This window comes from Leptonychotes weddellii, chromosome 3 (assembly GCF_054177405.1).
Source record: "Leptonychotes weddellii isolate Sample4059 chromosome 3, ASM5417740v2, whole genome shotgun sequence".
NCBI classification, from domain to species: Eukaryota; Metazoa; Chordata; class Mammalia; order Carnivora; family Phocidae; genus Leptonychotes; species Leptonychotes weddellii.
In genome coordinates this window covers 144,079,794-144,144,615 of record NC_138371.1, presented here as the reverse complement: position 1 = coordinate 144,144,615, position 64,822 = coordinate 144,079,794, and the positions used below count along the sequence as shown (strand labels likewise).

The 64,822-nt window shown below is 37.1% G+C and overlaps 1 long non-coding RNA gene across 2 annotated transcripts; it reads right to left on the bottom strand.

Annotated features, from left to right (window-relative positions):
• Window positions 1-16,657: 16,657 nt before the first annotated feature.
• On the bottom strand, window positions 16,658-41,891 carry LOC145720819 (uncharacterized). Of its 2 annotated transcripts, none has more exons than XR_014144026.1 (3): window positions 41,818-41,891; window positions 22,617-22,672; window positions 16,658-17,084 (listed from the first exon to the last, which is right to left on the bottom strand). It is a non-coding gene; the product is annotated as an uncharacterized LOC145720819 (long non-coding RNA). The 2 variants fall into 2 exon arrangements; XR_014144027.1 differs by lacking the exon at window positions 41,818-41,891 and adding an exon at window positions 24,121-24,244.
• Window positions 41,892-64,822: the final 22,931 nt, after the last annotated feature.

Sequence of the window (64,822 nt, the reverse complement as noted above, 5' to 3'; positions counted from 1 at the left end):
TGTGATAGACATTGGGGAGGGTATGTGCTATGGTGAGCACTGTGAATTGTGTAAGACTGATGAATCACAGACCTGTACCTCTGAAACAAATAATACATTATATGTTAAAAAAAAAAAAAAGAAGAAGAAGATAACCGGAAGGGAAAAATGAAGGGGGGCAATCGGGGGGGAGACGAACCATGAGAGACTGTGGACTCTGAGAAACAAACTGAGGGTTTTAGAGGGGAAGGGGGTGAGGGGATGGGTTAACCTAGTGATGGGTATTAAAGAGGGCATGTATTGAATGGAGCACTAGGTGTTATACTCAAACAATGAATCATGGAACACTATACCAATAAATAAATAAATAAATAAATAAATAAATAAATAAATAAATAAATAGAAAAAAAAGGTTGAATAAAAGACTTTAAGCTGAAATAAAATTCAATTATTTAATTATATTCATTGCAGTTATATTTAAGTTAATATAGTTCAAGAATTTCATTTAAATGAGATGCTCAGTAAATAAAATTTAAAAACATAGATTATTAATATATTTTCAACATTTTCTATGTGCCAGGCACAGATTACACAGGTTATCTCAGTTAATCGTCACAACAAGCTATGAGATAGGTACTCATTTTATAGATAAGTAAACCAAGTGACAAGAAAGTTATATAACTTGCCTAAGGTTTCACAGCTAATAGGGGATGGGGCAGTTTTAAAGCCCAGAAATCTGGCTCTAGAGTTGGTCCTTAACCACTGTGCAGTGGCACTTCCCTAATACCTATAAATTAATAATCAGAAATGATTATTGAACAATCAATCAATATTACAAATGACTAACCCCCAAATATATATATCATGACATTCAGTTAATTAAAGTTGATGTATTTACTATAGTTAAATAAAATAAGTTTCTTCCTAATTAAGGCAGATAAAATTTGATTCCTCTTTCCTCTTTATTGGGAGTTTCTGCTTTTAGTTTCCATTATAGTTTGCTTTCTCCAACTATCCCACTTTTGACATCATCCTGCTGTTCTGATAGCATTTCTTAGTTTCCAGACTCAGTGTTAATTTGTGATAGTCTCTTATCCAGGAACTACTATGTGGGCTGAGACCTGTTTGCTTCTCAATGTCCTATCCTGACTCCCCAGCCTGGCCTCTCAGGCTGCCCTCCTAGGATACCATTGAGTTCAATTGTGCCCCTCAAAAGATATGTTGAAGTCTTACCCCTAGTACCTCAAAATGTGGCCTTATTTGGAAATAAGGTCCTTGCAGACATAATTACTTAAGATGAGGTCTAGGAATTTAGCACCAAATTTGGGAAGATGGGCAGAGGGGTTTCCCTACACCTCCAACAACTCCAAAAACCAGCTGGATGTCCTATGATTCAACTTAAATCTGACACTATCCACCCAGAGATAGTGTCAGTTCCCACAGGTTGAGAGCTCAGTCCAACAAGACTGTCCCCCACCCCCACTCAGATGCTAGTCCCAAGCCCAGGTGCTTTGGACCGACCCACTATAAACCAGAGGTTTCCAAAACCCTCTCCTTAGGTCCAATTAATTTGCTACAGCAGCTCACAAAACTCAGGGAAACATTTTACTTACTACATCACCAGTTTATTATAAAAGGACATAATTCAGGGATAGCATAGGTGGAAGAGATGCAGAGGGCAAGGTAAGGGGAAAGGGAGCAGGGACTGGAACTTCCATGACCTCTCCTGTAGTGCCACTCTCCCCAAACCTCCATGTGTTCACCAACCCGGAAGCTCTCCAAACCCCATCCTTTTGGGGTTTTGTGGAGACTTCATGACACAGTCCTGATTGATTAAATCATTGGCCATTGACAATTGATTCAACCTCCAGCCCCTCTCCCTTCCCCAGAGGTAGGGGGGATGGTGCTGAAAATTCCAACAATCTAATCACAAGGTTGGGTCCTTTGACAATGAGCTTCCATCCTTAGGTGCATCCAAGAGTCACCTTATTAACATAACAAGAGACAACTTAGTGTCATCACAGGGAATTCCAAGGGCTTTAGGAGCTCGGCCAGAAATTGGTCAAAGACCAAATATATATTTCTCATTATAAATCATAATATCACAGGTCTTACTGGAGTAGAATGGGCCTTTAATCCAATAGGACTGGTGTCCTTATAAGAAAAGAAAATTTTGGGTTCACACAGAGAGATACACAGGGGGAATGCCATGTGATGCTGGAGGTGGAGATTGGAGAGACTACATCTGCCAGCCATGGAACACCAAGGATTCACAGGCATCACCAGAGCCAAAAGAGGCAAAGAAGGATCCTACTCAGAGTCTCAGAGGGACCATACCCTGCTGACACCTTGATTTTGGACTTTGGGTTTCCAGAACTGTGAGAGAATACGTTTCCACCATTTTGTGCCAGCCACTTTGTGGTACTTTGTTACTGCAGCCTGAGGAAGCTAATACAGATGCTCCCAAGATTTTTTTTGCTCTCATTTTATTTATTCCTTCCACCAAAAACCCTGATATCTCATCCCTTTGGATCTAGTACCTTTGAATTTCCAAAATTGAAAATTAGCTAATCTGAGAGTTAGCATGAGAAGGATAGAAGCCAATCTAAATGTGATACTCTATCTTGTCAGATAATGTAGTTCATTTTCAACAATTCCTTTTCATGAGAACATTTTCTCATGCGCCCTCTAATTTAAAGGAGCAACTCTGATGTCAGGAGTCTCAGGCTGATAGGAGAGAGAGCAGTACTAGAGGAAGCAGGAGGGAAATGTCTTGGAGCCAGTCCCTGATTACTGTTCATCTACCATTGTTCTTTTAAATTCGCATGATCCATTTCTAATGCTCTTCTCTGGCCCTTATTGTGGTTAAGTATAAGGATCAGGGATGAGCTTCCAATGTCTTACATCACAAGGCCTGAATTAGAGTCTTTCTCCACACCTCTTCCCCTAACTTCAAAATATACAGACAGCCAGGCCTTATTCTTCCTTTACCTCCTTAACTTCAACTGCTCTGACTCCTATTCTGTGGGAGTGGTCACCAGGCAAGGCCAAAGTCTTGACATCATCATAGTTCAGAATCATTTCCAAAATCTTATGTTTTAAAATAACCCCTCCTTTGAATTCTCCAAATCCCTCATTAAAACAAAAAAATATGCTGGTGTTATCCTGATTTCAAGCCCTCTACCCACTCCTTAGAATCTGAGAGATCATTACTCATCTCCCCCTACACTATTACCTTCCTTCCCTTTACAGACTCATGGCCATTCCTTCACAAGTTGCTTAACCTTCTTCCATGATGCCCTTGCTCCCTTAGCTTTTATACTGGCATCTGCCCTGTTTGCGACACTGTTTTTCTGCCCATGCTTTCAGGCACTTGAGTGTTTCTGGAGAAAGTTGATCTATTATTTCCTGTAATAAACATATGTTTATCCAACTAAAACCAGGTCCTCACACCCAGCATTCTTTTACATCATGAATCGATTCCTAGTCATGCTCCCTTTAGGATCCTGAGAAATTTCTAGAATTTTGCTTGAAGCCACAATCTCCCTATTCTTTTTATATTAAAGATTTATAAAAACTATTCACATATGACAAAAATACATGCTGATTCACTCCTAGAGTGAAATGGACACTGTGAGAAAGGATGGGTCTTTGTATTTCAATGCCCGGTTGTTTTGGTAAACCCAGAAGTGATGAAATGAAGATGACTCTAATGAATATTTCCACGAAATTGATTTTAAATACCTTTTTTTTTTCACTCAAAAATTGCCCTTAAAAGTCTTGAAGGACAATGAGGGAAGACACAAGAAGAGAAAGCACTACCACCTACACTTCTTTGGATTCTCTTGTTCCAGTTGTGTCTGAGATCACCTGGCCATCAGTCTTCCTAGCACTCATCGCACTGATGGACACAAGTGAGCAACTTAAAAGCTGCATTGCATGAGCATTCACATGTGGCTTGGCACACCTCTTACCCAAACCTGCCTGCTTGGTAATTAAAAAAGCAGTGTTTATTTATCTCTCTATTTATTTATTTGACTACAATACTGTTTTACACAACTGGCAGCCAAAGACAGCACCTGGAATCTTACCTCATTCTCCCTGAGATCCCAGCTTCCACAGCTGTCCTGAATTTTTCTTAGAGGGGAAAAACATTGAGTAGTTCTCCCAGTGCTTTTTTTAAAAACCACTACGTACCATGCCACAAAAAACCAGGCTGGGTGTACTGAGAGTTGGGGTGCTGATTAGAAAAGAGAACTCTGATTTTCTTTCTTTTTTTATCCCCCCTGTCTTACGTATTTCAAATGCTTTGGAAAGAGGGAGTAAAAATCATTAGCTAATGTTCGTAGAAACAGAACAGAGCTGGTGGGTGTGTGTGGGGGAGGAGGGGACAGAAAATTTGAAAAAGAAGTAACTATTAATTCCAGAATAAAATATATAGCCACTAAAATTAAAAACTCAAAGATTTAGGCAGCATATAAATTATGAGGTAATTTATAAACTGGATGATAATATATCCAATCAGACATAGAAATAATTTCTTCCAAGAGAAGTAAAATGGTAGATGTTTCTGTCCCTTTACAGTGCTTTGCCTGGTGTGGAAGTCATTGGATATATGACTTCACTCTAGTGAAGCCAATCTAAATGTGTTTTCACTCTAGTTTTTTTTATATTTGGGATTTTGTATTTTTTTCATGTATTGAAAATGGGTTTGATTATTTATGATGGGTGTAAATAATAATGGTGGTCACTTATTAGGCACTGACTTATACCAGGCCATCTGTGAAAAACATTACATGTTTTGATCATCTAATCCTCCAACAAGTCTATGAGGAAGTATTGTTAGTTTCCTCTTAATCAGCTGAGGAAACCAGGTCTTAGGCTAAATTTCTAGGGACACCTAGCCAGCAAGTGTTGGGATTTGAATCAACATATCCCATCTCTGGAGCCCATGCTCTCAACAATGACATTATCTTGCCTGCATGCATGTGGACAGAGAGCCAAAGCAATGAGTTTGGATTCAGTAATGAACTATCAGTTTTCTCTACATGTGACCAACCAATTGATTTACTTAATATTTTTCTTCATCTGAATTGATGGAATTTTTCACTCAACAGTTTGCTTCTTGCAAATCTACTGGATCTTCCATGAGCAACAGTTTCTCCCTCTCTTTTTAAATTTTCCTTCTGGTTTTCTTTTTTCAAATGTTCTTTTAGAATATTCACAAATTTAACTTTTTAATTCACTTCAGAATGCCTTGACATAATATGAGTTCTTAAAAACAATATAAAAGTCAAATGGTTAAACTAACATCTGATTTGGGCTACAACTTGAAGATGTGGAAAGGAATGCCTTTTTCAGTCTCCTAGTTGTGCAAATAAACAATTGTTTTTCTTATCCACTTTTATTAGTCTCTTGATTTGACAATATACTGCTGAGAGAGCAGAATCTGAGAGAAATTTTTAGCTTTGAATCATCAATAAAGATCTTTGACTGCTATTGGGTTTCCCTAGTGCAGGTAAGTCTATCTTTGGGTTAATTTTAAACTTTTACCATCGTGCTGACTCTTCTAAATGGTCTACAATTTACATGTCTTTTGTGTTTATGTGAATGCTTCTAGAGTACAGCCATCAGCATCCTGAACTTCCTAAATGCCTGTTGCAAGAAATTTTATGACTCTGATAACCTCTTAGGTGAAAAGGTTTTCTGAAAGATGGAAAATTCAGCCAAAGCCTAGCTTCCAAGTTTCCTCTTCCACCTAAAACTTGTCTTTCTTTGGAAAGGATTTTGAGTATCTTTCATCTCATACTGTCAAATAGGGTTTAGATACATGCTACAGAAACTGTTTGTACATGTCAGAGAAGATGGTAGCAAACAGTTTCAATATGTACTGGCTAAGAAAATTACTATAGCAACACCCTGATGCTTGACAAAGATAATGTGGTAAATATATTCTTACTGAGTCTTTATAGTCTCTGGAATTTGGATTATGTTTTAGTGGAGGTCTTACACAGTAGTATTTGGTGACTTGCTCTTAAAATAGTGTGATTAAAATTTATCTTTAGTCTCCATAGTTTAATCACGATATATCAAGACTAATGCTTTAATTTTTCCACAAACTTAAAGTAATAATCTTCTGGATGCTTGCTATTTTTGGCTGGTATAACATTTCCCAATTATCAGTAAAATATTTTCCATGTAATGTCATCATCTTTGTCACATATACCCCTATGCTTAGAAAAAGTAATTAGTGGTTAATGAAAACAATTGGCTCATTAAGAAAAGAGAAATTCCCTCCAAGGGAGTTTTAGGAAACATGGAAGGATTTTTAAGTCTATCAAATTCATGCACTTGCCTTAGTTTAGACTTCCTGTACAATACCTTTTTGATAATAAGATGTCCTTGCTGTTACATAGAGGGAAGAGAGTGGGGTTGGGTGGAAAAAGGGAATGTAAGAGAGATAGTTTACATACAAAATGTAGAGAAATATCATAGCAGGAGTAGTTGTGTCCCATGTATAACACTGGTCAGAAAATTATATTAGGGAAGACATAGCTTTTTCTAAGACATCATGACAATATAGTATAATATATTATCATGTCACAGTTATGACATCATAATGTCATTATTATGAAAGTAACAAAAACTGGCTACCTTATATTAAAATAATTATATTTTTTCATCTGGCATTGGTGTTGGTTTGCTATGACTGCCATAACATGTACCAAAAACTGAACGTTTAAACAACAGAAATTTATTTTCTCACACTCTCTAGACTAGAAGTCCAAGATAAAAGTGTCTGCAAGGTTGGCTTATTCCAAGACCTCCCCCCTTGGCTTCTAGAAGGCCATCTTTCCCTGTGCTTCACATGATTATCCTTCTGTGTCCTAATCTCCTCTTCCTATAAGGACACCGGTCATATTGGATTAAGGCCCACCTTAATTGTCCTCATTTAATCTTAATCACCTCTTTGAAGACCTTATCTATCCAAATACAGTCACATTCTGAGGCACTGGGGTTTAGGATTAATTTGGTGGACAAAACTCAGCCTGTAACAGTATTTAAATATTTATATTAATTTTGTATATAGATTTTTATTTGCCAAGCCTTTCTGTATCATTCATATTTCCTGTATATCTCATGTTTCAGTAAACATGATATGTTGAGTTCATAGAAAATCCATTTTGTACAAAACAGGTATTTGATCATAAAGAGAAATATTTATTAGATGATAACTTCAGTCATATTAGATATTTGAAATAGTCTCCCAGATATATTTTAAATATTTAATTTACTTTTATGTGCTTAAACTAAATGTTCTACTCAAGCCCTCAAAAAAATAATGCTAGCCAATCATACATATTTCAGTATGTTGGTATCAGAAAGCTTTTATGTCTTAAAATAAAATACTTAAATGCCCACTGAATTTTTAAAGTAAAATTATAGAAAACTTTACCCTGAACATGTTCAAAAATTAAGTAGAATATATGATGGACTTTTGTGTGTGTGCATATTTGTGTGTGTGTTTGTGTCTCTGTGTGACTATAAAATGGTACGTGGATTTTTGGTTCTCAGTAAAATAAAATTATTAGCATATTTTAATCTTATTTAAAAATTAATCTTAATATGCATTAAAATATTATGCTGAATAAGTTTATTTTCATATATTAACAATGAAACTTTGACATGTAATAGTAAACAGTTTAAACAGCATAATTTAGAAAGAAGTAAACTTGCATTACTATTCCTTTAAAAATCTGTTGTCTTTTTTCCTCAACATTATAGTCAAATATTTTATTTCATGTTGTCTTCAAACAACATAAACTTCAAAAAATACACTTAAAAAGTTGTCATACACTTGCTCAGGTTACAAATTCTAGGGAGATAACCTATTGCTTCCAGCAAATCCTGCAAAATTTCTGCACAAATCTTGCTATCCAAAATACCTCTTCTTTTTTGATTAATTTTTATCTCTTTTATAAGAAAGTGTTTATAAAACATTAATGGGCAATTTCACTTCAGTTTCCAGAGAGAGATTTCTGCTGCATCAGATCTTATATTTGCCACAGTACAGTATTCCCTTTCCCAGTACTTATACTTATTTCCCAGTAGACCCCACCATCTGCTATTGATGCCTGTCTGAAGTAGAAAATTCCCCCTCAGTCAATTCTTGTTCAAATATTACTCTCCAATACTACCACCTTCCCAGGTTACAAATTGCTCCTGTATATTTGTACCCCAAAGTCAAATCTGCAGATAACTATCTTCAAAGGTTATTTAATGACCAAGTGCCTTTTAATCTACTGAACCCAAAGGGAAAAAGGAAGAGTTTTAGAAGTTTCAAAACTCTAAAGAATAAAGCTACCTAAGAATTTATACATCACATGCAGATATTTCTTAAACAACCAAAAACATATTTCCCATAAAATCTTTCAGGAGTTTGTGTACTGTTTCTATGTAAATATATGTAATTTGATCTTTTAGAAAATCATGGTGCTATATTGAATTTTTTAGCTCTCATTCTATTACCCTTAAGTTATATTATATACTTAAAAATCCCCAATAGAGAACGTGGTGGGTTTTTTTGTTTGTTTTTGTTTTTCTCATTTTATTGACATGGGATTTGTCAGGTGACCATTTTTGTAGATGCAGAAAGGGAAACTTTATCCATTCAGGGATCACAAGAAAGGCTATAACAAGCTTAACTGATAACCTGTGGATATCTGCACAAACAACAGGATAGATATCCACTAATTAAATAAAAAAATAATTTCTTTTTTTCAGTATATGCATAGAACAAAGTATGTATCCAGAGATGTGTGTTTACAGGCATAGTGCAAGAATTCAAACAAAAAAATGCACGTTGTTACTTTTAGATGACATGAAAAGTTGAACACAGGTATCAAACTCCACCAACTGAAATAACCAAATAAATACTATATGAAGGATGAATGTGTTTCATTACTGGAAATAAAGGAATAGGACTACTATGGCCTGAATGTCTGTGTCCCCCTAAGGTCCTATCTTGAAATTCCATCTTCTCAAGGTGATGATAATAGACGATGGGGCCTTTGGAGGGTAATTAGGCTCTGCTTTCATAATTGGGATTAATGCTCTATGAAAGAGACACAGAGACCTAGCTTGTCCCTTCTACCAGGTGAAGATAAAGTGAGAAGTAGGCAGTCTGCAATCCAGAATCCAACCATGTTGGCACCCTGATCTTGGACTTCCAATGTCCAGAACTGTGAGAAATAAATTTCTGTGGTTTGTCAGCATCCCAAAAAATTAGGACAAACACTAACTACACATGTATCAGTTATCAGTTGCCACAATAATACTTAATAACAACTTCATAACCTCAGTGATATATATATAAAAAAAAATCCATGCTGCTGTTCATGTGTTTGAGATTAACTGAGAGTTTATTAGCTCCCTTGATCTCAGCTGAGCTTGCTCACCTCTTTGGGGATCCACTGCCTGAGTTGAGGTCGGCTTATATAAGCTGACCTCAACTCAGGTTTTTGGGGCAGTTGAACTCTACTCCATATTTTTATCATCCTTTAGGCTAGCCAGAACATGTTATGATGACAGCAGAATCCAAGAGAAGCAGGAACACACAGGGCTTTTGGGCCTAGGTTCAGAGCTAGCACATCTTTACTTATGCCCCATTCTATTGCTCAAAGCAGCTGGTGTGGCCTTGCCCAGAGGCTTAGTGTAAAGTCACTAGAAAGTTACACTGCAAAAGGTGTTAGCACAGAGGAACCAGTGCTATTTTTCAATCTACCAAAAGATGAAAGGAATTTTGGGGAATTTCTGAAAACACTCCAGGCTGAATGATCTCTTGGAATTTCATCTACAACAGAACTGGAAACTTGAAGCCATGTAAACACAGAATTTCTAAAAGATGGTGCAAACCCTGGTTATAAAGCCAAATATGTTGCAGAAATAATCATTTGCCTCCTATTAGCTTTCCTTTCCTTTTTTCTTAGAAACAAAACCATAGGCAATTTTTTCAGTGAGAGGATTACCTTACCTAAAAGAAATTCACACCAAGAAACATAGTCAAATTTTTGAAAACTAAAAACAAAAAAAGAAAAACATCTTGAAAGAACCAAGAGAGGAGACACTATCTATAAGGGGAAAAATAATTAGAACTACTGCAAATTTCCCATGAGAACCCATGGAGACCAGAAGAAAGTGGCACAACACCTTTTAATTATCAAAATAAAAGAACTGTGGCTCAGAATCCTATATCCAAAAAAAAAAAATCCTTCAGGAGTGAAGGAGAAATCAAGGCATTCTTTTTTTTTTTTTTTTTTAGATTTTATTTATTTATTTGAGAGACAGAGAGCATGAGAGGGAGGAGGGTCAGAGGGAGAAGCTGACTCCCCGCCGAGCAGGGAGCCCGATGCGGGACTCGATCCAGGGACTCCAGGATCATGACCTGAGCCGAAGGCAGTCGCTTTACCAACTGAGCCACCCAGGCGCCCAAGGCATTCTTAAATGAAGGAAAACAAAAGAATTTGTCACGAGCAAACAAACCCTAAAAGAATGGCATAAGTAATTCCTGTTAACAAAGAAAACCATTGAAAAAAGCACTCTTGGAACAATAAGAAGGAAAAAAGAACACAATGAGCAAAAATATGGGTAAATACAATAGGCTTCCTTCTCTTACATTCTCAAAATTATGTTTGAAGATTGAAACAAAAATAATAATAAGGCAAAGATGTCCAATCTTACAAATCATTCAATATATTGCTAGATATTCTAGACAGTGCAATAAGGCAAGAAAATGAAAGGAAAAAAGTATACATATCAGAAAAGAAGATATAAAATTGTACCTATTTACACATGACATGATTGTCAATGTGGAAATTTCCAACAAACCTCCAAAAACCTCCTAGAACTAATAAATGAGTTTAGCACTGGTAATATAAACATACAAAAATCATTTGCACTTGTATATACTACACATGCCACAAATAACATGCACACCAAAATTAAAAATTTAACACCATTTACAATCACTCAAAGAAAAAAAAGAAATATTAGGTGTAAATCTAACAAAACATGTATGGAGATTCATATGCTGAGAACAACACAAGGCTTATAAAGTAAATTAAAGAAGAACTACATAAATGGAGCAACATACCATTTCATAGATTGGAAGATTCAACATAATAAAGATGTTAATTCTTCCCAAATTAACATATAGGTTTAATACAATTCCTATCAAAATTCCAGTAAGATTTTCTTGTAGATACAGACAAGATTAATCTAAAAAATATAGGGAAAAACAAGGGAACTAGAGTAGATAAAACTATTTTGAAAAAGAAAAGTAAACTGAGAGTAATAACTCTACCTGATTTCAAAACAAGTTTTATAGATATGTTAATCAAGACCTTGTGGTCAAGGGATAGATATATACATCAATGGAGCAGAGCAGAAAATCCAGAAATAGATCCATTCAAGTACACCAAACTGATTTTTGACAAAGGTACAAAATCAGTAGAGGTTTCAATGAATGGTGCTAAAGCAATTGGACATCCTTAGATAAAAAACAAAACAAAACAAAACAAAACAAAAATAAAAAAATAAAACAAACAAGCAAAAAACTTTGACCTATTATCTCATACCTTATCAAAAACTAGCCCAAAATAGATCTTAGATTTAAATGTAAGATATAATACTATAAAACTTTTAGGAAAATAATTAGGGGAAAATTTGGGGGATCTAGGGTTAGACAAAGGATTCTTATACCTGACACCAAAATCATAATCCATTAAAAGAAAAATTGATAAATTTGACTTCATCAATAATGAAAACATTTGTTTTGTAAAAGACTGTTAAGAAGGGGCACTTGGATCAGGGAAATCCAAATCAAAACCTCAATGAGATACCACCACACACCAGTCAGAATGGCTAAAATTAACAAGTCAGGAAACGACAGATGTTGGCAAGGATGTGGAGAAAGGGGAATGCTCCTACACTGTTGGTGGGAATGCAAGCTGGTGCAGCCACTCTGGAAAACAGTATGGAGATTCCTCAGAAAGTTGAAAATAGAGCTACCCTATGACCCAGCAATTGCACTACCGGGTATTTACCCCAAAGATACAAATGTAGTGGTCTGAAGGGGTACATGCACCCCAATGTTTGTAACAGCAATGTCCACAATAGCCAAACTATGGAAAGAGCCAAGATGCCCACCAACAGATGAATGGATAAAGAAGATGTGGTATATCTATATGATGAAATATTATGCAGCCATCAAAAAAATGAAATCTTGCCATTTGCAATGACAGTGGATCGAACTAGAGGGTATTAGGCTAAGAGAAATAAGTCAATCAGAGAAAGACAAGTATCATGTGATCTCACCGATATGAGGAATTCTTAATCTCAGGAAACAAACTGAGGGTTGCCGGAGTGGTGGGGGGTGGGAGGGATGGGGTGGCTGGGTGATGGACATTGGGGAGGGTATGTGCTATGGTGAGTGCTGTGAATTGTGTAAGACTGATGAATTACAGACCTGTACCTCTGAAACAAGATAGTAGGAAGGGAAAAATGAAGGAGGGGGAAATCGGAGGAGGAGACAAACCATGAGAGACTATGGACTCTGAGAAAGAAACTGAGGGTTTTAGAGGTGAAGGGGTGGGGGATGGGGAGATGGGCTAGCACCATGATGTGTATTAAGAAGGGCACGTATTGAATGGAGCACTGGGTGTTATATACAAACAATAACTCATGGACTAAATGGAATCATACAATAAAAAAAAAAAAAGGAAGGGGCACCTGGGTGGCTCAGTCGGTTAAGCATCTGCCTTCAGCTCAGGTCTTGATCCCAGGGTCCTGGGATGGAGCCCCGCCTCGGGCTTCCTGGTCAGCCAGGAGTCTGCTTCTTTCTCTCCCTCTGACCCTCCCCTGCTCATGCTCTCGTTCTCTTTCTCTCTCTCTCCCTCAGATGAATAAATTAGAAAATCTAAAAAAAGAAAAAAAAATACTGTTAAGAAGATAAAAAGACAAGTTACAGAGTGGGAGAAAATATCTGCAAATCATAGATAGGACAAAAGACTCGTGTCTAGAATACATATAGAACTCTCAAGCTCCACAGTAAAAAAAAAAAATCCAATTAGAATGTGGGCAAAAGACGTAATAGACATTTCTCTGAAGATATGTATGTGTAGATGGCAGGTAAGCATGTGAAAATACACTCAGTATTGTCAACCATTAAAGAAATGAAAAATTAAAACTAAAATGAGATTATCACTACATGTCTAGCAGAATGGCTAAAATATAAAATAGTAATTATACCAAATGCTGGTGAAGATGCAAGGAAACTAGATGACTCATTGCTGGTAGAAATGTAAAATGGTACATCCTCCCTGGAAAAGAGTTTTCTGGGTTTTTTTCTTATTATTTTTTGTTAAAAACTAAATTATATAATTACCATACAACTCAGCAATTACACTCCTGGGTATTTATACCAGAGAAATTAAGAATTATGTTCCCACAATCCTATATACAAATGTTTATAGCAGCTTTATTCATAATAATCAAGAACTGGAAACAACTCAGATGTCCTTCAGTGAGTGAATGCTTAAACAAAGGGTGGTATATTCATAGGTTAGAATAGTGCTCAGCAATACAAAATAACAAATTATTGACACGTGCAACAACCTGGATAAGTCTCCAGAGACATGCTGAAGGAAAACAAATCAATTCAGAAAGGTTACATAATGTACGGTTTCATTGTGAAAACATCATTGAAATGAAAAATTTTTTCAATGAACAGATTAGTGGTTGCCAGGGTTTAAGGAGGGGGTAAAAGAAGACAGGAAGTGGGTGTGGCCATAAGGGGCAACATAAAAATCCTTGTGGCAATGGAAATGTTTTGTATGTTGACCATATCAATGTCAACATCCTGATGTGATATTGTGTTACAGTTTTGCGAGGTGTTACTATTGGGGGAACCTGGATAAAAGATACACAGGAGATCTTTCTTAAAACTGCTTGTGAATTTAAAATTATCTCAATATAAAAAGTTAAAAAAATAGAAAAAGGCTCTCTCATATTGAAAACTTAATATCCACTGTTAGAAGTCATCTAATGACAAGTGACTTGAAGAAAAAAGCATCAACAAATTAGACAAGGCAAACATTCAAAAAAATTTTTTTAAAAAAGAAAGTAGAAGTCATAAAGGTAATATCATAAAAGTAGAATCCAAGGCATAAATCTAAAAGAGACATAAAGGTAACATGTTTCAATGGCAAAGAGTTTAGTATAGCCTTAAATACAAATATAAGTTTCAAGATCTGATAGATAAAAAAGTGGCATTTCCCAAATTATATCTAAGTAACACTAATTCTAAGAGATTGAAACAAAAGAGGGTATATATTCAGCATTCAAGGGAATTTGGACAACTCTCCTTATTGTACTGTTCTCTTTAAAAATTGCTCCTCATATTAGAATATCAGAGCTTTGTAAAATTCTGTAATAAAATCCCTCTTTAACATAGTCCAGTATTTTTTACTTCAGATTCTTTTTCAGTTAATACTGAGAGCTCAGGTTTAGCTGTCCAAGACTGACCAATAGAGGGCTAGCCTCTGAAGGAAGGACTTGGCCCAGAATGGTCAAGGCAATCCAAGTCTTAGAATCCAGCTTTCTACGGCCATCATGCCAGGGAGGGGTAGATGCTTGCAATTAGGAACAAAGATGTAATTCCTGATGATGACTTGCCTTTTCCATGGCTGAAAACACAAGGTGAGAATTTCACGCATCTGATCAAGCCAGGAAAAGGGTTGGACTCCCTCCAAACCCAAACACTGAGCTGGCAGGAGGGGATCCAGCTAAGGTTCCTCCATATCTTATTTCACACCCCAGTTACTGATCAGTCCAGGGCTGAGCAGAGCTTTCTAATCAGATAAGGTTGGCTCTGATTCTAATACCTTCCTGGTGCTGACCCAGAATGCCACTTCTCTGACTCCCTGTGACAGCTCAGACAGACTTATGGACAAGTTCTTTAACATTTTCAAGGAAAAAAATTTAAGTCCTATGTGTATAAACTCTTCTGTAGAATATAAAAATATGTAAATCTTCTTAATTCATTTTTTTAAAGTAGAACTTTTCTGGTTTTTCTCTTTCATCATCCCCCAATGGGCCTCCTTCTCCTTCAATCTGGCAAGTCAGTCAGCAAATTCCTAAGTTTAATTCTCACGAATCTTGCTTGTTCGCTGTCATTTTCCCCAAGAAACCTTCCTGATCTCCAAGACAGGCTTTTATTTTTTTCCTCTCCATGTGATATTCTCCTGTTTTTACCCAGCACTCTTTCAACTGATAATTCAATGCTCTTCTCAGACCTGGTCCTTTCTGACATAACAAATGTTAATTTAATAAATGAATGTGTAAATGCATGAAGTAACTTACTTAATGTCCTCCAAGACTTCATGGCTTCCAAATCTATCTAATACATCAAAAAATTAGACCAATATATAAAGAATTCAGGGAAAATGACAATATTAACCAAAACAAAGTACAAAAACAATATACATTTGAAATATAAGTACCTTCTAAGAGATTATCTTAAAGCTATCAGCAATCACTAAGAGTCAGATTTTGTAACTCAGAGGCTGGTTTTCTGGTTCCCAGTTTAGCTAGTTGGAGGCCAAAGAACTTTGTCTTTTGTCTAGCTGGAATTTATTTTTATTTGTCTGTGCAAAGTGATGAAATACTTGATCTCTGAGTCACTTAAACTCCTTCAGGAAAGAGTTAACCTAGACAAAACCCTTCAGAGAAAGGGATATCAATATATTTTTAAAACAATCTTTTCACTTAATAATCAAAAAGGTTTTTTGAAAGTCTAACCTAAATCCCATCCACTATTATAACTGTCATTCTAACAGCATAAAGAAAGACACATGTTGAGTCAGCATAACCAGAATGTACAAATTCTAGGATATATCATAAAACTAAGCAATAGTGGGAAGCCAAAAGCACAACCCTGTCACTAAATGGCCCATCTATATATTCACGGCCATTATCAGTGGAAAGTGGTGCAAGAAGGTTGACTTTGGAAGGGCTTTAATTCTTGGGGCAATCACCCATCAAAGTTTCTGCTCCACGAATGATACAATCAGAACCTATTATACCAGACAAAGCTTGCTCTGTTTCCTAAGCTTGGGGGCAATCTTTTAGATCTTTCAACCCACAGAAAATAATTTATCAGTTCACCTCCCACTCAACAAAGAGAACTGCCATAAAGTCCTTGTGCCCAGAGCCTGCCTTGATTGGTTCCAAAGTCACCCTGAGTCTGATGAGGTACATAATCTGTCCAGTATGTTCCAGCTAAGCCATTCTTTTTGCAAACATATCCCTAACCATTTTGGAACTGTAGTCCACCATGATAGCAGGATTTGGGGTATTCTTTTTGTGATACTTGCCCTCCCAAAAGTTAATTGTGGGGCATATATATTCTATGGTCAACATACTTTCAAAAAATATAACAAAACAGCAGTTTTTATTTTATGACCTGAAAAATTATTAATTAGGCATAATATAAATATGTAGTATATGAAAAATAAGTAAACCAATAAAAGCCATACTTTAGAGATTTATACATGAAATGTTATAATTTTCAATAAAAAGCAAGCAGATTCAGCAAAATGTCTTGAGGAGAAATACTTTAGTGACCTTATACTCAAAATTATGCTTCATGACTTTTTTCCCCCTTACAAATAAGATATAGATGTAGACATGAAAGAGACCTCTAGATATACCCTCTGAAAGGGCTTGGTTGACAAACATGAATACTAAAACTGACTCCATGCATAAAAGTTTCTCAGAAGTAACTGGTCACTCTAGCCAAATTGGGCTGGTGTTATATTGAGATATTCTAGGTTTTCCTTCTGTAGAAAATTATTTTCAGGACGCCTGAAAATAATGGGTGGCTCTGTCAGTTAAGCGTCCGACTCTTGATTTCAGCTCAGGTCCTGGTGTCAGGGTCGTGAGATCAAGCCCACGTAAGGCTCCATGCTCGGCACGGCGTCTGCTTGTCGTCTCTCTGCCCCTCCTGTCGCTCATGCTCTTTCTCTCTCAAATAAATAAATAAAACCCTTAAAAAAAAGAAAATTGTTTTATTTTCATAAAAATTTGCATGTTAATTTGGAAATACAGCAAAATATTTCAATCTAATAAAGTATTCCTTTCTTGGGAGTTTCATTACAGCTTTAAAAAATGATTCACTCTTTTGAAGCAAAAATTTAAAATTTGGTAGCCCTCAATTTGGAAAGATTGCCATTTCATAACCAGGGCTTTTTCAGAGGAAAGATTGTTTTGTTTTTGTTCACCTTATGTCTCCATGTTTGTTGATTATTTCAATAGACTACAACTTATTTACTTTAAAAACATCCTAATTGCTATCAGTTGTACATTCAAGCTGACATTTAAAAGAGGTAATCTGGAGCTATGGGGCTGGCTACATATAAGCAGTTGCTTAAGGACACACAAAATAATTATAAGTCTAATAATCTTTTAGTTTTATGATTAGACACATATTCAAAGTGCTTAAAGTGAAGAGTTGTACACGTTCTCCTAAGTAACAAAATGCACTGAACCTTAGTGTAGGCTCCAAAGTAAATTAGTAACATGAACTTTATACTTCTAACCCCCTCTGAATGCAGCTAGAAATTGAGGTTCAATAGATAGTTATATATTACACACAACTATCTATATCTGTATAATGTATAACTACATGCATTATAAATGTGTATATATATATATATATATATATTCATATACACATCTATTTATCTATCCATAGGGAGGGGGTTTCCAGTTATCAATTGCTCCATAGCAAACTATATAAAAACTTTAATGGCATAAAACAACACCCATTTTATTGTGCATATGATTTTGTGGGTCTGGAATTAGAGCAACGCACTGCAGAAATGACTCATCCCTGATTCTTGATGCCTAGGACCTCAGATAGGAAGGAACTAATGACTGAATTGGCCTTGTCAAAGAAAATGGCACCAGATAGGCAAGGGAAACCTTACTCAAGACTATTGCAATGCGGAAGAAAAATTAAACTTAACTCCACTCAAACAAAAGGTGGGAGGGATTTTGAATGCTGAGTTGAGCTGAAAGTACTGGAGAACATTAGAGGCGAGGTTGGTCAATGTGATAAGGCCATTTGCATTTGCTAAGTTAGGCAGTTACCCTCCCAAAAGAGACTGGAAGATAGGGGCTCTATCATTCTTGATGTGTACATTTTGAAAGGATGGCTCCCTGGTCCTTGAGAAAGGCATTCCTGGGTTGTAAAACTGGCAAGAGGCTGGGAGATTTACAACTCAAAGGGGCAGACAAAGAATTTATGACTGCAAGTTTTCTGAAGTAATTGCTCCAAGGAAAGGAAGGTCAGGGGCGTGCGCATATAGTCAGGAAGAAACCTATCTAAGTTCAGTCAAGCTGAGGAATATTAAGCCCATCCTCAGCAGTTGTCAGAATTCGACTAAAGCCATATGTCTAAGGCCTTGATTCTAGATGTCAACAGGTTTCCTTAGTTCTCCACATCCTGTCCACTGGCCCTGGAACATCCATGATGCCTTCTTTACTTATGTCTGGTTCCTGGTGTGGGATGGCTGGGTCAGTGGAGGTTTTTGGGCTTTTCTCTCTCTACTGCTTCTCCATATAGTGGCTTCAGCTTCCTTATAACATAGTGGTCTCTGGGTGGTCATATGTCTTACATGGCAATTAGCTTCCCCAGAGCAAATGTTCCAAGAAGCACAGACAAAAACTGCAATACTTCTTAAGACCTAGCACCTGAATCTCCAGAATGTCACTTCTACCACATTTTATTGTCGACAAACAGAGTTAGCCCAGATTCAAGGGGAGGGGAATCATACTCCACCTCTCAATGGGAGGAATAGCAAAGAACCTACAGCCATGTTTAATCTGCCACCACTATGTACATAGAGCAACACTGCTATCCTTGCAGAGTTAGTCATACATTATACATACATGATGTAAGTACATGACCTGTATAATTCTCTGTATAATTACAAAATCAAGTAAAAAACATAACTGAAAACAAACTATACTTCAGAAGTGACAAATGCAACAAGTGTTGCATGGGCAATTGATTGACCTGAATTCTAGTACAAGGTTTGTGACAATTAGCTATCTGACCTTAAGTAAAAGTTAATCTCAAAGGCTTCTTCTAGTCTAAAATTCTGTTATTCCAATTACCAGTATTGCCTTGATTTGTATTGTTACGCATGCACTGAGAACACATATAACGGGCCCAGTAACCACCCTCATTAATTCACCATTAAACCTTTGATCATGGTAATTTAAGTACTTTGAAAACCTAGGAAGAAAAACAATATATCAAGGACAGATGTGGCCATTGTAAATAGCAATAGAAAATACATTTCTTCTTAATGAATCTGTTCCAGATTAGTTTCATCAGTACACTCCTCTGCGTGGTGGGGAGGTTTCTGTTTGGTTTTGACTTTATCAGACTCCCAGGTAGACCATTCTCACCTTTGCAGAAGTAGGAGTCATCTCATTGATTGTCTTGAGTAAAAGGAAATGGCTCATGCATCTTTTCTACATTATAACAAATGTTCTTTTGCATTATAATTGAATGGTGATTGTTGTGTTCAATCAATGGGAAAGGTTAAAGGAGCTCCTCTGCCAGCATTTTTAATGGAGAAGTCGATTAAGATTCAGTTTAATCATTCTGGCTGCTTCAGAATTAAAGCAACAAAGACCATCAATGGCACTATAATTACTAGTCTTTCTGTAAGTTTACACTGCTATTTATGCAGCTATAAATTTTATTATAATGCACAATGCATCTAGGTTAACTTGCTTTATTTGCAATGTAAAATATTTGCTTTAATTGTATGAAGAGAAGAAATTGTTCTGATAAAGTACGTAAAATCCAGGCCAATCATTTTTTTAAAAGCCTGAGAGTCTAAGTGAATCAGTATGATACTCTGTGTTAAATAGTTTAAAGTCATGGCCTTAACCTTGGGACACTTGAGACATATTTCAGTTTATTGAACATGGAGACTAACATCTCTCCCAGGTGACTGTAAAGGGTCAAATGTATTATTCTAATCCCTGTTCCAAACAGAGAAAAGGTCATTATACAGTACCTACTGCATGTTGTAAAGAATGAAAAATTCACACTGGGGGCGTGGGTGCAAATCTATTTTAGACTTGGCCTTTAAAATGTTTTTTAAATTGAATGATTAAGTGGTGATGAACCAGAAAAAATACCTTGAAATTGATCCCATTTATTAATTAGTTTGCACATGTAAAGGTCTTTCTATAAATAGTCAGAAGACTAGAGAAAATTGTTCTTCTTGAATGGAGGAATGACTTTCAAATTAACCTTTTTTTCACTATAGAAATAATGCTTATAAATGCACTTATTATCATCCAATACTTTGACCCATTCAATATACATATAGGCCTGTGGAGGAGTTTGTGCCTTAAAAGTTTATACTTGGCTCACAGTTAACAAGCCAGCTGTGGGGAACAACACCAGGAAGAGGAATTAATTGAAAGAATATATAGAATGTGTATACTTACCTTAAAAATGTCAGCTTTGTTGTGATCTTTGTGAAAGGATTTTGAAAAGAAATGCTTTATTAAATTTGGGATATTAGGAAGTCAACTAAAGACCCCAAGGAGCAAAAGAGAAGGAAATCTGTGAGGTGAGGAAGAAAATTATTTATCACTTCATTCTTATTCTTATTGGAATAAGAAGCCTATCGAAAGAGGAAACACAAAAAGGAAAATAAGCTATCATTCTTTAAGAAAGAAAATCCTACTTTTCCTGTTACTCAGATCTTCTAGAACTTTCTTCTGACTAAAAGAAAAAGAAAGTGTTAATTTTTACTGTAGAAAGAGGAACTTTATTCTCAACACCTCCATTTTATCACATTATAGTTGAAAACACCAAAAATTTGTGAAATGCACCATCTTCTCAAAGTTATGAATCTCAGTAGTAGACATGTAGGTCTGGGACCCATGTCTCTGTCATTCTAGCTTCTACATTGTCATACTTGTTGGTGTTATGCAACATTCTAGAGTCCATGTTTGACTTTCGTATGTGGACAAATTCTAAACCCATTTATATTTTGTCTTGTCTTGGTATCTGACCAATCATTAGTTCTCTCAGAAGACAAATAATTTCTGCCTTTTATTTCTTAGCAGGAAAGGAAGGGAAGGCAACTAGTATTTTTGGTGGAATTTCTATGTGTCTATGAATATGTGAGACATTTTAGATACACTGGAAACTTTAATCTTTTTAATAGCCCTAGCTAGTAGGTATGATTGACTCAGTTTTTAATATAGAAACAGATTCAGAGGAGTAAATAACTTGCCCAAATTTGTGAATTCTATAGTTGCAAGGTCATGGTTTTTCTGACTTAAAACCCATGTTGTTTCCATGACAACATGGTGCGTCCCTAGCAACAGTGGTTGCAACGCCTTCAAGTTTAGACAATAAAGTATTCATACTACACCTTTGATTGCCAGAGAAATCCATACCAATTGATTTTTTTAAAATTATGCATGCATTTTTATAAGTTTTTTTCCTCTCATTTGTGAACATACAATGCATTTCAATTTCACTAATAAAGTGCTGTGTTTTTTTCTGTTGAAATTATGAAAATTGGATTTCATTGTAAAGTGTATTAGGGAAGATAGATAATTAGAATCATGGAAAAGCTCTTATAATAACAGACTCTTTGGAAGCATATAAACATTTTTCTCTTACATCTAAATAATTTACTTCCAATATCTAAATGACATTACAGATGACCCAAATTTCTACTGTAATGCTCTAAGAATTGTACATGATATATTATAAATAATCTTGACTAGTAGTGGATTTGGTTAACTTTGTTAAAATTGAGCCTATTAATGCAAACCTCATGAAAACTAAAAACATCAAAAAATGGACACATTTGGCTCATAAAAACAAAAACAATGTACCATTCAGCCTGTGCTAATTCAAGTTCTCATATTATATACAAAATTCAGGATCTATGTTTTAAATTTGCAGAGCTGGCCTATTACATGATTAGAAGTTAATACATTTACTTGTACTTAAATGAAATGTAATCCTATTTAATAGTGACAATTTAATACACACTGTCTCTAATTAGGGCACTCTAGTGTATAAATACAGGATTAAATCTAATAAAAATTAGAAAGTACTCCTTCTTATGTATAGTATTTTATAAAGGCCTATTTACCATATATGGGGGAGGGGCATAGAATTTCAATAAGAATATATTTCCTATTATCATTTGTTGATCAACTAATATTTTCATCAGTTTTGGATTTAAATAGTACAGGGCCATAATGAAAGACTTTTCAGTCTCAGTGTGGGTCTTAACAAGTTCTATAATTTCTTGCTCAGAAAAGATTGTCATTCCATAACAATCCAAGATGTGTAATAACATCAGCTTGACCCAGAGCACCTCAGGGCCAACTCAGGGTATTCGTTTATTAGAAATGATTTAAGATCAACAGGTATTTGAAGCAACCAGTTGGTAAGAGCCACAATGTGGATGGTACAAATACTCTCTAGAGTAATTTAGGATATTGATAAAGACATTTACCAAATACCTGGTCTTCACTGGGTTTTGTCCACTCTATTAGCATGTTGGACTTTCTCCTGCAGACAAAAGAGAAATAGCAAGTTTTAAGGAGTGACAAAGCCCGGTCCTGAAGCCTATGGAGCACTCTGCCTCAGAGTAGCTTCCCCAGATCCTTTCCTAATTAATGCATCAGCTCATACTCTCTCAGTATAGGCCTGGAAATATTGCAAAAGCCCAGAGATTGTATTTCATCACGCTCTTTCCACTGTCCTCCCTTCCCCAAAATCTTTCTCCAAATCATGTCACCACATTACCTTGATGTTCTTTGATGGCTCCAGCCCACCTACGGAGGAAAGGCCACAGTAGGTGGTATGATATTCAAGGCTTTCTGTAATTGGACTACCTCAACTTAGCCAAAGAAAGTTTAAGTGTGAAATCGAGTGTTACTCTCCTTACCTGAAGGGGGCAAACAAATAAATAAGGGGAAATTGCTTCAGAGCATTGCTTCTTTGGGTTCAATAGATGCAGCTAAGCTGTGGCTGTTCTACTCATTGCAAGAATAAGATTGAGCAATACATCTACATGCTAACTGGCTTGTGAGTACTAAGGAGATGAGTGTGCCAGAATGCAAATCATATGGGCTGGGAATTCCCCTTCTGTTGACCACAGAAGGTATAGGCATAATCTATCAAGAACAGAATGCATGCCATACTTTGTTCATTAACATTTAAAGAGGATATTTGGCATCAGACAACAGATAGAATGCTTGCAAGATCTTGGCAGCAGAATATTTTGTCAGTTAATGACAATCCACAGCTTTTAAGAAAAAGACTAATGCCCAATGTTATGTTGAAATTGTGGCTTCATTTTCACGAACTAAAATAAAATGAAATAAAAGTAAAACCCTGTTTCTTCCAAATACCACATTTCTACCATGGCAATCAAATAGTAAGGAAAAAAAAAAAATTCTCTAAACAGCAGGGAGAAAATATGCTTCCAAAACTCTCAAGAGCCGTCAAATCACAATAACTTACAAAACGGCCAAAACAGACTAAACTTAACGTAGGAGAAGCAGACGACGTCAGGGCAGTTGTACTGTGTGATTGGCTGACAGTCTGGAGGGAAGCAGGAAAGAAACAAGTATACGTTGATTGGATTGCCATATACAACTTAATTGTATTTTGACCTTTATCTGGTTTGTTAATCATAATGTTCACATTTGCACATATCAGGAACTCAACAATATTTCTATTAGTATATTTATACCACACTTATACACAACCACACACATATAGATTTGACTTTGTTCACTACTGCCACCTTCAAAATTGATATAATTTGAAAGTAAATATAAATTTTTAAAATTTGGTAGCTTAATAATTCGGCCAAAAATGAAATTTAAAATAACATCATGATTTTTTTCTTAACATGGGTGTAAATATAATTAGAAACCATAAATAAATGTATGTGTGTTCAATTATAGTCAATTAACATGTATATGTGTAAAAAAAAATCTTGCTCATACCTTTAAATAAATAAAATTCAGTGTTGTCAAGGATGAGGTGAAATTGAAGCTTATACACTGCTGGGAGTGCAATGATAGACTTTCCTAGAAAATAATTCTGTCATGATTAATACTTATGTTTTTCAATCCAGTAATTCTTCTTCTATTGTGCAATCAGAAAAATGGACAAAGATGTCAATTTACAGACAAATATCTCCTGCTGATATTTTTTACAATAATCATTTGATACGACATCAGTATTCCAGAAATGGAGAGTAATGAATTTTTTGTTACATCCATACATTAGATTATCATTCAGCTACTAATACAGTGCCTACAAAGAGATATTTATCCTGTGACTAAAATAATTATGATTATTTATTCATGTATTTATTCGACTAACTTAATGAAAGTCTATTAGGTACCGGACCCTGGGCTCGGTATTTGTACTGAGAATGCTTCGAAGACATATACAAAAATAAATTGGTCAACTAAATTATTATATATTTTTTGATAGAAAAATGCACTGCGAACAACGCGGGGACAAAGATAGTTGCAGGGACTCTACCCGGGGTCGAGGTGGAGAGGCACTTAGGGCAAGTTTCCTAGAGAAGACAAAACTTACAGCAAATCTTGAAAAAAGATATTATGATGTTAAGTGGAAAGGTAAACAAAAAAATCATACACAAAACCAAGCTAATTATGTAAGTATATGCGGCTATATCTGTATCGTGGAATGATGAGGGGCTGTTATCTTCTTCATTACCTTGTACTGTATTTTCCACAATGAATAGGCATGATTTTTCAATTAAAATCATTTAAGAGATAAACATAAAGGAAAGGGTGCTGGCTCCTGGCATTCCGGATGCTGCAGACACAGAGGCGCTAGGATGTGCCCGGCTTCCGGCCGCCCTCGCGGCGCAAAGCAAGCTGGGTGGCGTCCCACACGCAAAGCCGCTCTGATGTTGTCCTGGTGTCTTAGAGACACACGAAAGCATTTTCTTCTGCCGGGGACTCTCCTCTCCATGGGGTCCACGGGATAATCCACGGGTTTTGTATCAACCAAGCTATTCAGTTGGACCTCGTGTTTTCCTCACAACCGGTATCACTTTCCTTAGAAGAGTAACATTTTTCATTCCAATTTAGTAAACACGTAAATAACAAAGGCACTTCTGAAGGTCCCAGGTACATTTACGTTTCAGTTCAGGTTGAAGCTGGGACGATGCCTGCTTTACAGGGGGAGGTGTGGAAGGATTAAAGCCAAGGGTGAGGCAGGTCAGACAGAAACGCCGGAAGGACACTCGGTAAAAACCTTAAATATTCCCTGGTGCTCGGTTGGATCCAAGTAGCATCGGCTTTTAAGGGACAAGTAGAGACATGCACGCTGACTGCCCTGGGAGCCAAAAGTCATAAAGGATTCTTGCCTTTGGAAAAGGGCAAACAGAAGAATAAACAGCCGGAATGGCAAGATTGAATGTAACAAGGAAGAACTGAAGGATGAAGGACGTTTTAACATGTCTCAGCAGGGACAGGAAATCCTCTCTGGGTCTCTAGGCATAGGAGGGCTGAGCAGAGATGACATTAAGCCCAACCTCACTCCTTGTTATAACACAGTAACCGCTGACCTTATCAGTCTGGAAAATTAAATAATCATTCAAAGGGATGAGCAAGAAAGTGGTGAACTTTTACTTTTAACTCGTAAACTCTCAGGTGGTCCTTGGGTATCTCTGCATTATTCAAATGATATCTATTGAGTTTGAGAAACTATGATGAACCAGACTCAGGGGTTAGACGTGCAAATGTTACAGGATTTGTGTCCCCTTAGTGCCCGTGGTTCTTGATCACGCCGCTTGGAAGAATGAAGATGTAGATCAGATGAAGAGTGGTGGGCAGCAAAGCAAAGTTTACTGAGCAAGAGTACAAAGCTCCTGGAGAGGGAGGGGACCCAAGAGGGTTGCCTCGGAGTTTCTAAGTTTAGGGGTTTTTATGAGCTCTTTTGTGGAACTTAAGCAATCAGGGTGTGCTGAGTCATGCCAGTCTGGGCTTTGGTCAGGTATCTGTCTGTCTATTAGGTTAATGTCCATGTGCTGATGGGGTTTTTTTTGCTGACATCTGAGGGCTTAGGTCCTAACTGCCCCTTGCCCGTGATATTGACAAATGCTTTTGTGGTTAATGGTCTTATTTTAGGACATTTTGCAGAAGTCATTTCTGCAAAGGCTGCAAAGCAGAATGTCAGTGGGGTCCTGTCTAAGCTGTGAAACAGGATGTCAGTGCTGTTTTATTTTAGCTGTCCTGACTCCATATTTTCTTGTCGGGGACCCTGGCCCTGACTACCTAACTGTCCAACTAACTCCTAACACAAAGCCGAATGAGAAAGTCTCCAGTCAGAAGAGAGAGACAAACATGCAGAAAAATAATTACACTACAATATGATAAGTGCTCTTGGACAAGAACATTATTTATAGAATGAGTTGGGATCAGAGAAAAAAGAAATCTCCGGGGTGACGGAGGAGACTTCCTACAAAAAAGGATGTTTCACTCTGTCTCAAAAGATCACTTGAAGCTGCTGAAGGAAGGAAGACAGTGAAGGGCCTGCCAGGCAGAGAGATCATGAACGAAGGCACAGAGGCATGAAAAACGTTTTATAAGAAGGGTTCGAACGATCACATCATACATTCAGCAGAGCACAGGGCATGATCGGAGAAGAGGAGCTTATTTTCTGAGACACATATAGCTGTGTTAACCCAAGCTGGACCAGCACAGCAGAAGAAAAAAGGAAAGCTGTGGAGTAATCTCACTTATGAACGTAGACGAAAAACCTGAAAGAGACACCAGCATATAAAACTCAGTAGTGTCTAAAAAATACAAAAACAAACAAACAAAAAAACCCAAAAAACCTGAAAGAATCTCTGTGGAGTAGCCTTCAGGATGGGAAAACTGGTTCACAAATTCTTTTAAGGATTATAACCATGTCTTTTATATTTTCTTACTGATTATGGAATGCTAGAAATTATTGTAAAATTTCAAACATTTCAAAAACATCTAAACTAGGGAGCAAGTTATCATGTAATTCTACCTTCTAGAGATAATCACAGAAGCAAGTTTACATCTTCTATGTACCAAAAACATATTTGTATATCTAGTTGTATATCTTTGTCTATATTTTATCTCTATATACAAAATGTGATCAGCATAGTTTCTTTTTCACTTTTACAAAAATGTGGCAAATATTTTAAACATCTATATATTTATAGAATTGTAAAATATTTCAATAGGAAAAATTCCGACAAGTAGATTTTCTGGATCAAAGAAATATTGATAGGCCATAAAACAAGTTGACCTTAAAAATATATTTTACATTCCCCATATCTTGTTATTGAAGAATATTAGCAATATATAAAATCTGTGCTATAGACCTATAGGAATATCTTTGTACTGACTTAATTTACATTCTTTGATTATTAGTGACAGTAATATATTTTCATATGCTTATTTAATGGCCCTTTCATGGTCTTTGTGCATTTATTTTTGAATTGGGTTACTTGTTTGTTCTTATTGATTTATAAGAGCATTTTATATATTGTTCATTCACATTAATTTAGATTTTAATATGTGCCAGACATTCTTCTAAGCACTGAGGAGAGAGCAGTGAATAAACACAATCTTGCCCTCAGGGAACTTAATTCTATTGGGGGAGGCCAGTAAAAAAAGAAAATACAGGGGCGCCTGGGTGGCTCAGTGGTTAAGCGTCTGCCTTTGGCTCAGGTCGTGATCCCAGGGTCCTGGGATCGAGCCCCGCATCGGGCTCACTGCTCCGCGGGAAGCCTGCTTCTCCCTCTCCCACTCCCCCTGCTTGTGTTCCCTCTCTCGCTGTGTCTTTCTCTGTCAAATAAATAAATAAAATCTTTAAAAAAAAAAAAAAGAAAATACATGTCCACAAGAGCCAAACTGTGGAAGGAGCTGAGATGTCCTTCAACAGATGAATGGATAAAGAAGATGTGGTTTAGGGGCACCTGGGTGGCTCAGTTATTAAGCGTCTGCCTTTGGCTCAGGTCATGATCCCAGGGTCCTGGGATCAAGCCCCGCATCGGGCTCCCTGCTCAGCGGGAAGCCTGCTTCTCCCTCTCCCACTCCCCCCACTTGTGTTCCCTCTCTCACTGTCTCTCTCTCTGTCAAATAAATAAATAAATAAATAAATAAATAAATAAATAAATAAAATCTTTAAGAAGATGTGGTCCATATATACAATGGAATATTACTCAGCCATCAGAAAGGATGAATACCTACCTACCTTTTCCATCGACATGGATGGAACTGGAGGGTATTATGCTAAGTGAAATAAGTCAATCAGAGAAAGACAATTATCATAAGGTTTCACTCATATGGGGAATATAAGAAATAGCAGAGGATCATAAGGGAAGGAAGAGAAAACTGAACGGGAAGAAATCAGAGAGGGAGACAAACCATGAGAGACTTGACTCTGGAAAACAAACTGAGGGTTGCATAAGGGGAGGCGGTTGGTGGAATGGGGTAACTGGGCAATGGGCATTAAGGAGGGCACAGGATGTGATGAGCTCTGGGTGTTATACACAAGTGATAAATCACTGAACATTAGATCTGAAACTAATGACATACTATATGTTGGTTAATTGAATTTAAATTAAAAAAAAGAAAATATACGCACATATATGTAAATAATGGAAGTGCTATGAAAATAAAACAGGGTAAAGGGATAGATCATTGTGAGAAATGCTACTTTAAATGGAAGATCCAGAAAGATCCCTCTAATGAAGTGAGACGTGACCAGACTGAAGTGAAAGGATGGACCATGTAGATACCCTGAGCAGGAGAATTTCAGACAGAGGAAAAGAAACATGCAGAGAAGTTGTTTAACAATTTACTTGAATTTATATTTACTTATTAATATTATGAGTTAAATTACCAACTATTTACTTCCCTCAAGAAAATAATTTGGCAAACTTACATACATTCCTCTTGTATGAAAACTGAAGTTTGTTGAAAATTTTAGAAGCAGATGATTGCTAATTCCTTTCTTACAATATGTATTTCCATTTCAAGATTCCTTTCATAAGTATCACATTATACCTTATACACAACGGCAACATTTTTTTCAGTGTTTAAAATGTTTCATTGCTCAGCAAGCTTCCTAATCATTTATTTTCTTCTATCTTAAAAATTTTATCAAAATAATTTTTATTGGGCTGGAGTACTTCCTTGAAGGTTTTTAAAAATATGCATTGTAAAAACTTTATTGTCTGGCATTATTGTGTCTTTTATACCTAAATTCTCACTTGCTCTTTCAATCTGGAAAATAATTTTGTGCTCAGACCTTTCTTTTTTTCTTCAGTCTCATCTATCTATTATCTCTGTCTTATCTTTTCACTCATAATTTGCCGTTCATTCCTTTTTAGTCTACATTCTGGTATAATTTCTCAATCAGTAACTCTGATTGGGGCCACATCCATTCCACTATTTCTTCATTCCACTGAGGGGTTTATTTTTATATTTTTGATTCTATTTCCTTTTCCTTCTATTTCTTGATTGGTCCCCAATGTGGCAGTCTGGATCCAATTAATTAAGTTGTTGATGCCATAATCTTTCAATTGCCACAGAGACTGAAAGTGGACATCTGAAGTTTTATTCTACCTATTCCATTACTATGTCAGTGGATGACACTTGATCTAATTGTGCAGATCAGTCCCCCTCATGGATGTTGCTGACTCCCCTTATATGCCCAGTGAGTCTTCAGTGTATGATCATACCTTTAAACATAGGCATGCAACTGCCAGCAGGAACTTGTACAGCCCATTTGGTTAAGACTTCCTGGGTTTAAATTCCAATTCTTTACTAACTACCTGGATAATGTACCTCTGTTTTGTCATTTGTAAAATAAAGGCAATAATAGTACCAAATGCATGGAGTTGTAATGATTAAATATATAGAACCCCTACCCAATGCTTGGTACATAGTAAGCTCAAATAATTTCACTTTTTTTTAAAAGATTTATTTATTCATTTGAGAGAGAGCAAGAGAGAGTGAGAGCCAGCGTGCCCTCTGGAAGGGCAGAGGAAGACAATCTTCAAGCCGACTCCCTGCTGAGCTTGGAGTCCAACATGGGGCTTGATCTCATGACCCATGAGATCATGACTTGAGCCAAAAACCAAGAGTCAGAGGCTTAACCAACTGAACCACCCAGATGCCCCAATTTCACTTTTTACAACACTTCTGATAGAAAGAAGACAAAGTACTGGCTATGGAAATAACCTTGAAGCTAGCTGATGCATTTCTCATCTACACCAGTAGTGGTTGGAAGGGAGAGAAACAAACCAAATTGAGAAATACTTGGCCTGTAGAAATAACAAGACTTGGTGTGGAGCTCATTTTAAAGAGTATGAGTCATTCATTTATATAATTAACAATTATTAAACACCTACTATTTAGAAGCTGGTTTTAAAAAGAGGTCAAAAATCAAATTAGATGCCTTCAAGGAACTCATGATATAATGGAAGAGACATGCAATCAAATAAGTATAATACAAGTGATGAGTTCAGTATGGGGATGCGCACACATTATTACAGGAACATGGCACTGGGTATAACTAATTCTCCCTGATAAGTCCCAGAAAAGACTTAATAAAGAAAACCACTTTGGGAATGTGTTTGAAAAATCTGTGGGAGTAAGTGAAGTAGGCAAAAAGAAAAAATGGAGTTCCATGCAATGAGAAAAGAATTTGCCAGTGAGAAAAGGGGCACAAAGTGTTCAGGGCATAGATTTATAGCTGGGGTGCAAGGGAGCACTTTGGGAATATTGGAGGATCAAGTTGTAAAGGCAGCAAAAGGCAAATTCTGGAAGTTATTTAACTTGGACCTTATAGGCAAAAGAGAATAATTAGAAGGTTTTACATATGGAACTGACATGACCTGGTAGCAAAGTATAGTCTGGATTTGAAGAAGTTTAACGAAGAAAGCATAACGATCAATTACGTCAAAACTCAAATAAGGAATATCACCTAAACTAAGGTAGCAACAGGAGTAGGCACTCCATCAAATGATTGTCATGCAATTTGCAAAATTATTCAAGGAATATAGACACACACCACACATGCATCTCCGTTTTAGAGGAGCATAAATAAATCTAAAAATCCTGGGTCAGTAAGATTATTGCCCCATCGAAAGGCCGTACTAAAATACCCACGAACTTAAATACAAAATGTAGTGGATAAGTTCCTCAACCTATGGAAAAACTGAACCTCAGTGCACTTCAAAATGTCCCTGTTACGACCGGGAGTTCCTAAAGGGACATTTCTCATGTGCTCACAAGTCAGCCGGTCAGCCTCCTCACTACATGGTGTCTATTCTTTTGTCCTGGCTCTAGCATGTTTTCGTCTATTCCCTGCAGGGGAATTACCCACTTCTGCCTCTGATGATGGTGTCTCTTGTGAGAAGGCCAGTGGTCATACCAAAGATGCTGCCTCTGGAAACTCCAAGCTACCAAGCTCGAGTGCCAGAGGACTGGTGTTTTCTTTGCAAAGGTTCTGAGAACAGTCTCTTCTCTAACTCTGCCCACAGTCTGTCACTTGGCCCAGAAGCAGCCTCTGTGGATATCCAAAGTTCCACAAAGTCTCTCAGACAACTCCATTGTTCTTGACCCTGTTTTCCTACTAGCTGTCTCACCAAGTTTCTCATGAAAAACTTCTTCCACAGGGGCTCAACACTAGCTTCTAAGAATCTGACGTTAGATTTCTTTTGTGGCCCTCTCTCCTCAGCCCCAAAGAATCTCTAGAAAAGTAAATTAATTTACCTGAGTTACCACTCTCTTTCCAAAACTTATTTACTTTTTTGTTGTTGTTGTTATTTAAAGCTAAAAAAACTCGATATTGGTAGGCATTCCAAGAGGTGTCAGTATGGATCTCCATCATCTACAAACAGAAAATTCAGTATAATGCCTTTAAATGATAAGAATTATCTTCTGTCTGAAAAAAAAAAAAAAGATTTTCTATCTGATAGCAAGAAGTCTGGAGACTGGTAGTCCAGGACTAGAAGAGGGACTCAAGGTCACCTGGGACCCAGGGTTTCTCCATCAGTGTGTAGACATTTGTCCTCATGCTTATCACCTCATGATCACAAGAGGGCTACTGCACTTACAACCACTGTTTTTGAGTCACAAACAGGAAAAAGTTTGAAAGATAAAAAAAAAAATCTTTTCCTTGAGAAGTACTATCTTTTTATTCTAGAAGGGAGCTTTTCCTAGAGGACTTATTCATATGTCTGATTGTCCATAATTGAGTCACTTGGCTACTCCTGCAAAAAGATGGCCAAGAAAATTGAGTGCTTACCTTTCCAGACTCCAAAATTAAAATAAGGGAGGAAATGTTTGGCAATGAGTGTTGTGTGGATCCATCCACTGAACCTAAAGTACCCTGGAAATTCCTTTTTGAAGGGAATTAGTATATAATGAGGCTGGGTTTGCCAGCCAAAAAAGAGGACATCCAATTAAATTTGAAATTCAGATGAAAAATGGATAGTTTTCTAATATACAAACCTATCTCCTGCAATATTTTGGCCAAGCTCACCTTAAAAATTATTGTTGTTTATCTGAAATTGAAATGCAAGTGAGTTTTCTGTATTTTATTTGCTCAGTCTAGCAACCCTGAATGGGGTCTTTGCCTTTGGCTACTAGGTGGTCTCATAAATTAGCTAATATTTCTGGGCCCCAAGTTATTAAAGGAACACTACAGTTTAGTCATAACGGACTAGTACTTTGAATTCTGTTGCAGTGATTCCCAGGCAACCATCTAAAAGTCCTCTGGACATCTCCTTCAGACAACCTGATGTAGTAGAACATACACTCTACTCTTTGCTAATGTGCCTCGTGAATCCTTCTTCACTTCCCAGTCCAGACAAGCAGATCCAGCACCTAATCATTACCCTACAAACACACAGCCACCCACCCACATGTAGCCCTCTCTGTCCTCCCCTCTGTGCCTAAGAGTGGTAGCAGATAACAATAAAACCTGAATTTCTGGAACTGGTAGATGGATGTCTGTGTTCTCAGTTGCAGAACACCCTTGAACTAGAAACTCTGTCTTTGTCTGAACTAAGAAAATCCACAGATACAATTTCCTCAAATTTTTTAATTTAATGTTGAGTAACTGAAACATCCACTCAAAGGGTTCCCCCAACAAAGGAATCACGTGCACCAAATGGGAATTCAAGTCTCCAACTATTACAAAAATAGAACCCTTCTCAAAGCTTCGAGATGGCAGTTTTCCAGACTTCTACCCTCCTTCACGATTGCCTGATACCCTTCCTCAAGCTGGGCTGAGCCACCCACGTTCAACAGTGATATCATGTGTTGGAGAAAGAAATAATGACAGTCAAAATTAGGGGATTCATCAGGGAACTGAAAAAGTTCTTCAGTTCCTTCTCTAATGGGCGACTGGAAACAAGACTGGTACCTTTGGACTGAGGAAGCCCTTTCTTTGGATTGCTTATGGACACGGGTGGAGGCCCCAAAAGGTATTGAACATTGTAAGTATTTTGCATAAATAGGGATGTGAGCAGATTTTAACTTGAAAAAAAATGGGATCCTTTTTATACTTAAGGAATGGTGCTGGTCATGCCAATTACACATATAATTTTTTATATATCTATATGGTGAATGTCTTAAAAACAGAACTATGTCTTCATCTTTGTATTCCCAGGGTGTACCTGAGCATCCAGATGCAGACATGTGTAATATAACTTTCTTGAATAAATAAATAGATTAGTTTCTGACTAATTCCTCTCCACCCAGCCAGGGGAAAAGAAGGAAATGTTCTCTTCTGACTGCTGTGAAGTTTGCTTGGTAAGACCGGCAAATGTTTTTACTACTCACAACTGAGGGATGCAGAAGATCCTTATTGATAGTAAAACTACATTTATAGAACTTAGAGGAAAATTCCAGGTTCCCAGAAATAATTTTAAACACCATGAGCTTTGACACCTGGAAGTTAGCAAATGAAACCTTAGTGGGCAAGGGATTTTTTTAATGCCATCTTTCAAAAAAATTTTATACATGGCCTTTCCTAATATTTCTCACCTCTAAATCAAGAATCCAGATTTAATTACTTAATCTTCTCAATGTGTTCTTTTTCTCACAATGTTATATAAATAGAAGAGGCTTCCAAAAAAGATTTCTCTGTTTACTTGTGAGGCTATAAAAAGTTGCTAAAAACACTGCAATGGCTGGCCTTGTACATGTATGTTTGTGCACACAGATGAATATTTTTCTGTTGAATGGATCCCTAAAGGTCAAATTGTTAGATCAAAGCATATCCTCACTTTTAAATTTTCACCTATAGTGCCAATAAAATGAATGAGATGGTTTATTTCCTCACATCCTCACCAAAACTAGGTATTATTTATATTTTTAATTTTCACTATTCTGATGGTCAGAAACTGTCATTCCAATATTTTGATTTTAATTTCTCAGGTTACTAGTGACATCAAGCATCTTTTCTGTGTTTATTATAACTTGCAAATATTTTCTGTGAATTATCCGCTCTTATCACTTGCCCATTTTTTTCACTACATTGTCATTTGAGTCCATCTGCAGAAGCTCTTTATGTTTTACCATTATCCACAATTATTTTAAAAAATCAGTTATGTGGGGTATTGAATTTAAACTATTTCACATGCATCTCTGCACCTTATAGATGTAATGGTCCTGAGTTTGACACCGCTTCAATATAGTGAGGATACCAAAAATTTCCTAGGCAAAGCTACTAGAGTTAATTATGTTATCTCATCCTAATCACTATTGCTATCTCTCTCCATCTCTGCTGCTCACCATTTATAAAAGGGAAGAGGAAAAGTAGGAAAAAGAACACAGAATGGGAGGATAAAAATTATAGGCCCGTGGATATGTGGATAAGATGACAGTTCACTGCTGATCCATATCACATCTCGGTCCTGTTTAATGTAAACTATCACTAAATTTAATCATCTGATGCATTTTATTAAAATCAAACATAATAAAGTCTTTTATTACAAAACATAAACTGGAAAGAATTATTCACATTGTACCAAGTGTGCACATGCTTATGATTATGTTACAATAAGATACAACTTGCTAAAGAGTCACCTTATCAAGTGAGGTATGCCTATTGTAGGTGATATGGAACTAAGATTAAGCATTAATTTTCCTTTACTTTAGGGAACATTTTCACCGCAAAAAAAAAAAATGGATAAGGATGGGTACATATTTTGTTATCCTTTCAACAATACGTCTCAACATCTGGCTAAATTTTGTGTGTCTCTGGTGTGAGAATTCCTGGACTTGGGAAAAGAAGTTTATTCATTCCTCCCCCTGCCTCAAATAACCATGCAGATACTCTATTGAATATTAGCACAGTCTTTATGATTTCCCATTTACATTAAAATGCCACTAGCATGATTCTGATGCTAGAGGATCTAGCATAATCTTCGGAATAATTCTCAATACTCTGTGGCAATAATCTCATGCCTGTTCATGACCATTACCGGTCAAAACCATGGCCTTATGATTTAAAGGAAGTATTCTAGTTTGGGGAAAAATACTGTCTTTTATGCTTGGGGGTAGTTTCCAAATGATGTGCTTAATCATGGCTCACATGAGCGAGTCTCCCATCAGTCATGACAGCACCATTAAGCATATCTGGACTTATCCTAGAATGCCGGCCATGACAACTGGACAGCCAGTCCACTAAGCTTCTTCATTCTTATAAAGAATCAAATGGAAGGAAGATAGGAAAACTGTTAGGACTGCCAAAAGAATTTTAATAAAGGGATGGAAAATATCAGGGTAATAGTAGTAACCTATTATTGACCCTGCGAGGTAGATAGTATTGGAGAGATAACAATTTTTAAGATAAGCTCCCAGAGAAATAATTTGCTAAAGGCCATGGGACTCAGAGGTGTCAGAGCCAGGATTCAAATCTCTGCTGTTCCACCGCCTGTCATGAATTCTGGTGCTAAGCTTTAAGAGATTCATTTCGGTGTGCAAAAAGCACAAATTACAAAAAGGATTAATTGGGGATTCTTTTCATTTTAATAGCAGCGTGAGGGAACCAGAGAAGATCTGGGGATGAAAAGATTTCAGTAGTGAGTCAGCACACTTGGATCAGAGCATCTCCACCGTGAGTCAGGGAAGATAGATCTATGGAGATTAAGGTCTTGTGGGCTTCTCTCTACATCTGCTCATTTCAAAAATAATTGTATTCTCTCATCTACATTAAAAGATTTAATTGGAACTTTGTGCTTATTATCATTATATTCAGTCACTGACTTTCATTCAACCAATATTTAATGAGCAACTATTATAAGTCAGATATTATTGAAATATAGGCCAATGAATTAACAGCTTCTCCTCATCGACGAGTTAGTATATTATTTTCCATCATATTGAAAACTGAATCAGTTCACTTCACAATAAATACAGGTAAATACAGGGAAGAGAAAAAATATAGACTTATTCCTACCTCTGTAATCTTGATACTGTAGTAAAAACCAAGACAATACTTTTCTCTTCTTGCCAATCTATTTATAATATGGAGTTTTATGATATTTAGAATGAGAAAGAAACATACGGGGATTGACACTGTAAGAATGAAGAGAGGAATCAGAATACATTCTGTAAACTAGTTTTCACCTACTTAGCTGGATCTAAATGGAACTTATGCTACAAAAATCAAAAATGGCAAATACTATTTTCTTTTCCTCCCATGTCTTTAGCACCACCAGTGCCATGTCCAACCTGACAGTGAAGATGATCCAAAAGAAGAGATGTACTCTGATTGGGCCCAGTGTGTAAAAAGATGTAAACATGGGCTGAGATAAGGTGTAAGCAAACACCTCCCCTTGTCTTATATATTATGCGCTGGGCATCAGACCTTGGGCTTTTCTGTTCATGGCCCTAGACTGAAGCCAGAGAGGGGTGAAGAAATTGGGTTGGAAATATGATTTTGCCACTGTCATATATCCAAAATACAAATGAAGTAATGGAGCCCATCTGGCCACACAAGAAGTTTTAAATCTCAAAAGGAAATGGAAAAATATTAGTTGGCAAAAGCAATGTTTTAACCAGTCCCAACACTTCAACTCAGGAAACAAAGAAGAAGCAGCCATTTAAAATGGTGCTTTGTGTCAGTAAGTTTATTAAATGAGAAGACTGGCAATCTTGGGTAAAAGTAGACTGTCCATCCAATTAAATTACAGAATATTAAAAAGGTCAAAGCAATATAGAAGTCCTCTAATTCATAGAAAACACTAAAATTCTGATTTCTCATACTCCTGACAAAGATTGTAATTGCGATTTGAAAAGGGTAAAATATTTATCTAGTCCTTTGACAAAGATTGAAATGAGAATGTGACTGGTCACAAATATAACCTCAAATGTAATGTGAAAACTAATTTTTTTAAAAATAAGGCTAAGCAATATACCTATTTCTTTTGTCTCTGCAAGGAGGGTTACAAAAGTGGTTCTAACAAAATCATTCATTCTTTTAATCTTTTAATATAAATTTAAAGTTATCTTGTTATGTATGAAATGGTATTATTTATCTAAAATCTCCAGGAGCTTCCGTATCACATACACATTAACTCTTCATCCATCTGTGGGTCGTTTAGTGGTTTTCAGTTAATATTTAGTTTCCTTCATACATTGTTAAAGACATTCAAGAAAAGGAGCCCTGTGTGTGGATAGAATCTTTCTAATGGATATGGGGTATAAACTGCAACATGTGCACAATAATGGTGTGACTTTGTTTGCAATAAACATTTAAAATGACCGACTTTCTCATAAATACACTAAATAGGATGATCTATGAGATTTCTAATTTATTCTTGTTTAAAATTTAACCATGCTTTTTTAAAGCATATCAATTTTGTTAATACCATGTAATTAAAACATGTCAGTGCACAGCAAGTTTTAGTCTAAATTAATGACTATGAGAATTATTTTAATTAAATAACCAATTATAGAAAAATCACAAGCATGAGAGCTGACATTTAAATGAATTTCATTTAAATTGCTTCTTAACATTGTCCCATCTAGGACACTAATGCAGAATGAACTATTGTATCAACTTAGATTATCACTATTTTTGTATGCACATAATGTATTCATATTCAATCACTGGAACTGAGCAGAATATTTGGTATCGATCTAAAACTTCTATTAATAAAAACACAACAGAATGAGCTAAAGTAAAAACAAACCATCTTTCTTTTCTCCTTCATTTTTTTTTAAAAATATGGGCTTCTAAATGCTACTGTAATTCTCACAGGAAAAAAATGTTTACGCATTTGGGAATTATTTAATATACTTAATTGTACCTAATTAAATCAGGAGACTTTTGAAATTCACTTTTAAGAGAATATGCATTTGTGACTTCAATGCCCTACACGTAGTGGGGCTCAATAACGTCGGTTATCAATGATGATATATGTATTTCTTTGTCTCTTTTTTCACATGTGCTGCTGTAGCATATGGCCTCCTCCTGGAAATTGAACACTTCAAGACCCTTATCAGATTAGGAGATTACCTATACTATGAAAATCCAGCTGGATATTCGTTTATATGTTTGTTCCTAAATAACTCAATAAATTATTGGTATTATGTTTTATATTATGTAATTATGTTTTTAATATTCATTTCATATTCATCCTTTCACCAAAAAACAACAACAACAAAATAGAATTGTCTTCTAGAAAAAAGCTATCTCATCTATTGTAATCACCCCCACTGAAAACTTTTACTTTTATAATACTATTTCTGGTAGAAGAGAGGAATGCCTGAACACAAGGCAAATTTAGCCCAATTGTGCTGTCTTATTATCACAAAATATAAGTTGTAGAGAGAGCTGCAGAGAGAGCTGAAGTTTTATCCATGTATGAATTGGAGTTGAACATATTTTGATTCATTGCCAAACTATCAATAAGGTTTAAAAGGAGGCATGTGATCCATATAAAGCTATTTCTCCTTTGTTTACTGTCATACCTCACAGTTTGATATGGAATTTATGATTTTAAATGGACAATTAATACTCTTTTAACTTATTTTTTCAAGGATGAATTTTACACATCCTTTTGGGGGAAAATCTTATTTATTTAGTAGTTTGCAATCTGTAATGAAAGGTACTTTCACCATGGCTTGCTAGAAAAAAAAGCAGCCATATTTAGATTTGATTAGTTAATTGTTCTTCATTAGAATGCATTAGGGCATGTGGTTTAATTATTATGTTCATATTTGTAGACTTTACTTTTTTAAATCGTCAAGGATTATTTAATATCAGAAAAATGGAATATTTTTCTGCATATTTCATCTTGCTATCACTTTAAAAATAAAGAGGAAAAGAAAAGGCTACTGCATTTGTTGTTCATTGATTAACCAGTAATGTTATGTATAAATAATGTATCTGACAGTATGGCAGCCCACTTGGGACATTATGCCATTTACTACAAAATAGGATGCAACATACAACTGAGCAGTGAGAACAAATTAAACATCTTTCCTTGGTAACTTTATCATTTTTATTAGGTGATAAACATCACAGTGAGGGGAAAGCAGATGTAGTTATTTCAGTAATATTAACCTTAATCGAAAGCTAACTTGACATATAGAATAATATTTTTGCATTATGAAGTTTTGTCCAATAACAACAGCAACCAAAATTTTCAAGGTCATTATGAGATAATACCTGGAAAAATTAATGACTGTCTTGTGTAAAATCTCATCTATAGCTACTGGATTGTATTATTGATATTGATGAAAAAATTTTAAACATAAGTCTAATGTCTTGTAAGCATGAAAAATCCCCAAATATTTTTAATGTGGTATTATTTTTGCCTTAACAAAAGTGTCCTATAGTGTTATTTGACTATATGTGAATTTCCTTCCTCCAGGGATGTGTTAATGTAATCTCAAAACTCTTTAAGAAGCATCCAAATAATGAATAAAGTTAAGAGCAGTAATGTAATTAGCACTCAACATCCATCTTCCCTCCCTTCTCATTTCACTCCATCATTTACTCATGGGGATACAGAGATGAAATGCCCCTGTCCTTAAAGGAATTAACAATTGAGTAATTGAGAAAAACTATTAAAGTCCATTTAATATACAGGATGAATTGTTGTAACAGATCCTTTCTTCTTTTCATTCAAAAATATTTATTGTGTGCTTACTATGTGTCAGGCTCTGTTCTAGGATCTTTAGTGTAGAGCAGGGAACAGAACAAAGATTCTGTGCCATATCATGCTTATATTTGAATGGGGGGGAAGAGTCCATAAGCAACAAACATCATAAATACATAATTTATATTGCATGTTACAAGGTGAAAAGTGCTAGAAAAGGGTGGGGGGAGTGGATGAAAGTATGGAGAGCGGTAGTCAGATGAGTGGTTGTCAGGGTGGGCCTCATTAACAAGGGGAGCAACGGTTGAAGAAGGTGAAAAAAGGTTAGCCTCGGCCGGGAGAAAAGTACACCGGGCAGAGAGAGCAACCCGTAAAATGCTCCTGAACTGGGACTCTGCCTGGCATCCTCAAGAACTGCAAGGAAGTCAGTGTGTTTGGAACCGAGGAAGCGAGGTCAGAGAAGAGTTCAGACAGGAGATGGGGTACCAGATCGTGTAAGGGTCATGGGCTCCTGTAAGGAATTTGGCCTTTGTAAAAAAGAGGCAGTCATTACAGGAGGGTAAGCATGAGATTGACATGACCTGACATCTGTTTTATAGGATCACTCTGCCTTCTATACTGGGAATTCACTGTAGGAGATCAAGGGTAAAAGAAAGGAGACCAGGTAGGAGACTATTATCGCAAATCAGGCAAAAAATGATGGTGGCTCACGTCAGGATGGTATTAGTGGAGGGTGGAAAGTGACTAAATTCCAGAAATATTTTGAAGATCAACCCAAAGATTCCTAGAAAGTAAGGCATGAGTGTGAGTATGGAAGGATAATTCCAAGGTTTTGGGCCCGAGCAACCAAACAGAATTGCCATTGCTAAAGATGGATTAAACTGCTGAAGGAACAGATTTGGGATAAGAGGCGATCAAGAGTTCCAAACTGGACTTAAGATGTTTATTATACAAAGCAGTGGAAATGTCAAGGAGGCAGTTGAATTTAACAGTATGGGGAGAGGTATGGGATGGAAATAGAAATTTGTAAGTATTCGACATCTAGATGGTATTTAAAGCCATGAGATTGGAGATACCAAAAGAGTGTGTGTAGATGAAGAAGAGATGAGTCCCAACACCTGTGCTCCACCCTTAAGCGGTCCGGTGGGTGGGGTCAGGGGGGAGAACCAGCAAAGAAGACTGAGAAGGCAGGAGACCAGCAGAGTGGAAAGAAAACCAGTGCAGTGTACAAAAAACTAGGACAAGAAAGAGAGGGTGATCGATTGTGTCAAATACCTCTAACAGTTCAGGGAGCTGAGAGCTGAGGACTGACCCTCGGATTTAGCAACATGGCCTTTGACCAGAACAGCTTCAGTAGATGCAAGTCAGATTGGAATGAGTTTAAGGCACAATGGGAGCAGAGAGTTGAGAGAAAATAAAAACAGATGACTTTTTCCAAAGAGTTTTGCCTCCAGTAGAGCAAAGAAGCAAGGTGGCTACTGAGGGCAGACAAGATGGAGAGACCAGTATAGTTGTAGAATGAGAGAAATTATATCAGGATGCGTACCTGCTCGTGAGAAGGATCAAGTGGAGGAGGAAACGCTGGTGATGAAGAGAGGGAGGGTTTCCAGAGTGGTATTCTGGACAAGATGAGAAGAGGTGGGACGGAGGCACAAGCGGTGGGGCTGGCTCTAGATCGAAGCAGAAACAGTTGGGTCTGTGGTAAGAAGCAGGAAACAGATGTGGGTGCAGATACTGGGGGGTGGTCAATGTGGTCAAGTCTAAGGAGGTTTCCTTCTGATTGCTTCCATTTTCTCAGAAAAATAGGAAACTCTGGGCATAGATTCTAGCCCTAACTATGGATGCTGTCCAAGGCACTTGACCTAGGGATTGAGAATAGTCTACTGGCGTTGGCCAGGTGAAGAGAGGATCAGAGGGTGTTAACAGCTAGAGCGAGCATGCCTGCAGAGTGACAGCAACTGAGATTTGCATAGCACTTTGTAACCACAAAATACTTTTATCTCCATTTTATCATTTGTTCTTCACAACATTAAAAAAAAGCCATTTCACAGAAGAGGACATTGAGCCTCAGGAAAAAAAAATCATTTGCTTGTAAGTAGGCCTCTGGCATCTGATCTTCTAGAAGGAATTCTTCCTAAAATAGCTATTAAATACTAAAGTTATTTTAGATGGTAGTCAAACATAGTCTTGTTTACCAGACAAGATAGTTTGTTATTCTGATAAAAACAGAACAGGTATTACAAAATGGGAGGATATTTATTATTATTCATCACTGTTATTACTATCTTACTAATAATGATTTGCTTGCCCAATACACTCCGATAGGTCTTGGGAATTTTATTTCTCAGCAGACGAAATGACCATGGGTAGACATTTTAAAGGTCTCTTCAGGAGCTGCTGCTGAGCAATTAAACTCCAAAGTACAGGCTCTAAGGACTGAGAGGCAGCTGAGGAAGTGCCAAGGAAAAATAAATAAATAAAGCCTGAGAGAGTGGCAAGGATATGACTCATGTTCCTTCTGACTCTCTTTTGAATTCAGTCATGAGGATGAAATAGTGCATTTTCCAACTTTTCCTCTTCTTCACTTTTCCTTTTGTCCCATTCCAGAAGACCTTCTTAAAGAAGAGAATGATAGCCACAACAATTTAGAGTGTAAATATTGATAACACAATCCTCACCAGTAGGTCATTGGAAGCAATTTAATAGATTTAAATCAGGACATTAAGGCAGTAACTAGTAACTAGTAAGGCAGTGACTAGCAGTAGTAAGTGATCCCTGTCTTTTTACTCAGCTAGGATTTTCCTTTCCATTATCAATCCCCAAATACTGAGCATTCCCATTAGTGTAATGTTGCATAGCTTGTAAAGTATGTTCATACCCATTACCTCATTTCGTTCTCCCTACATGGTAACCACCAGTTTAATTGGTTAGATTCCCAGCTAAGGTAGTCGGGTGAGTACAGAAACCACATCTGTCCTGTTCATCAACACGCTGCTAGCACAAAGCCTGGGGTGGGGAGAGTTTCACCCAACAGCGAGGAGAATTGCAGTAAACAGGTAAGCATCCTCCCCATTTCACAGATCACAAAACAAACAAAGGTTTTAGAGCTGGTAAGGGGCAGTTTCAAGTAAGACCTACAATTCTTAATTTAGTGTTATCTTCACAGGTAGTGAGTCTCAGCAGCTCTAAGCCTCACCCCTTCTGCCGAAGACGGCAAGATTGTAAGAAAGCAATAAGGACAGCAAGATATGCCTTGTTTACGTTGTATTTAGAAATAAGGTAATGTGATGGGTTATGGTATCATACTATACATTAAATGATTGTACTCTCTGCTATGCTTCTTGAAATGTATTTAAGTAGACCTTTATTCTAGCAAAATATAAGTGTACGTGTGCACTGAGGGAAGAGTTAGATGATTTATTACCCTTGGAAATCATATGTATAGGTATGATGCTTTGAGAAATCAGTTTTATTATACAATTGATATAATCTAAAAGAATCTTTTAAAACTTTCATTTAATATCACAAAGCAAATAGGTACTTTTTTATTGAAGTACAGGATGGTTTTGTACTAACTCTTCTTTAGGTTATTTTAAAAATACGTTTATCAATATTGGCGAGGATGAAGAGAAAGGGGAACCCTCTTGCACTGTTGGGAATGTAAGCTGGTGCAGCCACTCTGGAAAACAGTATGGAGGTTCCTCAAAAAGTTAAAAATAGAGCTACCCTACAACCCAACATTTGCACTACAAGGTATTTATTTACCCAAAGGATATAAACATAATTATTCAAAGGGGCACATGCATCCCAATGTTTATAACAGCAATGTCCACAATAGCCAGACTATGGAAAGAGCCCAGATGTCCATCGACAGATGAGTGGATAAAGAAGATGTGGTGTGTTCCATTGGCATGGAATATTAGTCACCCATGAAAAAGAATGAAATCTTGCCATTTGCAACGATGTGGATAGGACTAGAGGGTATTATGCTAAGCAAAATAAGTCAGGCAGAGAAAGACAAATACCATATGATTTTACTCATATGTGCAATTTAAGAAACAAAACAGATGAACATAGGGGAAGGGAAGGAAAAATAAAGTAAGATGAAAACAGAGAGGGGAACAAACCATAAGAGACTCTTAACTATAGGAAACAAACTGAGGTTTGCTGGACGGGAGGTGGGTGGGGGCATGGGGTAACTGGGTGATGGGCATTAGGAGGGAACTTGATGTAATGAGCATTGGGTGGTATATGAAACTGACGAATCATTAAATTCTACCCCTGAAACTAATAATACACTATATGTTAACTAAATTGAATTTAAATAAAAAAAATTAAAAAAATAAATTATATCCACTATATCAAAAAAATAGAAAATAAAAAAAATAAATGAAAAATATGTTTATCATTTTGTATGTTACCTTAGGATAAAAAGCTAGCTAGTATCTAAAAGAAAGAATAATAATAATAAAAAATATGTGAATTGTCCTTATGTTTGCATTTCTATTGACAAAGGTAAATCCTTGCTAATGTCTTCCAGTGGAATTGATGCTTTTGAAAATGAAGATCCTGATCAGGACTAATCACTAGCTGAGGTATAGGGGACCCATGGAATTGAAATCTTTGTGTCAAACACCCTTTTCAGAATAGAGATGTTAATGTAGGCAGTGCAACATCCTTTTTAAGTAACAGCTTGTCATCATTCTTACAGCATTCCAACTTGCATTCACTGATCCATAATTGATCAGTTCCTGATACCGGACAACATCTAACACGGCTCCCATATGTGTGTGTCGTCCACATGGCCAGTGTGACTTCTCCATATCAACTTGTAGTTTCACAGCCTACCACTTGATGGCAGAGACAGTAAAAGTCAGTCAGAGGGGGAAGCCGGTCCAAAAGTGCACAGCAGCCCTGGTGGAAATGCGGAGTCCCCACACCTGTGGGGCTCTACAGCTTGCTGTCACTGCAGGGATTCAGAGCTAAGCTGTCACCCAGACCAATGTGGGCCTGATGGGGTAGGGGTGTGTGCCAGCAGAGGGGCAAGGCTGTGCCACGAGGACCGGGAGAGAAGCGGAAAAGGGAGGAAGAAAAAGTGATGGAATTGGGAAGAATAGATCTTGAATTGAGCCAGGGGTCACGGTATGACATTCACAGGGAAATAATAACACTGGGCATCCTGTGTCCTAGTGTTATGATGGAGCATCTGTGTATAGACAGGAGAAACCATTTAGCCTCGAAATATCTCTCTATAGTGCTTTCTCTCTGTATATCATATATCATACATATATTCGTTTCCTAGAGCTGCTCTAACAGATTACCACAAACCGGGTAGCCTGAAACAACAGAAATGTATACAGCCTCTCACAGTTCTGGAAGCCAGAAATCCAAAATCCAGGTGTCAGCAGCGTCGGGTTTTTTTTTTGGAGCCTCTGAGGGAAAAGCTGTTCCCTGCCTCTCTCCGGGCTTCTGGTGGCTGCCAGGCAGTCTTTGCCGATCTTGGCTTGTAGAGATATCACTCCTGTCTCTGCCTCTGTCTTCACCTAAGTTTCTTCTTTCTGTGTCTCTGGGTCTCAAATTTCCCTCTGTCTTCCTCTTGTAAGGACACACATCATTGGATTTAGGGCCCACCCTAAAGCCTGAATGATCTCAAGATGTTTAACTTAATCACATCTGCAAAGACCCTTTTCCCATATAAGGTCACAATCACAGACTCCAAGTCAGGGGCCATAATTCAACCCACAATTGCACACACACACACAAAATCATATACATAGTATATATAATGTATACACTAATAGCATATATACACAAACATATATACATGTATACGCATGTACGCAAAAAAGAGGGTTATACCTTTTTCTAAAGGGTATTATAAATGTTTTATGTGTTCTTAAAACAGTTACAAATTTTGTAATATATCATATCATAGAATTATTTTCATGGCTAGATGTATTTACAGAGCTGCTTTATAAGTGAGAAAGTCTCCATTCCTTGAAGACTTTAATAGTTTCCGTTTGTTTTGTTGTTGTCTCTCATGCCGTTAGGATAACTTTTACTTGCTAAGATTAGAGAAAATATTTGAACTGGAGATTGTCTTACTTACTTAAGAGGCTTGAAAAAAATTTTCCCCTATCCAGTTGTCACAGGCAGCCTCTAATCCTGTCCCCTCGAGTGTGGGCTGGACCCAGCGGCTCACTCGAAACAAACAGAATGCAGCAAAAGAGACGGAATGTCACTTCTGAGGTAGGTTACAAAAAGACAGTGGTTTCTGTCTTGCCGGTCTCTGTTGCCTCTCCCTTGTCCATTCTGATAAAGGCAACTGCTCCTCAGAGAGTTCCAGCTAGCGAGGAACCAAAAGAAGTCGTCCTCCAACAAGCAAGGATTATAACTCAGGCCCTCCTTCCCACAGCCGGAGAGGAACCAAGTCCTGTCAACCCCCACAGGGGATGAAACCGTTGGCGTATTGCTTGCAGTTTTGTGACAGACCCTGAGCCACACCCGCCTAGCTAAGCCACACCTGATACCTGATCCACGGAAGCTGTGAAATTACAAATATTTGTAGTTCTAAGCCAAGTTATCTGTAATGTGAACTTTCCCATAACGTGAAGTATTTTAAGTATGCTGATATTGAATCTTGTTTATTGATCATTCTATTGTACTTCTCTGCAACACAACGGTCTATAAATCGAAATTAATGTTACTTCTTAATTCCTGTGACCAGCTCTCAGTGTTTAAAATTGTTCTGGATTGAATTAGCATTGTTTTTTGTATAACCCCCCCAAACTATAAATTATATATCTTTGGAGGTAATTATTAAATACACAAGGCAAATTTTTTTTTTTATTGAAAATGCAACTCTTAAAGAGAGGGTGGTGTTACTTCTCACACCCATGGGTAACTATTATTTTTAGAATGTGATAAATTTCAGAATTAATTTCATTCTAATCTTTCATTTTTATAATTAAAAACATGGTGAACTTTGCTTACTTATCCACATAAAGCAGTAGATGGAAGTGAATGTTTTCCTATAATAGTGTTCAGGACCAGCTAAATAATTTGTTGGGCCCAGTGCAAAATAAAAACGTGGGCTCCGTGTCCAGAAGCAAAAATAAAGTGATGTTACAGTTACTAAAATATAAAGCTTTTTCATTTACTCCACAGTCTCTCTCTTGGATTATCGTGAAGTTTTTTCACTTGCTACTCAGTGTCATTCTAAGAAAAGCCAAATTAAAATTTTAAGTTATTAGCATGAATTTCACCATTCACCTTTATATTGTGCAATGACAGTTTTACATGCAAATATAAAAGCATTTGACTTGTATGCTGAATCATTGAAATTATAGTTTGTCTTTTGCAGCTCGTACATACATGTGTATTTTATTCTTACCAGAATAGTGGAAAAACTGCACAAAACCAGCTCAACTGTCTTGTTTTCCTGCTTTGTTTTGATATGCACATCTTTTCTACCTTTAGCTTACTACTGAGTAAGGAGAGATTGAAAGGAAAGTCTATGGGTTGCCCTGTCTTTCCATTTCCCTTAATGCCATCATTTTCCGCATACGTGGCTGGTCAATACAAGGAAGTAACACAAATAAGAAAATATATGATAGGGTCCCTATTTTGTTAGAATGTCCTTTCATCACCTTCTTTCTGTATCTGATGCAAGTCCTGATTCAAATGGAAAGTGTGGCTTCCTAGAACCATCGATGCCCTCATCTACTCAGATGCAACACACTTCCCATGCAGTGGCTTTGAGGTTTGCAGAACTCCCAAGCATCAAGGGTCCACCAGAATTCAGTGTTGATGGGGTACCACAAACACCATGAAAAAGGGCCAGCAAGGAATGGTAGACACACGTACTAAGTGAGGATCTCCTTTGCTCATTTTCATGCTTCATTGTCCCATCAGACTTGACTTGCCAAACACAAGTTCAAAGATAAAATGGTCCAAATTTTCAGGACATTAACAGCAGAGACATTAAACCAAGCACAAGGCCCTCTGACCGCAGGGTCCCATGCAATGGCGCAGGTTTTCTACCCAAAAAGCTGACCTTGGTAATATTACTCGATTCTTTAAAATCATCCTGAGGTACACTGCAAACTATTATACAGTGGCTATCATCGATGAATATTTCAAATAACTTTTCAGCTGAGATACTACAAAATCCTTCTTATATTTGTTCAAAGCCAAGAATTGGAATCTATTTGGCTTGCAAAGGCTTTACCACAATGGTCATTAAAGCCATTTCCTTCCTGGTGGTGCACGCACGCGCGCGCGCACACACACACACACACACACAATCCTAGTGGTCCATTTGTTTTGCTCCCTGAGGGTTTCACACCTGGGAGCAATGCACCTTACTAAGAATCAAGATCAGTGCCATATTATGCCTACCTTTGTGAAGCCAGGGAAGGGGAACAGTGAAAGGGGAGATAGAAAAGAGAAACCAGCCCTCCTTCATAGGCATTTTTCAGGTAAATCCATTATAGAAAGGAGAAAGTATATGAGTTAAGGCTCTGGAAATTGATTCCCTTAAAACTATCTATACCTTCTCTCTTAGAAAGTCTTTGTACTGTCCCAGTATAACACAGTTCCTCAGAAGTAACTTAGGTTAGGGAAGCTAAAACAAATTCATAATTCATAAAAAAGTCATAAAATGTTTAAGAAAATTTAAGTTGTATCAAAAGCTGATTTTACCCAGAAAGCTTCAGTATAATAAATCCTTGCTAGAGAAGCTAGATTTGTTCATCTAGATGAGGAATGATACAGATTCTGGGATTTCGCTATCTGTAACAACTCCAGTGAATGTGATTAAGGAAGTTAAATATGTACTGAATTCTCAGAAATGAAATCTTTATTTTTCCTGGTTTAATAATATAAATGTAATTCCTTTATCTTTTAGATTCAGGTTGTCTGTTGATTGAACCCACTCTTTATATAGAACATCTAATTTAAAAATTCAAGTAAAAAAAGTTTCATGGTAAAATCTTCCTGACTTTGGAATTATTAAAGATACATATTCACTGATAGGTATTCATTCTTGACACTTCATTTACCTTTCTTTCTTTTTTTTTTTTTGCCCTGTGGCCAAGATCTCCTGTAGATGGACCTAATATATAACCTGTCCTATACTTTAAAGGACTATCATTTGCTATTCTTCTGAAATATATAGAGAGAGAGCCGTATGTGTGTGTGTGTTCGTGTGTGTACATAGCTTACATTAAATTCTTTCTAAATTTTGTTCCAGTATTCTTTTTGATAAATTACAAATCTAAATTTCTCAAGATAATATTCTATATCAGAATAAGTGAACTTCAGAGTCAGTAATCCACAATTTATCACAGAGCTTGGAATGTAGAGAGCCAAAATGACCTATTAATGTTTTTAGCTTTTACGGACCATCCTTTGGTCTTTGAATCGGTGAGCAAGTTAGCTGTAGAAGCCCATGGTAGAGGAACTGTTTGTTGCTCACACAAAATTTCCATCTTAATAGCCCTCAGATGACAAAATCTATTGGCATGGTCTCTTGAGAAATAAGAAAAAATAATTTCAAATGAGAAAACAACACTGTGTTTTAGATTCTATTGTTTGTACTTTATTAACTTCATTGTATTTTTGGATGAGTTATCTACATACCATCATGATATTGAGAATTAGGGGGTGTGGGATGTATTCTCTTCTACATTGATGAAATGGTTTGATTTTCATGTACTAGAAATGACCTCAACAGATAATTGATTCTGCCTTTTAATTATTGTCAGAAATAGTGGCATAGGATCAACTATTCAAAACTCAAATCATAAGTTTTGGCAGATGTCCTCCAGCAGTAACTGGCTTATATCCAACCCTTCTGTGTAACAGGTCAAATCATTCAGTTATCTATGGATACATTTTGCCAATTAATCTATCTTGAAGGTTCACCAGGAGTTACATTGTTTAAAATGAGATATATTTTATAGATACTTTATGTGAGATATTTTATGGCCATAGCGGGAGGCAGAGCGGGGGAGAATTATCAGCTACCATTTTGGAAATCACTTAGGCTATCTGTCTATTTGTTGAAGCAGAAGCAGAAACATTTTCCAAGGAAATCTCAACCCTTCTCACAGTCACTCCTTTGGCCTACCTCCAAACAAAGGTGGCCTGACTAGTTTTGAAAAATATATTTCAGGTCTGTCCTCTGTTAGTCAAGGGTCAAGCATATAACTCCACTTTAAAACTGCAACATAGAATTCTCATATTTTCCTTTTTTTTGGTCAAACAATGTTAACCTTGAACTCTCTGGTGTCCGAATCTTCTCAAGGATTCATTTCAAGAAATAATATTCATGAAAGATATATGACCCACAGATTATTGCAGATATTCTAAATTTTATTATGGGGTCAGTCCAGCCGCATATTTATAACACATTGTTTTGGGTTAGTAATGATTGCTTTTACTGCATTTTCTCAAGAGAATGGCACATAGTGAGAAATATAATAAGAAACAACAATTATTAGCAGGGTTAACCCTAGGGGTATTGAAGATGTTTTTACTTTTATCACACTTAAAGGAGATCACATAGCACTGTGTTTCCCTTACAGGAATTGTGTTTCCTTTATGGGAACTGTGATCAAATTTTCCTCTTTGTTTTGGGAATCAGTTCAGCTCTAACAATTAGAATTGGGGTACATATTCATGTATACTAACCTTGCTTCTGGCCTTATTTTCTTTTCTTCACATTTATTTTTTTATTCTATTTCCTCCTCTCTCTGTTTTTTTTTTTTTTTTCCTGGCTCAAGTTCAATTTTATTGGAAGATTAGGGTTTAAAGATGGAATCAATCCAGAATACGCTCCTCTTCCTTCCCCCTTTTCAAGAAAAGAGAATAAAAACTGGACACTGCCTCATTAGAAAACAGGAAGTGAAGAACTCAGAGCACATCTCCTGGATTTTCACAGGAGAGACATGGCAACTTTTGGACAAAGTGAAGAATAAGATAGGTTCTTAGCTCCTTTGTAGTGAGAATGAATGTTCAAGGTGAGACATGGTGTGGTGCCCCATGGAAGTTCCAAGGTCAGCAGGGACACCTGATCTAGGCTGCCTGGAAGAGCTGTCCACCACACTGGCCACTCTCCACAGGGAATCTGCTGGAGGACCCTTCTGGATTAGCCTGACGTTGACAGGAATCGTCCCTGGGCTGACTATGTGCTAATTCTGTGGAGGGATGAAGAGAACCCCACCAGATCTTCTCAGACTGTGGCTCTATGAGCTGTACATGGCCAGGCTCTACCTAAACTATGAGAAATGAGCAGTTCAGTTCAGGGAGCTAGTTATGTGGTACTCATCATCCCTTATCTCCCCACAAAGACTTGGGTTCAGGGAGGTTTGGGGTGAAGTTATCTGTGAGTGAGGAAACTAACCTAACTCCCAATGTTTGCTTCAACACATGCATTTCTATCTGGTTGAATCCTAGGCCTCATTTCCTTTATCTTATTTTGTCTCATGTGTTATAGTAATCTGAATATTTAAGTAGTGTAAATTTTAAGTAAAAGATTTTCATAACTGTATAAGAAATAAACAAAAGAGTTCAAGATTTCAGAAATGAAGTCATTTACTCTGTGGTCAAATTCCAAAATGTGATCATTGGATTGAGTTACCATAAAAGAGTAGAGCTGACGGTCTTTAGAGAGTCAAGAAATGAGTAGGCTATGTCCTTAGCTTTGTAATGCAGGAAATTTGCTTAAGATGGTAATGACAGGTAGAGTAGAAAGAAACAGGATGAGTTAACAGTCTTAGTGTTTGAACACCATGGCTCATCACTGAGTGCCTGGGAAGTCCATACAAGGAGAATGAGAGGATTTTGAAGACAATGAGTGGTCCATGACATGAATGTGTTTCATGTACAAGAAGATGGAAAAGTATTTTGAGGAGAGATGTTGAGGAAATAGGAGTTGCTGTAGGTAATAAGTACAGGTGAGGAAGAACATATCAGAATGGAGGGCGAGTTGGGAAAAAGATTAATGCTTGTGTGCGAAAGAAATGGGGGGTGTGGTCCTACATTTGGGCAGAAATTAGATGATAAGGATAGAAGGTCTGGATAGAGCCAGCTGGTGTCTGGTTTCAAATGGCACCGGTCCAAGTGGTACCAGGTCCTGGTTCCCATAGGCCACTACCTTGAGTCTTGACCAGCATCAATTTGGCATATCCAAACTTCTATTCCTACTTGATCTGTGCTTACAAATGCAGAAGCATGTGTTACTTTCACCCACTCCCTAAGCCTCTCATTCTCTCCCATAAATTCACAGGTCTTCAGTCAAAATCAAGAAGGAAAAGTCAACCTGTGCTGAATGCAAAACTTGAAATAGCAAAATATTTATGATATCACTTTCGTGTGTATCCACACTGTGCCTTTTACTCAGTCAGAGCCGACCACACACATCCCGCAGACAGCACCAGTAAGAGGGAGCTCTGCGCATCCGCCAGTCTTGTTTTCCCCTTCTGGCCTCTTGCCTTGTTCTTGCCCCACTCCCTACCTTTTAACTCCACTCCTGAGTTTGTCTAGCTCCTGATCTTTTAGATTTCGTCTTCCACTCCAGACCCTAAATTTATCCCTTAAAGCTGATGACAGATTTAGTGTCTTCAGTACGATCTTTTGTGTTTCCATCTCAAATATGATTTTATGCTTATCATTGTCTACATGTGCTTCTGAACATATACACCCCAGATAGCTATGCTCCAGATCAATTCTGACACTGGTCATTCACCCAGCCAGGGTGGTCAGAGTGAAACACTTCACCATCTTGAAGGTTTGATAAACAACTCCCCTCCGCACATCCCTAATCAAATCCTTCATATTTGACAATATAGCCCTCTAAGATTTCCTCTAAGTGATGATCGCCAAATTTGATAGTGCAAGCTACCCGAACGTGTCACTGATTCAAATGTGCAAGTGGAATTTCTCCTAAGGGCTAAATATATATTTTAATTTGATCTTCTCTGGATTTTGTCATAAAAGTGTTAAGAAGTTCTATTAAGTGGCAAGAAAACAAGCAATGTAGTAGTACACAGAGCCTCTGGGGCCAGTAAACCTTTCCTGATGGAGAGCCACCCCCCTCCACATGCTTGGTGAGGTTCTTGTTTTACTTGTCTCACCATCTGCCATATTAGAGGACTGAAGTCATCCGCAAGAAGGTAAGTAGATGGAGAGTAGAAGTAATAAAATAAGACACATGACCAGAAATCAATAACATTGTTAAAATAGGTGCTGTACTCTTGCAAACACCATGGATATGAGCCTGAAAGTTGGGGACTCTTTACAATAGTAACAATTAAATTCTTAACATGCCTATAACATTTTATACAGTTAACAAATCAGTATTCAGATCCAGAAGGTTACAATGAGCAAACAGAGGCTGAAAATGTTTAGATAAGCTGCTTAAATCACACAATCTACCAATAGTAGCCGTAGTTTATTCTGCATTTGCCATTCTAAGACTTAACTGCATTCACTCCCCTAATTGGCACATTTCTCTGAGGTACATTCTTAGCGATCCTCGTTCGTGTGTAGGTAAGTGGAGGAACAGAGAGGTTAAGTAACTTGCTCATAACACACAGGTAATAAATAATAGCGCAGGGCTCCAGTTCAGGAAGTTTCACTGGGAGGCCACATTTTAATCCTTCTACCCAGCTGCCTGCACAAGGGCCCGTGAGAGTGAGATACCTTCCCACCCCAACCTCCTGCTCCTTCTAGCAAGTGTGAAACATTAATAGCGGTACATCTGTTTATAGTTCTCCTTGGAGGGAAGCCCCACTATGAACTGAGAAAGGAAGGTGCCTTGTTGGTACTCAGATAAAATGCGGAAAAGAGTGAAAAATGACTACTAATAAAATTTAATCCCAGGAAATGCCAGTTGCCTGCTGTACGTGTGTGTAACTCCCCGTATCATTGAAAGATAAACACATAGCCTTCACAGGAAGCTATTTGGTTTGGGTAGCAATGATTCTTGACATTCAGGAAACTTGCTGTGCATACAGAAACATAAAAAGCTTCTATTGTACTTCTCAGCGGTGCTAAACTGTTCCATAAATAAATATTTCACTTTGTTTCCTTCTTAGTAAAATTATCTTTCTCTGCTTGATAGATTTTCTCGTATTTAGGGCGACCTGTCCTAACCTCTGTTAGAAGAAAATGAGAAATACTCCCTATATACAAGATAAGACAAATCTAATAGTTGTGTTTGCAAACATCAAATAGCAGTGGGCTCAAGAAGTGTGATATAAAGCTATCAATTAATTTCATTGTAACTCTATGCACCTGTGAATAACTGCTTAATTAAAGAGGCAAACAGAAATCTCTCCCAATAATACCTCACATTACTTGCACTTACATGACTGTCAATTAGCTGGAGTGGATAAACACAATTGGAAACATGCCATGTGGACTTCTGGTAAAGGAAAGAAAAAAGATACAACCAGGAGATATGTGAATAAAGACAGGAGGACCCATAGAACAATATGGACAATTCTCTGTGGGAGAAATATCCGTTCTAATAAAGGAAATAAAAGTAGATGGCTTATAATGAAAGAACCAAACTCCCTCAATCACTGGAACAAAGAAAATGAAGCTTTCATACACAAATATACATCAAAAGGAAAAAGAGCCGGAGCATCTGGGCTGCTTGTGAACACAAGCTTAGCGCTGGTGTTTTATTTCTATATAAAAGAAAGCAAGACGAATCTCTAGGCTACTTGTCTCCCAAGATAATAACATTCTACCTCAAGGTCTCTCCTCACAATTTTACTTTGTCCACAGTTCTTTAGTCTTTCAAACAACAACTTTGGCAAACGGTTTGGGAGAGAAGCTTAAAACTCCCGAGAAGAGTATGTCAAGGTTCCCTGTGGAAAAAGAGATGGATTATACAAGTTGGAAATTTCCAGTTGTCAGCTCTGGCTCTCCAGTGATTTATTTTGCTAATTGAAGGGAAAGGACTACGGAGTTATGAGATTGAAAATTGAACAGGCAACATTTGAATTATGATGAAATTATAGCCTACCACTAAAAGCCTCCTTCAACCTTTGTCATCAAAGAGGGTAGTGAAATCGTCAATGCTTTTATCCACTAGTGAGGCAAGTTTCAGTGATTTCTCAAAGAACCAGACCAAACCTTGGATGTATCACTAGCGAACAATCACGACAGCCCTCTGAACCCAGAAAGGGCTGGAAGCCCCTTGAGGGCTGGGTTTGCCGCTTACCCTGGGTTTCGTGAGTGTCTGATGCAGTGGCTGGAACTCACCTAAAACAAACTTGAATGAAAATTACACTTTAAAAAAAAACCCTGTCCCATCCCCACCCTTCTAGTTCTTGAGCTCTTGAGGCAGGGAATGGGTCTTATTTTATGAATAGAAACACAAAAATGGAACTGAAAGAAAACCGGACTCACTTAACATAGTGGTTTGCTGCTAAGCCCTTGCTTGTCCTGAGACATAAACCTAGAAGAGAAAACATTTGAGCGTTTACAGGTGGGGTCCGTGTGTATGCCAGAAATACTCATATGACTATACGCTTTTCCTAACTTTAAAGCAAAAGTACATTTCTTTTTCTTTCCTTTTCTCTCACTCATTTTGCTCACCTCTCACTCCCTGCCTTCAGGGAACCACCAATCTGTTCTCTATATCCATAAGCTTGTTTGTTTGTTTATAATCTTTTTCTGTCTGACTTACTTTGCTTAGCATGATGCCCTCAAGGTTTATCCATGTTGTCACAACTGGCAAGATTTCCTTATTTTTAAGGGTTGAATAATGTTCCATTGTGCATATATATATGAAATATATATGATATATATATCATATAGCATGTGATATATATAGATATATATGCTATGTATGCTATAAAACATATCTATCTCACATCTCCTTTGTCCATTCATCCCCTGATGGACATTTGGGTTGTTTCCATAATTTGGTAATTGTGAATAATACTGTAATAAACATGGGGGTGCATGTGCCTTTATGAATTAGTGTTTTTGTTTTCTTCAGATAAATACCCAGAAATAGAATTGCTGGATCATAAGATAGTTCCATTTTTAATTTTTAAAGGATCCTCCGTATTGTTTTCCACCGTTCCACCAATTTGCATTCCCCCAACAGTGCACAAGGGTTTCCTTTTCTCCACATCCTCCTCAACATTTGTTTCTTATCTTTTTGATAATAGCCATTCTAACAGGTGTGAGGTGATATCTTATTATGGTTTGGATTTGCATTTCCCTGATGATTAGTGATGGTAAGCATCTTTTCATGTGTCCATTGGCCATCTGTTTTGTTTGGGAAAAAAATGTCTATTCAGGTCTTCTGCCCATTTTTTAATCAGATTTTTGTTTTGTTTTGTTCACTGTTGTTTGCTCCTTTTTATTAATTTGGATACTATCATTTGGATATTAGTTTGGATATTAACCCCTTTATATATTTGGATATTAACCCCTTATCGGACATGACTTGTAAATATTTTCTTCCATTCAGTAGATTGCCTTTCATTTTGTAGATGACAAAATGTATATTTCTAAGGCAAATACAAAGTAATCTCTCAAAATAATGCCTCAAATTACTTGCGGTTATGTATCTGTGATAATATGTGTCAAATCTGGTTCATTATCTGTTTTTTTTTTTTTTTTTTTTTTTTTATTTATTTATTAGAGAGCAAGAATGAGAGAGAGTACATGAGAGGGGGGAGGGTCAGAGGGAGAAGCAGGCTCCTCGCTGAGCCGGGAGCCCGATGCGGGACTCGATCCAGGGACTCCAGGATCATGACCTGAGCCGAAGGCAGTCGCTTAACCAACTGAGCCACCCAGGCGCCCCTCATTATCTGTTTTTATAAATAGAGTTGTGTTGGAATAGAGCATGTTAACGTGTTTGTGTGCTGTCTCTGGCTGACTTCACACTACAATGGCAGAGCTCGACAATATGGCCTGCAGAACCTGTCCCATTTATTACCAGGTCCAGTACAGAAAAAGTCTGGTGACCCCTGATTTAGTTGATGTGATTATATTCTTTTTAAAAATGCTTACCAAATATCAGGCACTGTGATGTATCTCATTATCATGTTTACATGATTTGGCTCATTAAATTGAACTAACAAATATATGCAGTTGATTTGATTCTTATCTTCATTTTCATAGTTGAAGTTTAGAGAGGTTAGGTAACTAGCCTGTAAGTCAGAGGTTAAACCCTCTTCTAAACCCTCCTTGAGGCCGTGCTGCTGGGCTGGTAGATGAAGATGTTGTTGACTCCCCTTTGTATTCCAATAACGCTCTGTAATGACCTATGAGACAATTACCTCACCGTTGCTTGTTTGTTGATTATCTGCCCAGCTACCTGCCTACTAGACAAGCCTGTGTCACATTCGTCTCAATCCCTACATGCATCTCAGCGAGTACAACATTGTCGGGTCCTGACTTCTTGTTAAATGAGTGAATACCCATATTGGTGTATAACGCTCTGTTAGTCCACTTGGGCCGCCATAACAAAATACTATAGACTGGGTGGCTTAAACAACAGAAATTTATTTTCACCCTCGTGATCTTATTTAACCTTAGACCTCTCCTTAAAGGCACTGTCTCCAATACAGTCATGGCGGGGGGGGTTAGAACTTCAACGTATGAATTTTGGGGGACACCATTCAGTCCGTAACAGTAGGGAAGACATTATTAGTCATCTGCCCTCACCTCCATTTTCAATCCCCTTCACCTGGAAAAGTTAAAACTTTCAGTAGAGACTAAAAGAGGCCATATTACTGAGATCTGACAAAGAGCTGACATCTCTCCGTTCAGCCCATTTCTCTTCTTCCTTCTTTCTGCCTGGAACACAGACATGATACCTAAAGGTTCAGCCTTCCCTCTATTGTAAGGTCCAAAGCCACGCTCTAACTAAAGGAGAGCTGGAAGGGGCCTGGATCCTCAAGGTCACTGGTAATTTGCACACCAGCGTACAACTGCCTATTTCCAGACTTCTTGGTACATGATACAATCCTTGCTGCCAAATCAGTCCCAATTGATTTCACTTGGCACAAAGGGAATGAGTCTACCCTAGTTAGAAGTACCAGAATCAGTTCTACCACTGACGAGCGCTACAATATTGAATAAGCCCTTCATCTTGAAGAAGTGGGGCTAGATGACTAACCGATGACTTTCTTCCAGCTCTGAAAAATTATATGATTCGATGGTTCATACAGGGGAAAAAAAATCTGCAACAAGCCAGGACATTCCCACATAATTCAATAATAACATTCTTAAAGAACGAGTATGCTGCAAGAGTCTGTATGAGATTAATATATGTTTTTAAAAATATTTTAGTTAATCTTGCCTATAAAACCCTTTTGTCCTGGGGCGCCTGGGTGGCTCAGTCGGTTGAGCAACTGCCTTCGGCTCAGGTCATGATCCCGGAGTCCTGGGATCGAGCCCCACATCGGGTTCCCGGCTTGGCGGGGAGGCTGTTTCTCCCTCTGACCTTCCCCCCTCTCATGCTGTTTCTCTCTCGCTCGCTCTCTAATAAATAAATAAATAAAATCTTAAAAAAAAAAAAATAAAACCCTTTTGTCCTGGTGTTTTCTCTGTGAGAATTATTTTAAATTTATAATGATTTATTTTCTTAGAGAGCACCAGTGAGGACTGACAAAGAATGACACGGTCTCTCCTGTCCTGCCTGCAGATGATGCTGTGTCCCTGTGACTCCAATTGACCCCTAAATATACTGTTAAGCACATATTTTAAACGTGACAAGATAATCAATAAATCTCATAAATATTGATGTCTTACAGAGGAAATGTATCTTCTCGAGATCAGCATATGGAGCGCAGCACCCCATCCAGTCACTCTTCATAAGTCCTATAGAAAGTCATTGTCACATTATTTTTGCTTTCTTACTATGTCATTACAGAGTGTGTCAAGGATGCCTGTCAGGCACTTGTACCAACAATGTTTTGAAGCCATGACATCATTTTGACACTAATTTCCATTTTTCCATTATTCCATAAGAAGCCCCTAACATCTCCTATTTTATGGCAAGCTTTTTACTGTCTACAAACTCAGACATCAACTGGGACTATCACTTCCATGGGGAAAAAAAAAAAAATATATATATATATATATATATATAAAGACAGGTTTGTTGTTAATTGATGCGCTAAGGATTAGAGTAATCTTTGTATATCCTGGTAATATGATATACAGTGATTGGACTGATCCTCCCCTTTAAGTCTCTGCCTAATGACACCCCCATTTTTCAATTCCTTAATAGCTGCAAGCCTTATGGAAGGAAATCCTTGGCCTTACCAAGTATTTTCATTTTCAGGAATAACTCCAGGATGAGCGAGATAAAACAGTGGGAGCCGGCGATTTTTCAGAGTACTTTACACTGTCGCCCACCCCATCCAAGTCTGTCGCACTTACAGTAAGTGGTTTCACTAAAATCCTTCAGTTTATTGATGCCTCCTTCATCCTTCATTGCATGTTTGCATCTGGCTCTGTTGGGATGGGCTGCATGTAATATAAAGTGCTCTTCACCCAGCAGGGAACCAGGTCTGATTCAAGGCAGTGTGAGCTGTGTGCGTCCTTGGAGACCAAAGACATGACGGACTTGTTCTGGTCTTTGAGAAGCATTTCCCTAACTAAATGGGTTCACTGCACCCAGATGGGTGACAAAATGTAACAGTTCACAGTTTGAGGAATAAATAAATAAATAAATAAATAAATAAATAAATAAATAAATAAATGGAGGGGTTTAGTAGAAAAGCAAAGATGAGCTTTTATCCTACCTAGGCATCTTATCATATAGGAAATAAGCTGAGTAAGTATTATAGTCCCAAGAATTAGAGCTGAGTTACGACATTATGATTTTGTTTTGACAAAATTTTAAAATTCAGGGCTTTTTAGATGCTTCAGCATAACATAGTGGTAAAGCTTATGGACTCTGGAGCTATTTCTCTATATTCATAAATGCCTCTGTCACTTACAAGCTGTGTGACCTTGGGCAAGTTGCTTAACCTATCTGTGTATCAGTATCCCCACCTGAAAATGGGGATAATAATAGGACCTTACCTCATAAGATTGTTATGAAATTTGAGTTAATACATCTACAGTATATGTTAACTAACTGGAATTTAAATAAAAACTTAAAAATAAATAAATAAATAAATAAAACAATGCCTGACCCAGTAAGTACTCATCCAATAAATGTTAGTTATAACCAACAAATGGTCATATTTTTTATCACTGTTTATGAGCATTTGCTTGTTAGGGATAAACCAGAAGCACCAAATACTCTCAGTGAGCTAAAAGCAGCAAGTGGTCTAACATTATTCCTATAGCCTGTGAAGGCTGTATGATGTGTCCACTTGGCTTGGCTGAACTACAGTCTCCAGAATTTCCTTTCTGGTGTGTTTCCAGTTAGGGAGACCAAGAGGGACATTTTCCGAGAACTGCAAGAGGACAGAAGGGAAGCAGTACCCATTTGGTAGTATACACACCCACTTACTCAATTATATGCTAACCTAAGCGCAGTTAGGAAGGGATTTTGGAGGTATCATTAAGAGCCCCGGATCAACTGGCCATAAATTAATTAAAAGTGCCTGACTTAATTTTATGATCTCTTTATTCCGACCTTCTTTCATTAAAATTTTTGACATAATAGTTCATGATTTTTTTTCTATTTTTCATTTTCCTACATTTGTCCCATCTCAAATGGCTTCCTCACCTCTAATCTGCAATGTTTAAGTCAAGTGATTTAAAAAACCCTTTTAAAGAAGGTTTATAGCTCCCCTGAGATGGGACTCCAAGCTTCCTCTCATGCTCCTGGATTCCATCCCGATGATGATCTTCCCTTCTTGACTGCCTCTCTGTGGGTCCAAGCTTCATCTTTTGGGGGTTCCACACTACTCACGATCTTACCGACGTGGATGCTTGTCCTAAACTGCAGGCTTGCTTACTTCCACATTTTTGTGAGGCTATTCTTTGTAATAAATCTCTTTGTCTATCTAAGCCAGTTCTCACTAGTTCTGCTTCTCCAGTTGAACCTTGACTTAAACCTAGATTTACTGGAATGGAATTTTGGCCAAGAATACTACATATTGGAGTCACCTTAAAATTCAAATCCAGTCTTTGAGACACCTGAAATAATTAACAGCATAGGTAACCATTATGAAGTCGTATTAAAATGATTATGCAAAAGTGAGATAATTCAGCTGCTACATTAGATGGGACTTAAAATACCCTAATTATCAATGGTGAATTATTTGAGCATTGGGAACTGGTAGTAAAGAAGCCATGAGAGGTGGGATAAATGTAGGAAAATAAAAATTTAAAAACAAATTATGGACTGTCATTTCAAAAATTATGAAAGTAGGGGGCACTTGGGTGGCTCAGTTGGTTAAGCATCTGACTCGATTTCGGCTCAGGTCATGATCTCAGAGTGGCGGGATCGAGCCCTGTTTTGGGTTCTGCACTCAACAGGGCATCTGCTTCTCTCCCTCTCCCTCCGCCCCTCCCCCTGCTCTCTCTCATGTGCACTCTGTCTCTAAAATAAATAAATAAATCGTTTAAAAAATTATGAAAGTAGGGCAGAATGAAGAGATGGTAAGATTTCAAGAAGTCTCGAGTTTGGATGGAATAGAATATAATGCAAAAGCTAAAAAGGCAAAAAAAAACCCCCCAATAATAATAATAATAATAATAACCATTTTTTAAAGTATAACTAAAAAGAGGTGGAACAAAATGGCCAGGGCATATATAACATGGAAACCCTAGTGACGTAATGAATTCATACTATACAACACTTCTGTGCTAAATGTTAAATGAAAGAACCAATTAAATAAAATGCATCCACACAAGTATCTTTTTACTGCTTTCTACAATTCTCTCTCTCTCTCTCTTTTAATTCAGTCAGATACTACCCTAATATAAATTACTCCCTGGAAACAAGTTGCTCACTTTCAGAAGATGAATTAACTCTCAGTACAGGTTAATAGAATTGAGCATATTAGAGCCTCAGTTTAATCCCTATGACCTTAGAGTCCAAAAGAACTTCAAAGTAGGTAAAGCAAGGGGAAAAAATATGTGCACCTTTCCCTTTCTGGATATTTTTGTGTGAGATCTGCTTGACAGATCTTTTGGGAAGAAGAGAAAATGACACAAGCTGAAAAAAAGATTTCCCCACTGAACCCATGGGAAAAAGAGGGGAAAGGAGAAATGGGTAAGAAAACACAAGGTGGATAAACTTTGGAAGGCAGCAATCAAGGACAAGAGGCTGATTAAACAAGGAAGTGAGTTAATGATTATATCTTCTTTTCATTATAACTTCTGAATATGAAGAAATATCACAATATTAGGAAAGTTTGGGGAAAAGAACTCCCTAGGGCCCCAGGATGTAATTTGGTTATCATTTTCTTGCTTTTGATTTGATGTTGAGTTTTTAAATCTATTATTTTAAATTTGGGGACAAGAAAAAATATATATTGGCATCCCTTTTGTATTCTTGAGTAATTGAAAAGAAGGAAATAGAAAACCTCCTTTTGTCCTAAATCCCTATAACCTTGGCTGGCTGCAGCTTAGTTCTCAGGAAAATATGGGAGTCATGAAGGAAAACTTTGGCCCCAAGAATGTAAGAATACCATGTCGAAGATTTACTGTCAAATGATAGTTATCCATAATTGCCAGTCATTAGGGCAACTTTCTTAACATCAAAGCATATATTGTTGCTTTATGTACCAAAGCAAATAAAATTTTCATATGCTGGTGCAAGTTTACACTCTGGGGAGTGTGAGTTTTCCTTAAATTGACTTTTTATCCTTTAGGGGAAGTTGTATATTTGTTGAAATACAACAGAGTGCAACATGATGGGTTAGAAAGAATAATGGAGGATTGAAAGTCATGAGCTCATTTTTAGTGCCAGGAAAACTTTTTTTTTTTTTTTTTGCCTTTTGAAGTGATACACAAGCAAATTGTCAATAGAAGAATCACTATAAAGTGCCAAAACCTTAAAAATCCTCTTAATCACACTGCAACTGTGTCAGTCAACAAATTGCATACGCAGGCAATGGTTCATTCTATATTGGGATCCATGAAAAAGATACAAAATAATGATGTATTAATAACTAACTTTTGCATACTGGTTTATAATTTAAAAAAAGACTTTGGCATTTATTATCTAATTTAATCCTCAAAAGACCATGTGAACCGTGTATACCTAAGCTTCAAAACTTTGATGAGAATTTATAAGATGTACAGCAAATAAACAAAACCTCCTACAAAGCAACAAACAAATAGAACAATGTTAGCATGTTAGATAGAGCAAACTGGATGCAGGGGTGATTATAAAGTAATGATTCTACAGTATTACAAGTTTCCTCCCCACTCCTCCCCACTCCACGCCCCCCTCAAAAAACCCACACACACTTAAGTTTTTCTTCCAAACTGTCCAAAGTTAGAAAGCTTCCAAAGCTTCTACCAAAGCTACATACTTACTATGGTGAGTTTTCATATCACCTAACTTGTGGGTACTCCCTTTTTGCAACTATTTTCTGAGCTGACTTTTGAAAGAAAAATGTTTTCATTGCTTTGTAGTTACATTTCGTTTTATCAAAATAACTATTACCCAAGGTTCAAAATGAATTTTGGTTGTTTCCTAAAATTTCGAATTTGCCTTCAAATGATATAAATTGGGCACTTAAAAGAGATGTCATGAATTTAAAAAAAAACTTTTTTTATATAATTAAATATATATATATATACATAAAGAGAGACAGGGAGATTATTTTTGGATAGAGAAAAAGGCATACAGCTACTTGAATGAAGGAATTGTCTAATTCTATCCCTCATACTTTGTGTTTAAAAGACCATGTCCTAGGACTCTTAACTACAAGGCTCTGATGAGCTCCTCAAATCCAAACCCCTAAGAAAAGAATATAACAAATCAGAATTAAGTAACTGGACCAAATTTAGAAACACAGTGACATGATGTGAAATAAAGGTCACAAACTGAGGATTTGGGTATTACTCTATAGATTGGCTGTCAGGAGGCTCATCTCTTGCAAGTGTGAAGGACATTATTACAGCAAACATTCCACATGGTAACTTTTACTACTGATGCTCCCTTAATTGTCTACACTTCTTTTTGCCTTAATTTTCTTAGTTATTAAAAAATAATTTGATATTATTATCTCTATAACTCACTGCAAATTCACCTCAGGACAAAGATGAATATAGATAAATTATACATTAATTGGTTTCAGTGGGTGGATGGTGGCAAAGAGTTATACCATCAATCTGAAATATATGGAAAAAAGGAAAACACTACACTTAAGTTACCTTGGCTGAAAAATGATGTCAGATATCTCAAGATCACATGTATTTGCACCTGTTTGAGTCTCTTTCTCCCTTTGTCTTCAACGCCAAGTTAACTTCTGCTTTGAGTTCATGAAAGCCTCTTCTAATAGATGAAGTTGAATGACAATTAATTAATACCATAAACTTAATACCATGTGTAGAGGTGGCAAGCAGATTGACTGAAATATTAGGAAATA